At 37.5% G+C, this 69,319-nt stretch overlaps 1 protein-coding gene across 2 annotated transcripts; it reads right to left on the bottom strand.

The window, feature by feature from the left end:
- Positions 1–29,388: 29,388 nt before the first annotated feature.
- On the bottom strand, positions 29,389–63,706 carry rragd (ras-related GTP binding D). 2 transcript variants are annotated; one of them, XR_007423995.1, is made up of 8 exons: positions 63,350–63,706; positions 57,075–57,370; positions 55,395–55,594; positions 53,462–53,576; positions 45,900–46,042; positions 41,101–41,249; positions 30,344–32,325; positions 29,389–30,313 (listed from the first exon to the last, which is right to left on the bottom strand). XR_007423995.1 is itself a non-coding variant. In XM_022673289.2 (7 exons), the coding sequence occupies exons 1-7, from the start codon at positions 63,474–63,476 to the stop codon at positions 32,174–32,176; spliced, it is 1,182 nt and encodes a 393-aa protein (XP_022529010.1). In that variant the 5' UTR covers positions 63,477–63,706; the 3' UTR covers positions 29,389–32,173. The 2 variants fall into 2 exon arrangements, 1 of the variants encoding a protein (XP_022529010.1); XM_022673289.2 differs by having other exon boundaries at positions 29,389–32,325.
- Between the last annotated feature and the right edge of the window lie 5,613 nt (positions 63,707–69,319).

Here is a 69,319-nt window from a genome sequence, read left to right as displayed (position 1 = left end):
ACCAAATCAATCTCAACCCAAATCTATCCAAACTAAACTAAATGTATCCAAACTGATCCAAACTGAGGTAAATCTATTCAAACTAAACCAAAACAAATCAATCCCAATCTAAATCTATCCAAACTAAACCAAATCTACGCAAACTGATCCAAACTAAACTAAACCAATCCAAACTAAACCAAAACTATGCCAACTAAACCAAACCAAATCAACCCCAGCCCAAATCTATACAAACTAAACCAAATCTACCCAAACTAAACCAAATCTATCCAAACTAAACCAAACCAAATCAATCCCAGCCCAAATCTACCCAAACTAACCCAAATCTATCCAAACTAAACCAAACCAAATCAATCCCAGCCCAAATCTACCCAAACTAAACCAAATATATCCAAAACTAAACCAAACCAAATCAATCCCAGCCCAAATCTACCCAAACTAAACCAAATCTATCCAAACTAAAGCAAATCTACCCAAACTAAACTAAATCTACCCAAACTAAACCAAACCTTTCCAAACTAAACTAAATCTATCCAAACTAAACCAAACCAAATCCCAGCCCAAATCTTTCCAAACTAAACCAAATCTATCCAAACTAAACCAATTCAAATCAATCCCAAGCCAAGTCTATTCAAACTAAACCAAATATATCCAAACTAAACCAATTCAAATCAATCCCAAGCCAAGTCTATTCAAACTAAACCAAGTCTACCCAAACTAAACCAAATCTACCCAAACTAAACCAAATCTACCCAAACTAAACCAAATCTATCCAAACTAAACCAAACCAAATCAATCCCAGCCCAAATATACCCAAACTAAACTAAATCTATCCAAACTAAACCAAACCAAATCAATCCCAGCCCAAATCTTTCCAAACTAATCCAAGTCTATCCAAACTAAACCAATTCAAATCAATCCCAAGCCAAGTCTATTCAAACTAAACCAAATGTATCCAAATTGATCCAAATCTATCCAAATTAAACTAAATCTATCTAAACTTATCCAAACTAAACCAAATGTATCCAACCTGATCCAAACTAAACTAAACCTAAACATATCAAACCTAAACCAAACCAAACAAAACCTTTTCAAACTAAACTAAAATAAGTGACAGCGAATGAACTTAGTCTATACTAAATCCGTTGAGATCCTCATTAAGTGATCTGGACGAGCCCACGCTCCACTCATGTGGTCCCGATATGAAAATGCTGGCTGTCTCTCTTAAAAGAAGTGGTTCTTCTGTGAAATCAGTCAGAGGATCCTTTGTAGCACCTTTATTTTTCCGAGTGTAGAGAAGAGGCTTGAACTGTAGAGATAAAAGCTGTGTTCTGGCTTTACTGTCAGGCAGGAGATGAGAACTGAGGGCTGTAGATGGTTATCAGTCTGGCTCTGTGCCGCCCTCAGGCCTCACATGAGGCTGAAGTTTTAACTACCTCTGGAGTGTGTTTTTTTTTTTTTTGGAGGAGGGTCTGGTCGAGGGGGCTCGCCTCGGGGTCTCGTTTGCTATTCCAGGCCCACTGCACCAGATGGTATGGCTTTTTTTTTCTTTGGCTTTTTTTTCACACGTCCTCCCTCCCACTCAGCCCCGGCTGCGGCTCTGCGGCAGCTGAAACTCAGCTTATCTGGGATTTCACAGCGATTCGCCACTGCCACGCCCAACCCCACATCCACCGCTACCGAGCTGGAGCATCGCCAGTGTCTCTAAAGGATCTGTTACGTAAAAGTTAGCTCTCAATATTAAAGGGATAAATCTGTCCCCTCGGTTTTGGACGCGGCGCCCGGATGAGGACGAGGCTTTTGTGGGGCAGCACGCACTGTTTACAAATTAAAACGCAGAAATTAAATTGCAAACATAAACACACACAGTGGGCTATCTGTGTGTTTATTTTTTTTTAAATTTAACTGATGTAGTGTAAGAGGCTTCGCTGACCCAAAGAGGCTTTTCCTATGCACTGTATCTACCTAATACTGCTGTGCACTGTGGCCTTCAAACCAGGCCATATGAGTTGAGGGGGCGGATGCTGAGTTAGCTCACCAGCTGAAAAAGTGAAGAGTATCATTAACAGTCCGGGTGAAGGTCTGCGCATCAGGACTTTCTAAGTACGACGTACCGAACCACAGCTGTTTCCTACACTTCAGAATGAATCAGAAATAATATAATCCTACCCACAACAAAACAAACCAGACCAAACTAACCCAAACCATCCTACACCATGCCATCCCATCCTACACTAAAACACAATAAACCATCTCACACCAAAACAAGCCAGACCAACCCAAACCACTCAGACCATGCCATCCTATCTTCCACTAAAACACAATAAACCTACCCACAGTTAATCAAACCAAACCTACCTACACCAAAACAAGACAAAGCACACCATACCATCATACACCACACCACAACAAACCCACCCAGACCAAAACAAACTATACCAACCCAAACCAAACATTCCCACACCATGCCATCCCATTCTACACCAAAACAAACTTACCCACACCTAAACAAACCAAACCTAACCATCTCACACCAAACCATCCTACACCACAACAAACCAAACCATCCCACACCACAAAAAAACAGACCAACCCAACCAATCTCAACTAAACCACCCCACACCATGCCATCCCATTCTACCACAAAACAAATCAAACCAACCCAAACCAAACCATCCCACACCATGCCATCCCATTCTACACCAAAACAAACTTACCCACACCTAAACAAACCAAACCTAACCATCTCACACCATACCATCCTACACCACAACAAACCAAACCAAACCAAACCAACCCAACCCAAACCATCCCAAACCACAACAAACCAGACCAACCCAAACCAAACCATCCCACACCATTCTATCCCATCATACATCACAACAAACCAGACCAACTCAACCCAAACCATCCCACACCACAAACAACCAAACAATACCAAACCAAACCATCCCACACCATTCCATCCCGTTCTATATCACAAAAAAACAAACAAAAACATGCCAAACCATTTCATACCATTCTACACCACAACTCACCTACCCTAAACCAAACTAAACCATCCCACACCAAGATTCAATATGCAACATTTTTACTGTCAAGTCACAGAGTACAGGTGTACATGTGAGTGAAAAACTTGTGTGCAGATTCCCACCAATGTGCAGAGAATAATATTTACAAGAAGAATAATAAAATAAAATATAATATAAAATAGACATACAGATAACTTTACAGTATAAACAATATACACAGTACACTCAATAAAAATAAACACAATAACTTACACTATAGACAAATATTGCAGTCATAGGTGATGATGCCAGTAACATTTAGTGCAAAAATAGTCACAAACAAACACAAAAATAAAGAAAAACTGCAAAAGTAAGTGGGAGCATTCACTGTATCTACCTAATACTGCACACTGTGGACTTCAAACTAGCCCATGTGATTTGGGGGGGGTGGATGCTGAGGTAGCTCACCGGCTCAAAAAGTGAAGAGTATCATTAACAGTCGGGATGAAGGTCTGCATATCAGGACTTTAGAAGTACAGCGTACAGAGTGGCAGCTGTTTCCTACACTTTATGAATGAGAATGAGGCTTTATTGGATTGAGAAAGTGTTTTAAAGTATGGAGTGCAGCTGACAAACTGTAAGAAAAGGAGTAGAACTTACTGATGAAGACTGCTGTCCCATGAATTTTGGCATGTCTCTGTGAATGCACAGGCGTGATTTGCTCCCCAGGCAGCAATGGAGGCTCTACAACAGGGGTGTCCAAACTTTTTTTGTTGGGGGCCAGAAGGAGAAATATATTTGAAGTCACGGGTCACAGACTCTGTAATAAAACAAATAATGAAATATACCACTTTAAATAATACATTTTCATGATTACTTTCATTTACACACCATTTTACTTGACTTACTATCTTTATCTTTGACAGTGTCGTGTAAACTAAGATTTTTCAAATTGATGTTTCATTTCATGATGTCTCTTAATATTAAACTTCTTAATTACGGCAACTTTTAGACTCTTTGGCCCGTTTTTCTGCACTAGAAATGTGCACTCTCTCCGCTTTTAGACTCTTTGGTCCGTTTTTCTGCACTAGAAATGTGCACTCTCTCCGCTTTTAGACTCTTTTGCCCGTTTTTCTGCACTAGAAATGCACACTCTCTCCACTTTTAGACTCTTTGGCCCGTTTTTCTGCACTAGAAATGTGCATTCTCCGCTTTTAGACTCTTTGGCCCGTTTTTCTGCGCTATAAATGCGCACTCTCTCCGCTTTTAGACTCTTTGGCCCGTTGTTCTGCGCTAGAAAAGCGCACCCTCTCCGCTTTTAGACTCTTTGGCCCATTTTTCTGCGCTAGAAATGCGCACTCTCTCCGCTTTTAGACTCTTTGGCACGTTTTTCTGCGCTAGAAATGTGCACTCTCTCTGCTTTTAGACTCTTTGGCACGTTTTTCTGCGCTAGAAATGTGCACTCTCTCCGCTTTTAGACTCTTTGGCACGTTTTTCTGCGCTAGAAATGTGCACTCTCTCCGCTTTTAGACTCTTTGGCACATTTTTCTGCGCTAGAAATGTGCATTCTCCGCTTTTAGACTCTTTGGCCCGTTTTTCTGCGCTAGAAATGCGCACTCTCTCAGCTTTTAGACTCTTTGGCCCGTTTCTGACACCTAGCGTTCAAACTTTGAATCTCACATTATAAAAACCTGCTTAACAGCGGGCCAACTTTCATTCTATTTCTAAAATACCTCACGGGCCGCTCCAAAAAAGGAAACGGGCCGTAGGTTCGACACCCCTGCTCTACAACAATAAACAGCAGGGCTCAAATCCACCACACGACTGAGGGACGATCACCACCGCCCCACATGTTCCTTCATGATTTATTTATTCACAGCAGATTTCTCATAAACTCTTCAGATGGGTCCAGAATCACGTGGCTGGATTTCACACTGTGTCCTATATGCTGTGATCACTGTCTGATGAGCGTGGACACAATTGTGTCTCAGTGAAAGCTGAATATTAAAGAAGCTTTAGTGATGAAGCGCTGACTGATATAACGGTACCATCCATTAATCTTCCTTTACTCTAAAAATAAAGGTGCTTTTAAAGGTTATTTGATTGATGCCACAGACGAGCCACTTTCTTCTCCATAAAAAAAAACAAAGAAACGTTTGGTGATAGACTTTTCTAAAACACTGTAAAAAAAAAACATTGACTGTCAATGGGGTAAGCAATTTTTTTCTAAGCAGGAAGTCTTAAAATAAAAATTTAAATAAAAAAAGTCTCTACTGAAATCAAGCAAAATCACTTTAAAATATTTTATATCTTAAATTTGGGCACAGTGGAAGATTATTATTCCCAAAATGAGCCAGCGTCCTCTTTTACACTGTTGTGTGTTGGGGAGGCAGCATCAGCAAGAGGGATGCTGGACGACTGGACAGGCTGGTGAGGAAAGCTGGTTCTGTGCTGGGATTAGAGCTGGAGTCCTTAACACCACTGGCAGAGAGGAGAGCCCTCAGTAAGCTGCTGAACATCATGGACAATGTTCACCACCCTCTGCACAGCACCATCACCAGGCAGAGGAGCTCATTCAGCGGCAGACTGCTGTCCCAGTCCTGCTCCACAGACAGACTCCGAAAGTCTTTTGTTCCTCAGGCCATAAGACTGTTCAACTCCTCTCAGCACAGCAAACTAAAGACTCTGTGAAACCTTTTCATTCCGGCCACTCTGGCCACACCATGGACACACCCCCAGCTATGGACACACTCTCAGACTTGCTGATGCCTAGAACACTTTTTATAGTTCTACCATATTTTGCACTAGTAGTTCATTCACTAGTTAATTCATCTACTGTTTACGTATCTTTTGCACTGTTTACGTATCTTTTGCACTGCTTAATTTAATTTAAATTATTATATAACTGTGTATTTGCACTTTCTGTATGGCTGACATCAGTTATCCTCACTTTATGCACATCAACTGGTGTTCACTGTCTATTGTGTTCAACTGCACTACCTCCATTCTCCATCTCCATTACACACACACACACGAAGACTGTACATTTACACTGTATATTCTATTTCTTATTTGATTGTATTTATATGTATCTTTATATTTTATATTTTATCTTTTTTAACTTTGTGTATTGTGTAACCTGCTGCTGGATGCCAAGAATTTCCCCCCGGGGATCAATAAAGTATCTATCTATCTATCTATCTATCTATAAAAATATCTTTAAACTTAAACAATGTTTACTAGTAAAACAAAAAAAATCTTATCAAAAGAGAAAAATTAAGATTCATTACCTTAAATGAGGCAAGGTTTTGTAAACAGTACAATTGTACAATTATATAGATAAAAAAAAATATATATATATAAAATAGATCCATTTATCAACAGTATCAATACTACTAACAGCATCTCAAAAATTATTATTATTATTATTAGTAATATTATTATTATTATTATTTGTTTGCAACAATTATATATACCAGCCCTGCTTGAAAATGTAGATATTTTACCAAGTTTATTTAGTAAATTCCAAATAAAATTTGGATAAACTGATTTTAGTATTTTTAGCAGTTGATGGCAAGCTGCATGACTGGGATTCGAACCAGCGATCTCCCGATCATAGTGGCAGCGCTTCAGACTGCTGGACCACTCTGCGCCTCAAATTTGTGTTAATTTTTAACTTGTTATTTTTTCTGTAATGAATTGAAATAGAAATTGGTGTGTTAATTTTACAGCCCTATGAATAATCAATTCTAATCAAACTTATTTAAACACAAAAGCAGCAAAAAAGAATTTCCTTTAAACACTGCCATCGTCCTGTTTCATTCAGCTACAAACACAATCATCTCCACCCATCTCATCTCAATTTATTTCAAAATGATTGAGGTTTAATGACACGACCTGATCCATAACTCTATTATTATAGAGGTCTGAGGAGAGATACTCCACTCGCTCCTGCAGAGAAACGTTATATAGCTTTCTCCATCACAGCAACTCTATTATGAAGTAATTAGGTCTGAGTCCAGAGCCCCTCGTCTCCTTTCAGCTCAAACAGAGAGGATGTAAAATAGCGCATTATGTAAGATATGTAAATGACCAGGTTAAAAACGACTTCAGAACAAAGAGAAACGTAGGCCATTGTTCATAAGACGTAAAAAATTACAGCATTTAAAATAGAAATATTAATGTTAAGACGTTAATGTTCTTATTATTAGCAGTAGTAGACTGAAAACAAGTGGGTTTGGCACTAGAAGATGAATATCATTTCACTCTAATACTCTACTGTATATAATAATACTGTACTATATAATAATAATTGGAGTAATACATGGATGGATGGATGGATGGATGGATAGATATATGAATAGACAGATGATGGAATACATGACTAGATTAATGAATAGATAGATAGATAGATAGATAGATAGATAGATAGATAGATAGATAGATAGATAGATAGATAGATAGATAGATAGATAGATAGATAGATAGATAGATAATGGTTAGCTGGGTGGATTGACAAATAGCTAGGTAAAAAGAATGGAAGGAGGGTGGAGAGGTGGATGGATGGATGGATGGATGGATAGATAGATAGATGAATAGATTAATTAATATATATATATATATATATATATATATATATATATATATAAATAAATATATTAATACATCAATATATAGATGAAAAGATAGATAGATAGATAGATAGATAGATAGATAGATAGATAGATAGATAGATAGATAGATAGATAATGGTAAGCTGGGTGGATTGACAAATAGCTAAGTAAACAGAATGAAAGGAGGGTGGATGGATGGACAGTTCTGGTGGAAACAGGAGAGTTGAGGTGCACATTGAATTCTGTCGTGATTTTATCAGCCGTGGTTTTATGTTTTTTGGATACAATCCGGGTTAGCACCCGAACATCCCTTTCAGACAGCTTCCTCTTACAGCGTCCACAGTTAATCCTGTTGGATGTGGTTGGTCCTTCTTGGTGGTATGCTGACATTACCCTGGATACCGTGGCTCTTGATGCATCACAAAGACTTGCTGTCTTGGTCACAGATGCTCCAGCAAGACGTGCACCAACAATTAGTCCTCTTTTGAACTCTGGTGTGTCTCCCATAATGTTGTGTGTATTGTAATATTTATAGCAGAACTGTGCTCTTACCCTGCTAATTGAACCTTCACACTCTGCTCTTACTGGTGCAATGTGCAATTAATGAAGATTGAACACCAGGCTGCTCCAATTTAGCCATGAAACCTCCCACACTAAAATTACTTTTTAGTTTTTCACTTCTTTATTTCATGCCATTCAAAGCTAGTAGCAATGAAAAATACTACTAATACAAAATATATAATATTATTTTTGTGAATCAGTGTAAAAATGTTTGCCTCTTTTACATTTAAATTCTTGCAAAATGCTGTTTTCAGATCTTTAGAGCTTTACTTTTATTTATTTTTTTATTTATAACACTTTCAGCAGTGTTTCAACATAAACACCCTCTACAACGCTTCACAAATATTACTATTTGAGGCGTTTGGATGTTATGATTACAGCGATGATTCATTACTAATTCATAAGCATTCGCAATGTGAATAAAGAAGCACAAGAGTCTGTTTAAGTCTGAAAAACAGCGTTCATTACATTCATGCAGAGAATTTCAGAAATGGTTTATTAATTCATAACTAAATCCCCAGGAGCTAATTGGGAATTCAGCGAGAGCCTAACACTTCATAAATGATATAATCTGTGTGTTATTGTTTCATAAAGGCATACAGTGCACTTAGCCTGGTACAAACCCTCACCCACCCCCGTTACCTAATGTACAGATGAGTCTTATGAACAGTGCACAAGCCTTTCTGTTCTTCAGCTTATCTGATTTATGTAAAAATGTTACATCAGAATATTCAAGTGACATACAGGACAGATCAGGACAGTGTACATGAAAACCACTGTAAATATGGGTGTCCTGTAACTGTGGACGTATTTAATGTCAATTAATATTGACAATTTATTAAATAATAATTTGTAAGATAATGTAAGATAATTATGAACTGTATTTTTTAAAATTCTGTTAATTCTGTATATATTGTTGCTGTCCAATAAAAAACGAGTATCTTCAAAACAACAACTTTACAGGAAAGAAAAAAAACCTTGTAAACTTTCAATGGAAGTCAATGTAAAAATATTTAATTTCAGGTCATTTTGAAGAGTTTCTATTGGTCCGTTCATCAATAAATTTTGGCACAGTGTAAGGGACAGTTTGTGTGTTCAAATTATGTAGTAAACTAAAAATCGACAAAAACGGAGATAAGTGGCTTCGTAGAACACGACGCTTCTTTGAGCTTTTTAAAAATCGATTAAATAGAATCATCTATAAAGGACTTTCTACCAATGCAAAAAAAACCACTTCCAAACAAAGTGATTTGTTTCTAATTTTAAGACAATAAATCTTTTTTTTTCTTCTCTGATACGACTTTTTGTCTTACTGGGCATTTTGTAGGTGTTAAAACTATTTAGCTTATTTAGGAATAATTATTTTAATCACTCTTACTTACAATCTTCACTTTATTTTAAGTCATTTGAACTTAAAATAAGCACAAGAAGTTTTCAAGTTTCAAGATTTGCTTGATTTAAGTCTTACTTCATTCATTTTGAGACACTGCGATTGCTTACTAAGAAAATAGTAAAACATCTTTTTTTCTTAAAATAAGCATATACAGTGCCTTGCAGAAGTAAAATTGATGGTAAGATGGATGGAGCCAAATACAGGATTTTGTTGGAGTCTACAAAAGACCTGAGACCGGGACAGAGATTTATCTTCCAACAAGACAATGATCCAAAACATAAAGAAAAAAAATCGACAATGGAACGATTCACAAATAAACGTATCCAGGTGTTAAAATGGCCAAGTCAAAGTCCAGACCTAAATCTAGAGACCTGCAGCTGTAATCACAGCAAAAGGTGGAGCTACAAAGTATTAACGCAAGGGGGGCTAATAATATTGCACGCCCCACTTTTCAGTTTTTGTATATCCAATCAATTTTGTTCAAATTCATGATTGTGTCACACTTGTTGGTGATTCTACACAAAAAATTACAATTTAATATCTTTATGTTAAAAGCCTGAAATGTGGCAAGAGGTTAAAAAAAGTTTGAGGGGACTGAATACTTTTGCAAGGCAGTGTATGTGCTAATTTACAAAAATTTTGTCTATTTTTTGCCAATTGATTTTTTTTGCAGTGAGGGTAACAGTACTTGTCTCACTGAATTGTGAATTGTGCCAAGTGTAAAGTTTGGTAGAGGGGGGATTATGTGCGTGGTTGTTTTTCAGCAGTTGGGATCATCCACTTAGTTCCAGTGGAAGGAACTCTTAATGCTTCAGTATTTCAGGAGAAAACATATTCTTTTTTGTATTTGTATTTGTGTTTGTGTTTGCTAAAAAATTCCATATGTTTTTCTTTATAGTTTGGATGACTTTAGTATTAATCTACAATGTAGAACAGGGGTGTCCAACCTACGGCCCGCGGGCCATTTGCGACCCGTTTCCTTTTTTGGAGCGGCCCGCGAGGCATTTTAAAAATAGAATGAAAGTTGGCCCGCTGTTAAGCAGGTTTTTATAATGTGAGATTCAAAGTTTGAACGCTAGGTGTCAGAAACGGGCCAAAGAGTCTAAAAGCGGCGAGAGTGAAGTTTTAGCACAGAAAAACAGGCCAAAGAGTCTAAAAGCAGAGAGAGTGCGCGTTTCTAGCACAGAAAAACGGCCAAAGAGTCTAAAAGTGGAGAGAGTGCGCGTTTCTAGCACAAAAAAAATGGCCAAAGAGTCTAAAAGCGGAGAGGGTGCTCAGTTATAGCGCAGAAAAACGGGCCAAAGAGTCTAAAATCAGAGAGAGTGTGTGTTTCTAGCGCAGAAAAACGGCCAAAGAGTCTAAAAGCGGAGAGAGTGCGCGTTTCTAGCACAAAAAAAACAGCCAAAGAGTCTAAAAGCGGAGAGAGTGCTCAGTTGTAGCGCAGAAAAACGGCAAATGAGTCTAAAAGTTGCCGTAATGAAGGAGTTTAATATTAAGAGACATCATGAAATGAAACATCAATTTGAAAAATCTTAGTTTACACAACACTGTCAAAGATAAAGACAGTAAGTTAAGTAAAATTGTGTGTAAATGAAATAATCAGGATAAATGTATTATTTAAAGTGGTATATTTCATTATTTGTTTTATTACAGAGTCTGTGGCCCGTGACTTCAAATATATTTCTCCTTCTGGCCCCCAACAAAAAAAGTTTGGACACCCCTGATGTAGAACATTGAAGAATAATGAAAAACCACTGAATTTAAGGCATGCCCATACTTTTGACTGTTCCTGTACAAAAATAAAACCTGTAACCATCTTATTCCAGACAGGTGACCGTAACCGCTGTGCTCAGAGCTGAAAAAGGTCAGGTGACCCAAAGGTGAGCTGAGTTTTAAAGAAGTGAGGACAGGTTAATGTAGATCACAGGTCTGAGAACTGCACTGATGAGCTTCTCCTGATGAATAATTCATGAGAGCTTCAGAGCTTCTGTCTCAAAAGACAAAGAATGAGGATGTCTGAGGAGTAAAACTACTTCACTGAAGTTAATATTTTTACATTTTCACACAATAATCTTAAATTTCTACTCCTTACATTTTAAAAACAGCCTCGTTACTCATATTTCATTTCAGCTGTTTTTTTTTATTCCGGCTTCTCATCGTTCAATAAAACCCCTATCCAGATAAATCTCTCCTCCATCCAGATAGAGTGAATCTGATTGTGATTGGACGTAGAGAAGTATAATCATATACCATTCCGACTCCCTATTGGTTTATAGAGAGAGAGAACTCCAGACAAACTCCAGTCCAACTAAGCTTCTTTAATATATTTATATTCTACTAAAATACATTCATTTACAATCAGCATATATGCAGCTTAAACACTAAAGAACAGCCTAGAGCACATGTGTCAAACACAAGGCCCGCGGGCCAAATGTGGCCCGCCACGTCCTTTTATGTGGCCCGCGAGAGCTTGTAAGATCTTAGTGTCTATAATAAATAGGTCAGAAGCGTGCTTTGACCAAAAACTACATTTCCCACAATGCTTGTCGATTATATTACCCACGAAGTTACGGCTTACTGCCACTACACGGCAGTGTAGTCATTGATGTGGAAACCGGAGGGAAGGCGTAACTTCGCGGGTGGAATTGAGACATACAAATGTTTATCCCATAATGTCCGTTTAATGACGTTAATAAACATCACTGTGACAGCGCTAGTCGCAGTTTCACCGCAGCAAAGGACGAGGACGTGAATCACTTATCTAACCAGCCTTTACTGATTTCTGCCCCCAATAACCCTTTCAATAACCTTTCAGTAGCCTTCAACAGTCTAACCTTGCTGCTGTGGTGTGTCCACTAAACTCCGTAGTTATTAACATCCTGAGGTTAGCAGTGCGCTAACTGACCTGTTTATAATGTAATCCCAGCAGTGACTCCGTGAAGGCTGCTCTAAACTGCTGCTGTTAGCTGCTTGGGCTGAAAGATGAACTGTAGAGAGCTGTATTATCCGGTTAGTGGGGTTAAAACCTTTTTATTTTCTACACAGAAGAACTTAAAAAACTGTAAAAACGCTCCAGACTGGCTCAGCTGAGCCCTGTAGCCTGGCTGGGCTGTAGCTCTGACTCAGTAAAGACTGCGGGCTTGTGCTGCTGCAGCTCCCACTAGTGGTTGGATGAGGAACTGCTAAATCTGAGGAAATGCTAAATCTGTCACATGTTCTTAACAGCTCACAATTTTTAATTTTATATTTATTAAGCCTTATTTCAGTATCAAACGTTTTGATCAAAGTTAATATGACTTGTATTTTATGTCATTTCTATTCACTTGAATATTTTGGTTCTTGATTGATGGAGTTTTTGGATTTCATAAAGTGACAAATTAAAAGGATTTATGTTAATAGAGCAACAAGCAAACATTTTTTCCATGCAACTGTAATATTTGATTGAATAAATAATATATTGAGAGTTATTTAACATTAAGGAGTAATTACATTCATTTTATATTACATTTGGTTACATTTTATTACATTTATAAGTTACATCTGGCCCTCAGAGGACAGCCAATATGCCAATGTGGCCCTCGGCCAAAATGAGTTTGACACCCCTGGCCTAGAGCATCCCAAATTATATTATCAATATTAACATTTTAATATTAAAACATTATATTCATTACAGCTTATAGAAAAATGTGTTTTGGGGAGGGAGGGGGATGGGCTCCTTGCACTCACGGCTCTGACGCATTTCCGTTTTCAAATAATACGGCTCGGACGTTTCCGGTTGTATTGTTTACATTCGCCTGTATAGGCAAAACGTACATTTTTTACTAGCGAGAGGTCAAAATGAGTATCCAGCGTGAAGTTTTCAAGCCGTTTTAAGCACTGCTGTGTTCCTTTTTGCACGGCGTCGACTAAGTTTTATGGAAGCTTTAGGCTTTCATAGCTTCCCTGCTCAGAGTGATTTAATAAACAGCGGCTAATGAACATCAGTCGGCACCACTTTACCATTTCGCTGTATGAAAGGTCTGTAGCAAACATTTAATACCAGACTACCTGGTTAAACCAAAAACGTCAGAAGCTTGGAGACGACTGGCAAAGCATGCAGTGCCACTGCTTGGAATAATTGGAATATGGAATAATTAACGTGACAGCACCCAGGCTCCACGTGTTTGGGATAGGAGATCAGCTAAAGGTACTTGCCTGAATGATCCACCACCTAGCATTTTTATTATAGTTAGATATTATTATTATTATTATTATTATTATTATTATTATTATTATTATTATAGCTGGCATTTTTATTATTATTATAGCTAGATACTATTATCATTATTATTATTATAGCTAGCATTATTATTATTATTATTATTATTATTATAGCTAGCATTTGTATTCTTATTTTTTACTATTATTATAGCTAGCATTATTATTATTATTATAGCTAGATATTATTTTTACTATTATTATTATTGCTAGATATTATTATTTTTACTATTATTATTATTATTATTATTATTATTATAGCTAGATATTATTTTTACTATTATTATTATTGCTAGATATTATTATTTTTACTATTATTATTATTATTATAGCTAGATATTATTTTCATTATTATTATTATTATTATTATTATTATTATAGCTAGCATTTGTATAATTATTTTTATAATGATCATTATAGTTAGAATTATTATTATTACTAGCATTTTATTAGACTTCCATTTGATAACAGAAGAAACTAACAACTATCAGTAATGCACCTAGCAAGCTAGTTAGCTATACTAGCTAATGCTGAGCTGTGTGGGCTAACGTAAAATATAAGAAAAAAATCTTCGTAGTGTGTAGGTATGAAGATGCATATAGTTTAAAGCCTTTCTCTAGCTTTCTAGTGGTAGGCTTTACTGATCTCCTCAATGTTGAGGTTCATTTTTAGAAGCTCTTGTAAACACCAGCTGAAAATACTGCCATAGCGAGTGTATTAGAAAATCCAAACAGGAAACGCTCGAGCAGCACTGATGAGAATGCGGAAGTAGTTGTGCAAAGAGCGCATTAGTGCACTATAGGACTCTGTGGGCGTGGCCTAAGCTTTTGTCCTTAATGGCTTTATTTTTTCACCCTTAACATTACTTTTACTTTGATACTTTAAGTAGTTTTGAAACCAGTACTTTTACACTTTAATTAATGTGAGCGGGGAGAGAACTATCATTCTCAACAAGCTAGCTAACCTTAGCTACAAGCTAGCTAACGTTAGCGACAAGCTAGCTAACATACTAATGTTACCGGGGAGAGAAAGAACATTAGCGATGAGCTAGCTAACATACTAATGTTAACAGGGAGAGAACTAACATTAGCGATGAGCTAGCTAACCTTAGCGATGAGCTAGCTAACATACTAATGTTAACAGGGAGAGAACTAACATTTGCAATAAGCTAGCTAACCTTAGCGACGAGCTAGCTAACATACTAATGTTACCAGGGAGAGAACTAACCTTAGCGATGAGCTAGCAAAAATACTAATGTTACCGGGGAGAGAACTAAAATTAGCGATGAGCTAGCTAACACACTAATGTTACCGGGGAGAGAACTAACATTAGCGATGAGCTAGCTAACACACTAATGTTACCGGGGAGAGAACTAACATTAGCGATGAGCTAGCTAACACACTAATGTTACCGGGGAGAGAACTAACATTAGCGATGAGCTAGCTAACACACTAATGTTACCGGGGAGAGAACTAACATTAGCGATGAGCTAGCTAACACACTAATGTTACCGGGGAGAGGACTAACATTAGCGATGAGCTAGCTAACACACTAATGTTACCGGGGAGAGGACTAACATTAGCAATGAGCTAGAAACCTTAGCAACAAGCTAGCTAACTTTAGCGACAAGCTAGCTAACATACTAATATTACCGGAGAGAGAACTAGCATTGGCGATGAGCTAGCTAACCTTAGCGAGAAGCTCAGAAGTTTGTTTGCTGCTGGTTGTGAATAAAAATGTTCCGTTCCATAATTATTTTTTTTATAGTTTTTTGTTTCAGAGCAAATTGTGATTGCTTTTACATTTTATGATAAAAATGAATGGAATTTGATTCAGTTGACTTTAATGTGACTTTAATGTATTTCAGAACCCCCCAGTTTTTACTTAAATCTTTAAATCTTAATCTGGTCTCGGTTTGGGTCTTGACTCAGACTCGACTACTAAAAAGTCTTGGTCTTGACTACAACACTAGTTGATGCTTTAACTTGTACAGAAGTATTTTAAACCCTAGTATCACCAATATACTTCTACCTACAGAGTAATGAATAGAGATACTTTTCACACCTTTGATGAAAAGTGCAATATAAATAAAATTACAGTACTAACCTTTAAGGCTTCAGGATTTCTCTGAATGTCTGAATGGGGAGTTAGATGAGCCCTGATCTATAGCGCCACCTCCACAACACCTTCACATCACCACCCATCTCACTCTTGTTTACTCTTTTCACTATTTCTTAAGCATGAAAGCAGCTAAAGCTTTTATTCACACTTTCATACCTATTCAATCCACACGATATATACGTATGTCTAGACGGCGTCTTTGTTGACGGTGTTCTTCAGCCGAGCCACCAAGGTCCTGCACTCAGATACCACTACACACATCTTCTATTGTCTAATAAGAAAAAAAAAGTCTATGTTTGATCTATAATGAATCAGACGGGAACCTTTTTTTTGAAGTGGAGTTAGATAGAGCAATTAGCCCCTGGGACAACAAGCCAATTCTGAAACCGGCAGCTTTGATTAAAGCCGTGTTCACCGGGGATTATGATGATGATGACCCTCACTTTATATCTCTCATGCTGAGAAGAGAAGAAAAGTGTTCTGGACCACACAGGGCTGAAATGTTAAATCTGAGCATTGCTCCTCTTTTAAAAAGCATAAAACTGTGTAACGAGATGTGTGTGTTCCTGCAGAACATTACTTATATTGCTAGTTGGGAACAGGCCATCAGGTCATACGTTGGGCTGGAGTTCAGGCAAATTCTGCTTGTAGTAGGAAGTGGAGTCTGAAAGGATAGAGTTTATATCCATTTAATAATACAATTAAGGTAATTGATTGAGACCTGAGCAGTTTACTAAATGAGAATAATAATAAAAAGTGTTTCTGAAACAGCTACAAGCTCACCCTCTAATAAACAAATATATTCCTATACATATAACTGGATATGCTTTTCCATATATTAGTTTTAACACACAGAATAAGTATCAAACTTCAACTAACCCACAGGACATCAAGCCAATTCCATGAACCATACAGTGTCCTGGACCAACGGTCAACCACTGGTAATTAACCTGCACATGGCCCCTAATTTATAAAGCATTAAACAATAAACTGTTATGACAATTTTTTGAATGTTATACATCATAATAAATCATTCCACTCAGCAGTTTTTTTTCACTACAGACTACATAGACTACATAGACAGACTACAGAGTTTAAAGTTTAGTTCTTAGCCTGATGATTAGGAATTAAGCTGATTGAGTTCAATTCAATAGTACTGCTTTCTAATATGGACATACCTCCTTTGGAAATGCATCTTTATATAGGAATACTTCCTAATATGGGCATACTTTCTTTGTAAATGCTTCCTAATATGGGCATACTTCCTTTGGAAATGCATCCTTATATAGGAATACTTCCTAATATGGGCATACTTTCTTTGGAAATGCATCTTTATATAGGAATACTTCCTAATATGGGCATACTTTCTTTGTGAATGCTTCCTAATATGGGCATACTTCCTACAGTATTGCTTCCTAATATGGGCATACTTCCTGCGGCAATGCATCCTTATATGGGAATGATTCCTAATATGGGCATATTTCCTATGGGGAATGCATCCTAATATGGGAATGATTCTTTATATGGGCATACTTTCTTTGTGAATGGTTCCTAATATGGGCATACTTCCTATGGTATTGCTTCCTAAAATGGGTATAAATCCTACCAGAATGGTGCCTAATATGGGCATACTTCCTTGCGGAATTCATCCTTATATGGGAAAGGTTCCTAATATGGGCATACTTCCTATAGAACTACTTCATAATATATGCATCCTATGGGAATGTTTTCTAATGTGGGAATATTACCCAATATGGACACACTTTCTAATATGGAAATGCTTATGGGGATGCTTCCTAATATGGGAATGCTTTTTAATATGACCATACTTCCTTTGGGAATGCTTTCTAATATGGGCATATTTCATATGGTATTGCTTCCTCAAATGGACATACTTCCTTTGGGAATGCTTCCTAATATGGGCATATTTTCTATAGTATTGCTTCCTAGGACATACTTCCTTTGGTAATGCATCCTAATATGGGAATGGTTCCTAAAATGAGCATGCTTTCTTTGGGAATGCTTCCTAATATGGGCACACTTCCTTTGGGAATGCTTTCTAATATGGGCATATTTCATATGGTATTGCTTCCTAATGTGAACATACTTCCTTTAGGAATGCATCCCAATATGGCATTAGTCCCTAATATGGACCTACTTTCTTTGGGAATGCTTCCTTATATGGGCATACTTCCTATGGTATTGCTTCCTACTATGGGCATACTTCTTTTTGGAATGCATTCTAATATGGAAATGCTTCCTAATATGGGCATACTTCCTTTGGGAATGGTTCCTAATATGGGCATACTTCCTATGGCACTGCTTCCTAATATGGACACACTTCATTTGAAAATGCATCCTAAAATAGGATTGCTATCTAATATGGTCATACTTCCTTTGGGAATGTTTCCTAATATGGACATACTTACTTTGGTATTGCTTCCTAATATGGGCATTGTTTCTATGGGAATGCAAAATGATGCAGAAGTTCTATATCAACCTACACCACATATAAAATGAATTGTACAGTAAAAAAGCAATTATCCAGATTTCAGATGTAGGCTATGTAGATGTGGAAGAGACCTAATACCCAGTGATTGATAAAGCACTTAGCTACATGCGATGTGTTTTAATGCATGTACGCTATGCTAACCGTTCAGGCCCTGTAATCTCAGGCCCTAATGCACTCAGCCTGACACTTAAAAACATCTGCTGATTTTAACCTTTAGCCATAAGGCATGATCTCCTCTAATCCACACTGCAGTGAAACAGAGCATCTCCCTCAGCTGCTGAAGGCTGAAGGCACATCATCGAATTCTGATTTAGTTCTGAATGTGGTAAAAACGCTTCATTAAAACGGCAGTTAGCATCATTAATGACGTCTTTAATAGGCAGAAAAGCACAGTTTTGGGATGGTTTTGCTAACAGCTAACAACCATGCTAATTGCTGATGGTGATTCTAATAACGGAATAGCGATGCTGGGATGGTAAGGTAGCAATGACACAGATGCTAATGGAGCAGCAGCAATGCTATGGCAGTGCTAACAAAGTGGTAGTGATGCTAACAGTGATGCTAATGTTGCAGTAGCTATGCTGTCTTAACACAATGGCTGATATGCTAACAGTATGGTAGTGTTGCTAACAGTGATGCTAACAGTGCGGTAGCTATACTGGGATAAGCCAGAGGCCAGTGTGCTCACAATATAGTAGTTGTTCTAACATTGATGCTATTTGTGTGGTAGCTATACTGGGTTAAGTCAATAGCTGGTGTGCTTACAATAGGTAGTGGTGCTAACAGTGATGCTAACTGTGCGGTAGCTATACTGGGTTAAGCCAATGGCTTGTGTGCTAACAATTGGTAGCAGTGCTAACAGTGATGCTAAAGGTGTTGTAGTTATCATGGTGAGGCTGATGCACGTTGTGCTAACAATACAGTAGCGGCCCTAACAATGATTCTAATGGCACAGTAGCTATACTGGGTTAGGCCAATGGCCAGTGTGCTAACAATATGGTAGCGGTGCTGACAGTGATGCTAACGGTGCGGTATTTATGTTGTTACAGATGATGAGTATGCCAAAAATGTATATCAGAAATTGAAATTTAGACTCTATATTGACATATTTTATCTACTAATGTGATTATATGTAAACATTATTCATGGCCATTCCTAGAAACTAGCGAGCAATTTTGTTTATTTATCTGTTAAAATTCTGTAAAATACACTAAATATAACGCTAGATACCTGTGGTAAAAGTAACTGAACTCGTCTTGCACTCATTCGTGTAGATTCAGTGTCCTCAACCTGGCAACCCAAGTGAGCTTCTCCTCTGCTTTGAAATTGGACAGCTGGAGATCATTCTTTATGGAGCAATTTTAAATGTTAATTCAATGATGACGTTTCCACCTAATACTGAAGCTCAGTGGAAAAATGTCCATCAGTAAATCAATAAATTAGTAAACAGTTTGATCTAAAAGCAGAACGTGTCTATTGCAGATAGGGTCAGGCTTTCAATTTGTACACTATTCCGTAATGCGACAGATTAAATAGTTAATATAAATGATATTCAGGCTGCATATTCATTTCTCAGCAGGAAGCAAATTTGTGTGTCGGATTTGCTGTTTATTCCCCCAAAATCTTCCCTCTTCTTCAAAACAGAAGTGAGGTCAAAGACATGCCGACTTCCTGCTGAGCGACCCTCCCTGGACCCTGCAGTACAGCTCCTCCTCACTCCTCTCACAACAACAGAAACACAAAAACACCACCAAATTCATATAAACGCATTTCTATAACCAAATTCATATAACCAAATTCATATAACCGCATTCATATAACCACATTCCTATAACCACATTCCTATAACCGCATTCATATAACCACATTCATATAACCATATTCATGTAACCGCATTCATATAACCGCATTCATATAACCGCATTCCTATAACCACATTCCTATAACCGCATTCATATAACCACATTCATATAACCACATTCATGTAACCACATTCCTATAACCACATTCCTATAACCGCATTCATATAACCACATTCATATAACCATATTCATGTAACCGCATTCATATAACCGCATTCATATAACCATATTCATATAACCATATTCATACAACCGCATTCATACAACCGCAATCATATAACCGCATTCATACAACCGCATTCATACAACCGCATTTATACAACCGCAATCATATAACCGCATTCATACAACCGCATTTATACAACCGCAATCATATAACCGCATTCATACAACCTCATTCATACAACCTCATTCATACAACCACATTCATATAACCACATTCATATAACCACATTCCTATAACCATATTCATACAACCATATTCATATATCTACAATCATAAAACCACAATCATATAACCACATTCATATAACCATATTCATATAACCGCATTCATATAACCATATTCATATAACCATATTCATATAAACACATTCATATAACCGCATTCATATAAACACATTAATATAACCGCATTCATATAACCATATTCATATAACCGCATTCATATAACCACATTCATATAACCACATTCATATAACCATATTCATATAACCACATTAATATAACCGCAGTCATATAACTGCATTCATACAACCAAATGTATATAAGTCAGTGTTCAGTGAGAGTGTCTACCTATAACATTAGAATACTAAACCCAAATGAACATAAATAAAGTCAATGATATATGAGGGTGTCTACTTGTAATTAAATCTATATAACATTAAAATACTAAACCCAAACAAACATATATAAAATCAGTGATCAGTCATAGTGTCTATCTGTAATTAAATCTATATAACATTAGAATACTAAACCCAAATGAACATAAAGTCTCTCTATACTCTATATAATATTAGAACAAACCATAGTAAAGCACACAATTATATTTTTTCTGCTTATTTGACTTTTTATATTTTATTGTCATATAACTATATAGTTTATAAACAGCTCTGGAAAAAAATAAAGAGAGCACTTCAGTTTCTGAATCAGTTTCTCTGATTTTGCTATTTATAGGTTTATGTTTGAGTAAAATGAACATTGTTGTTTTATTCTATAAACTACAGACAGCATTTCTCCCAAATTCCACATAAAAATATTGTCATTTAGAGCATTTATTTGCAGAAAATGTGAAGAAATGGCTTACATTTCAGACCTCAAATAATGCAAAAAAAAAAGAAAACGTTCATATTCATAAAGTTTTAAGAGTTCAGAAATCAATATTTGGTGGAATAATCCTGGTTTTTAATCACAGTTTTTTTCATGCATCTTGGCATCATGTTCTCCTCCACCAGTCTTACACACTGCTTTTGGATAACTTTATGCTGCTTTACTCCTGGTGCAAAAATTCAAGCAGTTCAGTTTGGTTTGATGGCTTGTGATCATCCATATTTCTGTTGATTATATTCCAGAGGTTTGGATCATATTGTATTTGTCAGTCTTTCATTAAAGTTATTATTGATTTTACTCTGGTCTATAGAGTTTATACTGTATTTGAATGTAAATTGTATTAAAGTGAGCTGCAGTTCTGCTGTAATTCCTCAGACTGCAGCACAGACAGGAAGACTCTTCCTTTTCTCTGAGCGCTGGATCAGAGTGAATAGATGGTTAATGTGAGGAGAGAGAGTACGTTCTGAGCAGTGTGTGTTTAATGCAGTGTGACGGTCTTCATCACACTCAGCCGGGCCTGTATTCACCCCGTAACTCACTGTATAACACCACTGCATATCCAAAAAAAAAGCCAGACTTTCAGAGTCAACACAGTGACGCCAGCACTCTGCAAAATTATGCAACACTGAGAAATGCTCATACGTGTGCTTTACAGACAGTTCAGCAGCATCAGGGTTTAGAAAAGTTTAAACGGAGATAAGAGGACTGGTGCTGACAGAGTTTATGGGCTTTTACATTGCCCCTTATAGATTTATTTCATTTTTGCTTTTAAAAAAAAATCATACTTCCATTTTTCTGATCATCAAACAAACTTTAACTTAAATATAAAAAATGATAACTGGTGATCTGTGGAGGAATTTTGTTCCACTCTTCTTTACAGAATTGTTTTAATTCAGATTGGCACATTAGATGATTTCCGAAGTTGAACGACAGAAGTTTGGGGATTTAGGGCCCTCTCTGGTGAGAATGGGTAATTGCACCGAGCATGCAGAAGAATCATTTTAAACTGGGCGGGTGTGATGCGGTCTCCTTTCTGAGCGTATGAATCCGAATCCAGGTTATGTTCAGTCCACACTGGAACCATTAAACACAATATTTTATCCACATTCTTCTCCACTCAGAAATGCTTTTGCTTTCAGTTTAGAAACAAAATAATACGGACTGCCACTTTAAACAGTAATTTAATTTATTAAGGGAAGAAATCTGACCCAGTGTGAAGAAGTAATAACTAGGGCCATCAACATTAAAGCATTAACCCACGCAATTAATTAATTAACTCAAATTCAGAAATTCTCACAAGCAAGCTGAGATTTTTACAATAAAGTAATATACAATTTATCATGCATTTGTCAGGTTGGAGCACTAAGAGAAAGTGGAGAGTGTACGCAATTGCAAGTAATGAACATATTTAATTAAACATACTTAATTCACATCTCTGTGGAGGAATTTTGCTCCACTCTTCTTTACAGAATTGTTTTAATTCAGACACATTAGAGGATTTTCCAGCATAAAAGTCCTGTTTAAGATCATCCACAGCATCTCAATCATCACTAGACTTTGACTAGGCCTCTCCAAATTCTTCATTTATTTATTTATTTATTTATTTTTTTTTAATTCATTCAGAGGTGGACTTGTTTTGTGTGCTTTGGGTCATTGTCCTGCTGCAGAACCTAAGTACGCCAGAAACTTGAAACAGAAATAAACCAAAGAGATAAAGACAAAAACAGGATGAATAAGCAAACAGGACTAACTAACAAAAACAAGAAATAAACTGAGACAAAGAACAGCAACTTTACTGACGTGGAAACATACAAAACCAGACAACCTAACACTGAAAACAAAGGGCCTTTAATACACATGGAGGGAACAGGAAAGAGGAAACACTCAGGGTCAGGTAATGAGGGGGCGGGGCTACATATGAACACAGAAATTTGAAATGTTGTCTTTATCTCATTTTAAACATACAAATATGTACTAGTATTTTAAATAACACAACTAATGACAAAAACTGCATTTTAGCTACATTTCTTACATTTATTCTTTTACTTACATTTAATATACACTGTAAAAAGTGAAGCATGGAGCTGTTCATTCAAGCTAATAAATATGATTGAACACATAGTACAATTATTGACTTTATTGTGAAACTCAACCTTTTTGAATTTTGATGTGTCAATTTTGATTCAGACTAAATTAATTACAATTCTGAAGGAAATAAACCAAATGTTTTGGTTCCACTGAAATCATACTCGAAGAAAAGAGATAAGGATGTAATATTTTTAATTTGAATCAAACATGAATTGCGCATGCGCACTGTGGAGCACGGGAGAAGTTGTAGAGAAGTGCTTCAGAGCACTGAGGGAGAGAGGGAGAAAGTGCCTGAACGCGCTCGCGAGATAGCAACGCATGCTTATGGTATTGTGGCGTCGGGACTGGAGGGGGGGCGCAAGGAATTATGGGAGCTCACCCTGTTGGGGGAAGTGGGTGTTTTTCTGCGTGTTTATGTTACTGTTTATCCCAGAGTTTCATGTCATGTTTTATTATCACTGTTCTAGTATTATTCATGTAGTTATCAGTTATGTGGTTGTTTTGTGCCTCACCCTTTGTGTGTTTTCTGTGTGTGGGAGTGGGGTTAGCTGCGTTGGAGCTGTAGTTAGTTTCACTTTCAAAAGTGGAATCCCATGTAAATCCAGCTCTTAGTGTCCTCCTCAGAGCAAAATAAAAAGAGTAAGAGAGCACTGAAACGAATCTCGCTGGTAATCCGTCCTCTTCCACGCCACAGTAACTTCTGGAACTTCTGAATATGCTGCCATGCTTTTTTTTAAAGTTCGGTTCAATTTAAATGTATTAGTTTGGTTCCGAAACTGAAATGTAAAGAATTTAACTTGGATCAAGGTGAATAATTAATATTGGGTCGAGTGAAGTAATATGGTTTATGTCAAAATAAAATAATCAGGTTGTAACAATTGACTTTATTTAGATTGAGTGAAGTCAAATAGTTTAGATGCAACAAATGGACATCAATTTTTTTAATTTGAGCAGGGCTACACTTTTTACAGTGTATATGTAAGTATACAGAATAATATAGTGTGCCTTCAAGTATACTTTTAAAAATATATACTTAATACAATTTTCTTTTACAAATGTAGGACTCCGGAATCCAGAGGACAACAGTGAGAGCTATTATTCACTAATAGAGAAAATATGGAGCACTGGTGAACTCTCTGAAATCACTCCAAAAGGGAACAGCATCTCCAGATCCAGCAGAGCCCAGCACAGGACGTTCTTCTTCAGGTAGCTGAATAAATTACATTAAACCTGCTGCTGGTGCTCCATCCAACTCCAGCACATAATCAGCACAGCACAGAGAACCATCACTCGTACCCTGCCAACACTCCAGGACTCACATTACTGCGGGTCAGATAAAATAGCTGGACATCACCTCACCGTCTCGTCCAGAAGATTCAGGACCATCAGAGCCAGAACAACAGCAGCAGCTGTACCCGAGAGCTCTGGACCTACAGAACTACAGATCTCATCCAAATCCCAAACCCAAACCGCCTCACCATCACCCAGCACTGCATTCACACAGCATTCCTCCAGAAACACACTTTCATGACCTGGAAAATCACCAACCCGCTGGAATTAAACACACCACAACCTCTGAAGCTCCATCACCTTCATCAGCTTCATCAGTTTTATTAGTTTCATTGTTTTAAATGTTTAACTTTCTGATCGTTTGAGTGTAAAGATGCATTTTTACATTATTTCATGTTGTCTAAAGAAAAAATTGGGGTGCAATATGGTGCAAAAATCTGAAAATAATAAAATAAAGAAAAAAAATCTTTTTTCTTTCCCCTAAAACTCATATTATAACACAAAGAAAATAAAACCTCAAAGTTTGGAAAAACACAACTTTTTTTTTTTACTATACCAAATGAGAAAAAAATAAAAATTAGGCAAAATGTTTTAATTTCAAATTTAACACAAATATTAGTCATGTTATTTTAGTTAGTCACTTTTTTATTTACTGTACTCTACTTTTTTACTCTAATGTTTTTATATTGATTTAATTGTAGCTTTGCCTGTGATCTGCAAGCCTCCGAACTACATCCTGAGCACATGACACTTCCAGGAAGTAGATCACCTGAGCACTAGCCACATGGTTTAGCCCCATAAATGAGGCTAATTTGCTCTCTGTCTGTGCTGAGTATTGACTGTTTATCCTCGTACAGAGTTTTATTTTCCTTCTATTGCCTGTGTTTCTCTCTCATTTTTGACCTTGAATTTGCCTTGCTAAGTTTTGAGGTCCGGGCTGTTTATCAATCCTGGTAGGTTATCTCCTTGTTGCTGCTGTTTACCGGTATTGACCTTGCTTTGTCTGATCATCCCTATGTCTTATACTTTACATCTAGACTGCAATTGAAAAAACAGGAGGACCAGTGAGTTGTTTTTTTTTTTAGCCTTTCTCGGTTACATGACATTGCGGTGTTCAGTAGCTCCTCCATTTCCACTCGCTGTTGTGTTTTTTTACGTGGATCTCCGTGGATATGCGCACCCAGTGAGTGTAATTACGGTGCGCAGCAGTGAAAAAATAGCTATTTTATTAAACGCTAGGAGACGAAACTCAGAGATGTGAGTCCGGAAGGGACTAAAATTACAGGAGGACCACGAAGTTCAGAGAAAAACAGTAGATAATTCAGTCTGTAATTTTCTCAGTGGACGTCTGAGAAAAACACGTACATGGTAGTTCCGGACGGGAATAAAATCACAGAGGATAAAAACCCCCATAAAAGAGAAAAGACAGATTTTTTAAGGTTCTCATACTGCCAATCCAAATATGCACATACAGTAAAAAATAAACACTCAGCAGCACAGATATCACAATCACAGTGTAAATGATGGATTTACCCCCCCCCCCCCCCCCTTTTAAAAACACATAGGAGGTTTAGTGGTGGAGATACAGTGCAGGAGAGCGAGTGGAGCGAGGAAAAGCCCTGGCTCACAGATGGGCCCCGCTGCCACTGAGTAAATGGAGTTTGGCCCTCTGCTCAGGATTATAAATCTAAACATGAAATTGTCTTACGTAACACATTGTAGTTTCACCACAGACAATTTCACATCCGTCCAGAGAGGAGCAGCTGTTACATCAGCGGCTCTGCCCTCATCACAAGTAAACGCACCCTCTGGAGGGATTACCCTGACGGCCCCTCCCCCCCACCCACAGCGACACACTTACTGCCCCACACACACACACAGAGAAACAGAGATCACACACACAGTCCAGTGAAACCTGTTGGCCGACATGGCGGTTTGGAGCACAGCCATATCTGCATGTATTCTCAGGGTAAAGACATCCAGCAGATGTTGTTGCAGCTAAAGGTTACAGCTGATCCTCTGTCAGGTCCCAGCAGGGACAGCAGGGGTGTGAAGAGGAGAGAGAGTGTGTGTGTGTGTGTGTGTAGATTTAGAAAGCACACCATCACAGCCTGTTCCTAATGTAATGGCCAGAGAACCTAAGATACACAAGTTAAATATTCTAAAACAGGGGTGTCCAAACTTTAATAATAAATTACTACAATTTTTAGATTCAAAATCTGAAAAATATACAGAAGAATTAGAATTTTTGTGAACTCTGAATGAAACTTTTTGACAGCCAATCAATCAAAGTGTAACTAAAGGATTGGACAGCCAACCAGTGTATGAATAAAGAACTTTGAGCCAATCAGAGTCTAATTAAGGTACTGCGTGCCAATCATAGTGTAACTAAAGCATGGATAGCCAATCAAAGAGCAGCTAAAGTATGGCTAGCCAATCAGAGAGCAGCTGAAGTATGGCTAGCCAATCAGAATATGACTAAAAAAAGGATAGGCAGACGGAATATAACTGAAGAGTAGACCGCCAATCAGAGTATAACTGAGGTACTGACAGCCAATCAGAGTGTAACTGAGGTACTGATAGCCAGTGTGTGTAACTAAAAAACATGGCTAGCCAATCAGGGTGTAACTAAAGAACGGATAGCCAATCAGAGTGTAAATAAAGAATGGATAGCTAATCAGAGTGTAACTAAAGTACGGATAGCTTATCAGAGCGTAACTAAATAATGAATAGCCAATCAGAGTGTAACTAAAGAACGGATAGCCAATCAGAGTGTATATAAAGAATGGATAGCCAATCAGAGTGTAACTAAAGAATGGATAGCCAATCAGAGTGTATCTAAAGAATGGATAGCCAATCAGAGTGTATATAAAGAATGGATAGCCAATCAGAGTGTAACTAAAGAATGGATAGCCAATCAGAGTGTATCTAAAGAATGGATAGCCAATCAAGTGTGTAACTAAACCATGGCTAGCCAATCAGAGTGTAACTAAAGAATGGATAGCCAATTAGAGGGTAACTAAGAATGGATAGCCAATCAGAATGTAACTAAAGAACGGATAGCCAATCAGAATGTAACTAAAGAACAAATAGCCAATCCGAGTGCAACTGAATATGGCTAGGCAATCAGAGCGTAACTGAAGAACCTGGAGCCAATCAGAGTCTAACTGAGGTACTGAGTGCCGATCGTAGTGTAAATGAAGTATGGCTAGCCAATCAAAGAGCAGCTGAAGTATGGCTAGCCAATCAGAATATGACTAAAAAACAGATAGGCAAAGAAAATATTACTGAAGAGTAGACTGCCAATCAAAGTGTAACTATAGAAAAGATATCCAATCAGAGTCTAACTAAAACATGGTTAGCCAATCAGTGTGTCTAAAGAACGAATAGCCATTTGGAGTGTAAGTAAAACATGGCTAGCCAATCAGAGTGTAACTAAAACATTGACAGCCAATCAGAGTGTAACTAAAGAATGGATAGCCAATCAGAATGTATCTAAAGAACGGCTAACCAATCAGAGTGTATCTAAATAACGAATAGCCAATCGGAGAGCAGCTGAAGAATGAATAGCCAATCAGAGTGTAACTAAAGAATGAATAGCCAATCAGAGTGTAACTAAAGAATGAATAGCCAATCAGAGTGTAACTAAAGAATGAATAGCCAATCAGAGTGTAACTAAAGAATGAATAGCCAATCAGATTGCAAGAACATCCGCGGAGTGTGTTTATTACAGGAATTCATTAGGAACCTCTACAACTCTCTACATGCTGAGATGTGTGGAATATTTCAGTGTTAAAATGCTTCTGTATGTGTAGATTTATATAAAATAAGATCAGAGTGTATTTCTGTTCATATTTCATGACTTTTTTTCTTAATTAGTGTTAATTAGTGACAGACAGGGGCTATTTGATATGAATGCAATTTTATTAACAATATAAATAAATAAATATTCAGCAAATTAGCAGCCTAACAAACAGCAAGTATAAACGTCTGGACTCTAATGCAGAAAGACTTTAGACTTTAAATCCGGCGTTTACAGCTGAGAGCAAATTACAAAAGTTAAACAAAATTTAGCATTACTTTTTTTTTTTTTACATCTGCAAGCGTGATTTACTTCATTACAAAACGAGTGTAATTAACTAAATAAGCTAATCAAATCTTGCTCAGGTAAGGTAATTAACAGTTAGTGAAAAAGGGTCACGCTTTGAAAATTAAATGGTCTGTTCTCTTAAGTATAAAAATGTAGATTTATGTAAATGCACAAAAAAGCACAAAAAGTTTTAAAAATTCTTCATGTAACTTCTTTTTCAGTGAATCTCACAAACTCCTTCATTATAAGAGACAAAGTGAATGAAAACAAAACGTGACAAATTTAATTGACCTCAATGTTACATTTTTTTAAAAAAGCACAGAAAATGAAACTCTAAAAACATTCAATTTCCAAAAAACGACTTTTCTGAGGCAGTAAATTACAAGCTATAAACGGTCTGTGCCCTCCTGTGCTCTTACAAACCATCAGAACCTGTACAGAGACAGACTCCTCCTCCATCACTCCTCATTTACATTCAGTTTCTCTCACAGAATCATGGAGAATAATGGAAATAGTGGATTGTTTAGAGCAGTAAGCAGCCTGGTGTGTGCTCATATCATCTCGGTCCTGATTGATGATGATGATGATGATGAGGATGATGATTGTGTTGATGTTGATGATGATTAGGGGTGTAATGTTACAGGGAGCTCATGATTCAGTTTTCTCAAATATATAAAATACAGACATACGTTTTAAAAATCTGTTGTTCAATTACTTATAAACGGGACTGTCTGTCTGTCTAATTATGTCTGTCTGTCTGTAGCTTCTCATTCTGAGTGTAACTGGAGTGTGGCTAGCCAATCAGAAAGCAATTGAACAACTGAGAGCCAATCAGAGTGAATCAGAGGTACAAAGAACTAAAGAACTAATCGGAGTGTGCGAATTGGTGTATGGCTAGCCTATAATAATGTAATTGAAGAACTTGCGGCCAATCAGAGTGTAAGTATGGCTAGCAAATCAGAGTGTAAGTGAAGTACTGATAGCCAATCAGAGTGTAGCTGAAGAGTAGTAAGCCAATCAGAGTGTGACTGAAGTACTGACAGCCAATAAGCCAATCAGAGGGTAAGTTAAGTGCTTATAGCCAATAAGAGTGTAGGTTAAGTATGTGTAGCCAATCAGAGTGTATCTGAAATATGGCTAGCAAATCAAAGTGTGACTAAAGTACTGGTAGCTAATCAGAGTGTAACTAAGTACTGATAGCCAATCAGATTGTGACTGAAGTACTGGTAGCCAATCAGAGTGTAACTGAAGTATGGACAGCCAATCAGAGTATAATTGAAATGCAGCTAGCCAGTCAGAGTGTAACTGAAGTACTGATAGCCAATCAGAATGCAAGAGAAGTATGGATAGCCAATTAGAGTAAAACTGAATTACTGATAGCCAATCAGTGTGTAGCTAAAGTACCGATAGCCAATCAGAGTATAATTGAAGTGCGGCTAGCCAATCAAGCTGTAACTGAACGACTGATAGCCAATCAGAGCCAGTCAGAGTGTAACTGAAGTACTGATAGCCAATAAGAGTGTAATTAAAATACTGATAGCCAATCAAAGTGTACCAGAAGTATGGATTGCCAACCAGGGTGGAACTGAAGTGCAGATAGCCAATCAGAGTGTAGCTGAAGTATGGGCACCCAATTAGAGTATAACTGAATTACTGATACCCAATCAGTGTGTAGCTAAAGTACTGATAGCCAATCAGAGTATAATTGAAGTGTGGCTAGCCAATCAGAGTGTAACAGAAGTATGGATAGCCAATCAGGGTGCAACTGAAGTGCAGATAGCCAATCAGAGTGTAGCTGAAGAGTAGTAAGCCAATTTAGCTGAAGTAATAGTGAAATGCAGCTAGCCAATCAGACTGTAAATAAATTACTGATAGCCAATTAGAGTAAAACTGAATTACTGATAGCCAATCAGTGTGTAGCAAAAGTACTGATAGTCAATCAGAGTATAATTGAAGTGCGGCTAGCCAATCAGGGTGGAACTGAAGTGCAGATAGCCAATCAGAGTGTAGCTGAAGAGTAGTAAGCCAATATAGCTGAAGTACTGATAACCAATCAGAGTGTAGCTGAAATGCAGCTAGCCAATCAGACTGTAAATAAATTACTGATAGCCAATTAGAGTGTAACTGAAGTACTGATAGCTAATCAAAGTATAATTGAAGTGCGGCTAGCCAATCAGGGTGTAACTGAAGTGCGGCTAGCCAATCAGAGTATAACTAAAGTAGGGATAGCCAATCAGAATGTAACTGAATTAAGAATAGCCAATTAGACTATAACTAGAGTATAACAAACAGAGTATTGGCTAGCTAGCCAATCAGGCTAATATGGCTAGCCAATCAATATATAATTAAAGTATGAATAGCCAATCAGATTACAAAAAAAACTGTAGTTAGCCAATCAGGCTAATATGGCTTGCCAATCAGAGTGTAACTAAAGTACTTGTAGCAAATCACAATGTACCTGAAATACAGATAACCAATCACAGTATAACTGAAGCATGGACAACCAAAAAGAGTGTACAATTAACCAATCAGTGTTTAACTGAAGTGTGGCTAACCAATCAGAATGTAATTAAAGAATACCAAATTAGGGTATAGCTAAAGAACCTACAGCCAATCAGAATGTAATATGGATAGCCAATCAATATCACCCATCCATCTGATTCAATTGGTCAAATAGTTTTTGCTGCGTTATGCATTAACAATTAATTATATTATATTATTAAACATGCCAAAAGTCATGGGACAAAGTTACATAAATTGATCACGAAGGGTTACCCCAGGGGACGGCTTGGGAACACTTGTATAAGTTACGAGGTGTTATCTGGTGAGTATGGCTGAACATTTCTCAATCCATACAGTCAGAGAAGGCTAATATTACCACCCACAGTGGACAGTGCAGTGGACAGTGCAGTGCAGTGCAGTGCAGTGGGTGGTAATGATGGTGGCCGGTGGTGTCGGTGATTTGTGCTATATTGTATTGTTACACCCCTACACTTAAGAGAAGGAGGAGGATGATAATGGTGATAATGGTGATAGTGATGGTGCTTCAGTGGTGTTGTGGGTGTGTCCCGTTTGGCACAGCCTGTTTGCTCCACCTCCTCTGGCTCAGAAGCTTCCGGCTTTTCTGCACCTTCAACCGAACATCAAACACCTCCTCGATGGCCTTCTTGAAACAGTGGAAGTTGTAGTCAATCAGTCCTGAAGATTCAGAGAGAAAAGTAGGGTCAGATTTACAACTTAATATATTACATAAACTCATATTTTAACACATTTACAACATATAAATACCAGGACTGTCAAGGTTAAGGTGTAAAAGCTATATGTTTCATCTCAAATTAATCAAGCCACCAAGTTTACAGAGCCTGGTGACACATTTAAGATTTTATTTAGTAATATAATACAGTCTCTGCTGAGAAGCGTCTGATACGTCCAGGTAGCTGCGCCATTAAAATAGCAATCCGCCGAAGTCAAAGCTCACCTGGCTCTTAAAGAAAATGATGAGCAAGAGACAATCTGATTGATTTATTTCACGTAACATCCAACCACGATAAATTAAGAGAAGTAGTACATGCCTTTTGCACGTTTCGATCTGCGCAAGGTGTACTTTTCCTGTTGTTATGATAGCAAAGACACACTGGAACGCCCTAAATCAAACTGCACAATGAATCATTAACGACTTGCCTATAAATTGGTAAAATAGGGCCCAATGTCTCACCAGGCTGCTCACAATTAATGAATTACAGCAGGACATTGAGGACAAAAACAGAGGAAAATAAATAATGCATTAAAAAAATTTAAGTTTCCAGATTAATCATATGCATTAACATACCACAAACTAATTACAGCGTCATCATGGGCACAGCTTATTAATTATAGATATATGATATTTTAACCCAGACATACAAACATTCAGCTCTGGTAAAAATTAAGAAACCACTTCAGTTTCTGAATCAGTTTCTCTGATTTTGCTATTTATAGGTTTATGTTTGAGTAAAATGAACATTATTGTTTTATTCTATAAACTACAGACAACATTTCTCCCGAATTCCAAATAAAAATATTGTCATTTAGAGCATTTATTTACAGAAAATGAGAAATGGATGAAATAAAAATAATGCAAAGAAAACAAGTTCATATTCATAAAGAGTTCAGAAATCAATATTTGGTGGAATAACCCTGGTGGTTTTTAATCACAGTTTTTTTAAATACATCTTGGCATCATGTTCTCCTCCACCAGTCTTACACACTGCTTTTGGATAACTTTATGCTGCTTTAATCCTGGTGCAAAAAATCAAGCAGTTCAGTTTGGTGGTTTGATGGCTTGTGATCATCCATCTTCCTCTTAATTATATTCCAGAGGTTTTCAATGAGGTAAACTCAAAGAAACTCATCTTATTTTTTTTATTTTTTTTTTTCAGAGCTGTAAAACCACAACTTATGATGCATTAGGATCACAATTCATAAAGCATACTTAATGTGGCTTTGAGGTGTAACAAATTGCATTTTGTTTATATTTATAGTCATGTTTATAATTATATAAGAATACATTATTATGTGTTACTGATCTGTTTAGACAGACTTATGGGTAAAACCTTCTATGAATGTTGTGTCTATATCACACAGCCCTATACATCATCATCATCATCATCATCATCATCATCATCATCACATTCCTGTGGGAAAACTAAAAAGAAGGCCAGACAGTTTTTTTTTTTTTTTAACGTAGATTTAGGGAAACGCGTCTGAAGTCCTGGAATGATGAATAATTTGAGATGATGATGATGTTAGAAGCTTTGAACATCAAACACGTCTGGTAGAAAACTTGCCTCCAGTGCCCTTGAGGACGATTTCTCAGGACAAACACAACTGATGCAACCAGTTAACTCGTATTGAGTTGTATGCAAAGATTCAGGCCTTTCTGTATAAAGTACGCACATCATAAGGACAAAAGTAATGGCATTTAAAATTATGTATACGCCTTTAACTTATTTTAGTATTTTTACTTGGATTTAATGGAACAGACCAACACAAAGTAGTAAGTACTTGTGAACAGAAAAGGAAAATGTTCTGCATTATAGAATAACACTAAATAGTCTAGATCAGGGGTGTCCAAACTTTTTTTGTTGGGGGCCAGAAGGAGAAATATATTTGAAGTCACGGGCCACAGACTCTGTAATAAAACAAATAATGAAATATACCACTTTAAATAATACATTTTTCCTGATTATTTCATTTACACACCATTTTACTTGACTTACTATCTTTATCTTTGACAGTGTTGTGTAAACTAAGATTTTTCAAATTGATGTTTCATTTCATGATGTCTCTTAATATTAAACTCCTTAATTACGGCAACTTTTAGACTCTTTGGCCGTTTTTCTGCGCTAGAAATGCGCACTCTCTCCGCTTTTAGACTCTTTGGCCCGTTTTTCTGCGCTAGAAATGCGCACTCTCTCCGCTTTTAGACTCTTTGGCCGTTTTTCTGCGCTAGAAATGCGCACTCTCTCCGCTTTTAGACTCTTTGGCCCGTTTTTCTGCGCTAGAAATGCGCACTCTCTCCGCTTTTAGACTCTTTGGCCCGTTTTTCTGCGCTAGAAATGCGCACTCTCTCCGCTTTTAGACTCTTTTACCCCGTTTTTCTGAGCTAGAAATGCGCACTCTCTCCGCTTTTAGACTCTTTGGGGCGTTTCTGACACCTAGCGTTCAAACTTTGAATCTCACATTATAAAAACCTGCTTAACAGCGGGCCAACTTTCATTCTATTTCTAAAATACCTCGCCGCTCCAAAAAAAGAAACGGGTCGCAAAGACTTAAAAATAACTATTCCGTTAAATTCCTTGGCCCAGAATTGTATGGAAAAGTGTGCTCATTTGTCTGTATGGGTTGTTAACTCAAGGAGCTATGCCATTTTCTTCATAATTTTTTTCCGGTGCGGAATTAGCATAAATGCATTAAAGGGTTAAAAATAAATGTTATGAGACATTATTTCATCCTGTTACCTGTCAGAATCTTAAAATAGACACTTTTAAGATTATGAAAAAACAGGTGGGGAAAACAATCCACTACGTGCTCGTGGACCCCTGTTTCCATCTAGACTAAAATTATTTAATAAAAAAAGTGTTAAACAAATCAGAATATCTTTTATATTTTAGGTGTCAAGCATTCTATATTTGAGGTAGAACCATTATTTGAATTTCTTGTCTCTTAATAAAGTGTTTGAGAGCATCAGTTAAAGTAAAGTAGTGAAGAGGTAGAGTTACAGGTATACAGTGAATAGTGAATATTTGAGTAATGTTCTAATCCAGATTATGAGAAGCAACAACTACTCAACTAAATAAATAAAAAAAAATAACTTTAAAAAGAAATTAAAGTAAAGTAAAGAATTTCAAGAACTTTAAAATTATCCTCAAGAGCAGTTGCACCACAAAGACCATCAAAAACTATTGGAAATTGAAAAATGATGAAACTGGCACTAATAAGGACTGCACCAGGAAAGAAAGAGCAGGAGTTTCCTCTGTTGTACAGGATAAATTCAAGTTACCAGCCTTAGAAACCACAAGTTAACAGCTCCCCAGATAAGATTATCTAAATACTAAAATGTTTAAATACCAGCTGAATTAAAAAAAAGTCACATCAAAATATGAAAAATTAAATAAGGAGTGAATTAAACAAGCAATGTGTGTGTGTGAGTGTGTGTAATACTTAATCTATATTTCCAATATAAATTAAAATAAATCTACCATATGAACGTCTGATCTGCGTCGTATTTACATTTCTAAATAAAACCACTAAATAAATGCTAATGAGTCACCAGACTCTTTAAACAGAAAAAGGGGGAAAATTATTAATGCATTAATAATGCATAAAAAAATGTTTCAAAGTTTTTTCGTTTTTCTAAAACATAAAACAGTTTTAGTCACATTTTAGCAGTGTTGGGAGTAACGGCGTTAAAACTAACGGCGTTACTAACGCCGTTACTTTTTTCAGTAACGAGTAATCTAACTAATTACTATGACTGTAACTATAACGCCGTTACCATTTCCGACACCCCGTTACTGCACGTTACTTTAGCCGCTCTATGAACTTTTTTTTTTTTTTTTAACTTCGCTTTGCCCTCGTTAACCCCTCCTTTGGTGAACTTGAGCTTCTGGCCGCTGTGCCTGTTGTTTGGCGTGGTGAAGTGAGGCACAATTGTGACGATTTGCATGCTCTAATTAATTCAGTGATTGCCCTGGACAGCCCAAGTTCCGATTAAAAGGACGTTAAACTCTTTTTAGCAGCTCCGGTTTTTGTGGTGCTGCTGCTTTCTCTTTTAGAGCTTAGATTCTCTGCCAGAACCCGACCTGACCCGAGGACCGACCCGAAATCGGGCTCCTATTTTTATTTTATATAAAGCTCTGGTGTGATAATCACAATGTTGCTAAGTAACCAATTATTGTTCACTAAAGCGAACGAAATAGGGAAAACTGAAAGTGAAAAAACATTTGTGTTAACTGAATCTAATAAAAACGGAAATTAAAAGGAAAAACCATAACTATCTCGAACTGTATTTTGTGTTTATAAAACTAACTAAAATGAACTGAAATTACTGATAGAATATCCTCATTTTCGTGTTTAATTTATTTATAAGCGCTGTTGTACAGCGGGCGGTGTTGTGCCGACCGCGCGGCACCTCTTGGTCCTTTAGTTCTTGTGTAAAGCGCTCGCGCTAGCCGCAAAATACGACAGAAAACACTGAGAAACTGCAGAATTATGTATGGGATTACAATATGAGCGCCAGGCAGATGAAAGAGAAACAGGAGATACAGTATGTGAGAACATTTACCTGTGAGTAGCCCATACCAAAACACGCAAATCTCTTTCTTTCTCTTTTTCTCTCTCTCTCTCTCACGTTTATTAGATTGATCTCTCTGATGAGATGTGTAAAAACTAATAGAAACTAGCAAGCCCACTCTAAAAACAAATTAAAACTTACTGAACAGAAAAAATTAAAACAAAATAAAATTAAACTATAATAAAAATGAAAAAAGTTATAATCACGTAGCTCTGGGCGCACGTGAAACGCCTCCGCATTTGACTTGCAGCATTGTGTGTAGCTGTTCTTAAAAATCATTTTAATTAAATAATAGTTCTGTGCTTTTATGTTAGTGTTAATGAACATAATTCTGATTATATTTCGCTTGGCTTGGTTTGTTTAATTTCATCCCCAGACACGTTTTTCCGTTTTTTCCGTTTGTTTTCAGTATTACAAGTTTTAGTAATTTTCTTTGGTTGTGTGGAAAATTTCGTTTTTATTTTTTTTAATTCGTTAGATTATATTTTTGTCAACATTTTGGGTTTATTTTCGTTTGTTATTTTTCTAATAATAATAGTAAATACATAATTGATTTTTTTTTTCGATGGGCGAATAATAAAAAAGTAACGCGATAGTTACTTTTGCTGGTAACGAGTTACTTTTATAGTGGAGTAACTCCGTTAGTAACTCAGTTACTTTTTTTGAGAAGTAATGAGTAACTATAACTAATTACTTTTTCAAAGTAACGTGCCCAACACTGCATTTTAGTCACTATTGTTACATTGTTATTAGGTTTAGTACATTTTTACATTAATTAATACATAAAACTAGTCTTAAATTTAAAGTTTAGTTAAATTAAATGTGTGTATTATGCATTTTTATGCCTTAGGTTTTTTTTTTTTAACTATTTTAGATTTGTGTTGAGATTATTTTGATATTATTTAATGCTTATGCTTATTAAAGCCAATAGCCTTGCATTTAAATTACATTAAAATGCTTCAAAGCAATTTACCTATAAAGGCAGTGAGTGAGACAAAAAAAGTAATTATACTCTTCTAGGAATTAAATTTTTTTAGATTTCATCTTGTTTTTATCATGAAAAATTAGTCGTCAACAGATATGCCATTATAGTTTTTTTCATTACCAAACTAACACCGCCTAGCACAGATAAAATTCATTAAATATCTTTACTGATTATTTAGTTATTTAGTTTATTTAGTGTAAACACTGAGGTAAAGAGAGTATAAGAGAGTATTTTCTTGTGTTAAAGCTCCACACACTGCACGTATTGCATCATCCTCAAACTCTGAAACTACAGCACCATTTTTTCTCTTTAACTCAAAGAACTTATACATTCCTATTTTCTGCAAAAACCCTGTGCTCCGCTTCCCACCTGGTCTAGCACAGCGGGGGTCCTGGATCTCAGCATGAATATTTCAGGAGCTGCTCGAGTTCTTAGGCGTTCTAATACTTTATTCTCCAGCGTCGGTGATGTCAGGAGCCCCAGCTCATTCGCACGGGGCCAGTTTCATTACAGCTGAAAGAGTTTAAGGTACAGGACACTGGATCCGTCCGCTGTTATCCTCAGAACAGCTGTTACTGATCCAGGATCAGCAGCAATGTGCCGTTTAACGCTGACCTTACTTTAGTACACTAAAGTCACGCCCTTAACCACTGTACACTATGGCCCCACGGGACTGCAGTCTGACACCACTGTTACAGAGCCGGCTCTGAAGTCTAGAGATGTTAATATCACTTTACTGTATTATTATAAAGTTATCACATAATTAGAGAGTCTGCTACATAATAAATTACATTTATATTCAGTATTGGCAGCCTTGAGTCTACTGTACATCTCTATTGTTTGGTGTTGTGCCAGGTTCACACTACACCATTTTAGCCCAAAACTCAGCTTGGACGCAAATCGCAGACGCCTGGAAAAATATTTGGCATGCTAGAGATCTGATCCAGTCGGCGACTGGGAGTCTGGAGCAGCGGCTACATACTGCCAATGGAATTACGAAGAAAGATAGAACCACAGGTCCGAAATATAAATTATATAAAGTCTGATCACTTTCTGCTCCCGTGTTATATCAGTAAATGACTGTTAAACTCTAGAGGGAGCCCGCGGTATGGATATGGGTATGTCTTGTATTTTTCCTTTCTTTGTTATTTCTTTCCTGCTTTTCAGTCTGTTTTGTTTTTTTGCCATGTTTTTCTTATAACATGGCTCTGTCTTGTTTCTGTCTTGTCTCCTGCCTTGTCTCCACCCTAGCCCCACCCAGTCATTAGTGTTCTCACCTGTGCTGTTTGTTACCCCGCCCCCTTGTTTCCTTTCCCAGCTGTTCCCAGTTTCCCAGTTTGTATATATATATATATATATATATATATATATATATATACCCCATGTGTTCCTTTGGGTTTGTTTCCTTCCCCGTTGTTTGTTCATGCAAGTTTCTGGTTAGTTCTCTTTTGTTTGTTTGTTTGTTTCTTTGTTTATTTAACTTATTGTTTGTTAGACATTGTTAACCCCCTTGTTGTTTGTTATATAGTCACTGTGTTTCATAATAAATCCAGAATATTTAAGTTAAAATACACATTAATACACATATTAGTTACTGTAACACATTACCCTGAACATCTGAAACATCTGGAACATTCTACAGCAGGAAGTCACATCTACAACAGGAAGTGACATCAGCTGGTTCTTCTGAAGGTCATGGGAAGACCGGAATTAAGTTTTTCTGTATATTTGATCTTATTTTAATTCTGAATTAGGAGCTCAATCTCAACACACTCAGTCCTGTTACCTAAATTAAATAAAATAAAATAAAAAATTTTAAATACACATTTTGGGGAAAATCACTAGAATGCGCTCAGTGTCCTCATGCTATTAGCATAGCCGGCATTTAGCTATTTTTTAATGTTTTTGCTAATTCCACGCTAAAAACTAATTCCTGTTACTTTCAGTTCTGTTACTAAAAACATACTGTAAATAATAACAGGAATAAGTTCCAGTAAAAGGAATGAGTGCCAGTAACAGGAGTGAGTGAGTTCCAGTAACAGGAGTGAGTGAGTTCCAGTAACAGGAGTGAGTGAGTTCCAGTAACAGGAGTGAGTGAGTTCCAGTAACAGGAGTGAGTGAGTTCCAGTAACAGGAGTGAGTGAGTGCCAGTAACAGGAGTGAGTGAGTTCCAGTAACAGGAGTGAGTGAGTTCCAGTAACAGGAGTGAGTGAGTTCCAGTAACCGGAGTGAGTGAGTTCCAGTAACCGGAGTGAGTGAGTGCCAGTAACAGGAGTGAGTGAGTTCCAGTAACAGGAGTGAGTGAGTTCCAGTAACAGGAGTGAGTGAGTTCCAGTAACAGGAGTGAGTGAGTGCCAGTAACAGGAGTGAGTGAGTGCCAGTAACAGGAGTGAGTGAGTGCCAGTAACAGGAGTGAGTGCCAGTAACAGGAGTGAGTGAGTTCCAGTAACAGGAGTGAGTGAGTGCCAGTAACAGGAGTGAGTGAGTGCCAGTAACAGGAGTGAGTGAGTTCCAGTAACAGGAGTGAGTGAGTTCCAGTAACAGGAGTGAGTGAGTTCCAGTAACAGGAGTGAGTGAGTTCCAGTAACCGGAGTGAGTGAGTGCCAGTAACAGGAGTGAGTTTTTTGTCAGAAATATCAATTATTTGAACATGCAGTCAACCATTTCTTTTAAACACGCTTTTTAAATGTCACGAGTTTTGTAACCATCTTCAGATTGGAAACCTTGTAAAAAATGAAGTAAAGCTGCTTGAGTTTGACCAGTACATGTTTTGAATAGTTAAATATATGAGTTATTAGATTCAGAGTTGAAAAAAAATAAGTTTGTAAGAGTTACTACAAGCAAATGGCACGCATTTGGTGGAATGGCCCAAATATAATAAAACTGTCATGTAATTGCTTCCTGCCTCTGGAGTGTTACACATACATAAACCATATACACAAACCATATAATAAAACACAGTACATTTAATATTATTAGTATTTGTGGACACTCCTTCTATATGGGTGAAATATACAGAATCTGGATCTCCCTGCACTTCTACCTCAATCTCTATGAGTCAGAATTCTTAAACTGATAAAAATCATAGCCCCAGACCGTGATACAGTATTAATAATCATACAGTACATTATTAATCAGTGTAATAAACACTCACCTTTCCTCTCAAAACTCTCCTCCCTGAGGAAACACACCAGGGCCAGGAATTTGGTGACCTCTTTCAGGTACATCACCGTGGTGTTGTTCAGGTGGATGATGGCCATGGACTCTTTATCATACGGAGAACCGGCATCATCCCCACTTAACCTGATCATCAAAAATATAAAAATATATATATAAACATATCAGTTAATACTAGAACTGTGTTACTGAAAGTACTGAAATAGAGTAAATAGAATTTATATACTCGACTCTGGCCACTTTATTGGAAACACCTACTGTCTTGTACTGGCCACTTTATTGAAAACACCTTTTATCTTAAATATTTACTCACTGGCCAGTTTATTGGAAACACTTACTATCTTGTACAGGCCACTTTATTAGAAACACCTACTATCTTATACTGGCCACTTTATTAGAAACAACTACTATCTTGTACTAGCCGCTTTATCAGGAACACCTGCTATCTAATGCTTCCATTCACTGGCCACTTTATTAGAAACACCTACTATCTTATACTGGCCACTTTATTAGAAACACCTACTATCTTGTACTGGCCACTTTATTAGGAACGCCTGCTATCTAATGCTTCCATTTACTGGCCACTTTATTGGAAACACCTACTATCTTGTACATTCACTCACGTGCCACTTTATTGAAAACCCATAATATCCTGTACTGGCCACTTTATTGGAAACACCTACTATCTTGTGCTTCCACTCACTGGCCACTTTATTAGAAACACCTACTATCTATTGATTCCACTCACTGGCCACTTTATTAGAAACACATACTATTAGAAACACCCATATTATTCATTCAGCCACTTTATTGGAAACACCTACTATCCTGTTTTGGCCACTGTATTGGAAACACCTAATATATTATGCTGGACACTTTATCAGAAACACCAACTATCTATTGATTCCACTCACTGGCCACTTTATTGGAACTACCTACTATCATACATTTATTTACTGGCCACTTTATTGGAAATACCTACTATGTATTTCTTTCACTTACTGGCCACTTTTTTAGAAACACCAATTATATTAAATGAATTAAAAAATAACATGAACACGGCTATAGAGGAACAGATGCTGGATCAAATCATGGTTATCTAAACCAGGAGAAACCCCTAACTTAATCACCAGGATTCACAACAGCCAAACTCACCACAAACAAACAAACAGCTGAGGGCAAAGCCTGCACCCCCCCTCAACCCAGATAAAAATGAATAATTCATCATCAGACGCTGCACAGCAAACTCTGCATATGCAGGTAGCTCATTAGCTAAATGAGTGAAAATGAGGAAGATGCTGAATTAAACACGCAGCCGGCTGTCAATAAGACGGAGCTTTATTCTGCTGAAGACTGAAAACCTCACAGCCGTTCGATTATAAAACATTTTATTAAAGGCAGCAGCAGTTTGATACGCCTGCCAACAAGTGCAGGAGAAGACTCGCGTCCAAACGCAGTAAACTGTACGTGACTTCTCTTCTGCTGGAATCCTCCGCAGCGCTGAGGGTCTGACTGAAGATACAGTTGGCAGAGTTAAACGCTCTGCCTGGTGGTGCTCATTAGGGGTGCGTGATATAATAATATCATACTCCCATGAAAAGTTATATAACAGTACATTACGTTTTCATGTGCTAATTTGGGGCACTAATTGCATGATTTATTAAAAGTTAGGTTCTGCCTGGAAAGCATTCTCTTTGCACATGCCTTTCTGGACAAGCTGAGAGATTAAGCTCTAGAAGCATGTGGACTGAGGCGGTAAAGTAATACTTAAGGATGCACAATAATATCTAAATTATATCAACATCTACCGATAATCTGACACATTTACTGCTAATAAAACAGGCTGACTCTGACTGCGCTACTTTAAAATTTATGACACACCTTCACATTCAATATTTTTTTATTCCAAGCTCTTTTGACATTCATAAGTGAGTATTATCAGCCTGTAGCCTTCGGATACCGCGACTAGCGCTGCTGGAGCAGCATTAGCATTAGTAGCTAACCGCGCTAAGCGCTAACTCCTTTACCGTTCAGAGGTGAGTGTATTGGAGAGGTGTGTATTCCTCAGTGTAGCGCTGTTGGGCGGCATTGGCCGCTAACTGCAGCTAGCTTTAGAGGAAATCTGTGAATTTAAGCTTATTGTAAATAAATTGAAAGTGCTTTTCTCACCCAAATAAACAGTTTTCAGGAGAGAAATCTGTGTAGATTAACAATTCAAGTAATTAACTCTTGATGAGTTCAGCACAGCTGTTAACTGAAAGCCTGAATTCCTGGTGACTCTACCTCATAAAACTGACTGAGAAAATCCAGCAGAGTTGTGTAAAACACAGTTGTGTTTCTATCTAAGCAAGAGGAGCTACTTTGAATAAACTAAAATATAAAACATATTCTGGTTTATTTAACACTTTTTCTTGTTTACTATATAATCCCATATGTTTTTCCTCATAGTTTGTATGATTTTTTATTATTATTAATTAATAGTGCATAAAGTTTGCTATGTAATTTATGATGCAATATTTCATCCATATCGCCCACCCCCAGCACTGAGACTCATCTGTTCTGCAGGCCAGTGTGGGCGGACAGCTGCCTCGCCCCGGGTCCAGCCAGCATGCCTGCACCTACACACACTCTGCCCTCAGTGCCCTCGGTGCCCGCTCTGCCTGGTGCAGTCTGGGTCAGTGGAGCTGGAGGAGCCTCCCTCTGCTCAGCCCTGGGGAACACACTGCTAATCCCTGTCAGATTAAACCCCGAGCACGGAGGACCTCGCTCTGTTCCCAACATCCCATTCACACTCATTACTACACCTATTATTCTACACAGCCTGCTGCTTTATCACCATCAACCAGAACTTTATGACCCTTATCCAAATCATGATCAATGCTCATTGCTATCTTACACCCCGCCAACTAGGGGTGTCACAATTTCGATATTTCATCGAAACTGATCGAAATTATGTCATGGTCTCGAGCATCAAAGTCAAAAAGAGGATCGACGATCCCTCCCGCAAACGGCGCAGCACACTGCAGCTCAAAGAGCATCTCTTTCTCCAGAGCATGTGGACATTCTCATCTTCTTAAAGAAAAACTCTAAAATATAAAAATCATTTTGTCTAGCCTCAAGTATGTTAATAGTTTTGGTACCTTAAGGAGCATCTTTCTCTCAGATAAAGTTAATAATATATCTTTATTAAAGAAAAAAACTTCTCATTCTCAGGGACCGAGTCTTATTTTTCATGTTTAACTGTTATAGTAGGATAGAGTTCAGTTAACACCTTAACAGCTCTAACTGTTCTATTATTTTTTACATGACTGTTCCAGTATTTTTTTTTATTATTTATTTATATTGTTATGTGCACACTGCTGCTACCAAAAAAACTACTAGATGGCATTACAAATATATATTAATTAAATTATTTAGATTTGACCATTAATGTCTAATGTGGTGTATTACAGATCACTTGTATCACTTTGCATCACTTATATCAAGCCCACCTTTTGAAATAAGATATTGTAAATTTGATGAATCAAACCAATAAATGACCATAGACTAAACTAAAACTGGCATAGGGCTCTCTGCTGTAGAAAAAAAAGAAAAAAGAAAATTGAGAATCGGATCGAATCGTGATCCTAAAATCGGTAATAAAATTGAGGATTTAGAGAATCGTGACACCCCTACCTCCAACAGTCTATTTTCACGCCCTGTGTCGTTAAAATACTGTCTGAGTTTAGAAATAAATCAGCACTGATACACTGATATTGCCATCCTGACAGCAGAAAACACAGGTGCGCCACTGACTGATTAAAACCCTGACAATAGTTAACAGTCAGTCACTAGTCAATCCTATTTTAGCCATTACAGGAGAACTTTTAACTCAACAATAAACAGAATAAAGAAAAAAAATAACTACTGTTCTCTTAAATGAGCTGCTGGTGTATCTTCACAGTGTGAACACGCAGGTCAGTATCCTCTGCTGAGACGCGTAAAAAAAGAGCCGTGCTGTTAAGCAGAGTGTGATAGCTGAGCCTAATGTCGGGCCGCTTTTATTCTGTGAACGTTAAAATAAAGATAAGTCTTATCAGTAAACAAGTCCTTAGATTTTAAAACTCTCATTATATTTAAATAAATTTAATATTTGGGTGTAAGTAAGTAAAAGAGATCTCAAATTTTGTTGTCTTCCATTTTTACATAATTTTAATCTGGCAGTTGTTCTTAAATTGTGTCAAACTGTCATGACGAATGGACCAAAAAGAACATGAGAAAACTTGATAGTTAGAACAAACTGTTAATAGTAATAGTACCCACTGTTACTTAGATCTTAATTATTATTATACCTTATAATTATTATTCTTATTCTTATTATTATTTACTTAATCTATCTATCGTTCTAACTACTGGTCTCTATCTGCATCTCTATTGCTCTATAAATCTGTTTCCAAGATATTTCTATTTCAACTTTAATGTTGCATTATTATATCAGTAATATAAAATATCAATAATATTGTCTATTGTGAAAATATGTTGTCCAAACAAAAATAGTGATAACGCAGGCCTATATAAATGTTATTTCCCAGGCAGTTCATAATATAATCTATAAAACAGTCTATACACACACTGAATGAGTGTATCTCACACACAACAGCTCATGTTCTGTTTTTGTTGTTTTGTTTCGGAGGCCTTTGTTCAATACAGCTCCAAAAAAGCTGAGCCTGCAGCCGCGCTGGCTGCTGATTGGTGCTTTAGCAGGTCAGTGGAGTTTCCACAGTGAAGGCCACTCACCCGTAGATACAGGAGATGTCAATGACCACATCAATCATGTCGCAGCACAGCTCGTACGTCTGCATGTCTACAGGACTGCTGTCTGTGGCGATGTAGATCTTGCTGACCACGTCGAACAGGAACGCCTTCTCGATCCCGGAGTTCTGCAGGAACAGCAGGAGCAGTCAGAGGTTAAACACAGCCCTTATTATCACACACACACACACACACTGTGGATCAACAATATATCAAATTACTGTCAGAAATAAAAACGTGTTATGTAATGCAGGAGGTGCGTATAATAATACTGAGGGGTTTAATGCGGTTTCTCATTAGTAAATGCACCGTCGATGAAGCCGTCGCTCTCGAGCCAAGGATTTATTTAAACTGCAGTACTGAACGCACAGAGCCTGACATCCACTTTATATACTCTCACCTTCTAAAAAACCCATCTATCTATGTGTAAATCTATCGGCCTATCAGCTAATCAATCAATCAATCAATCTATCTATCTTTCTATCTATCGGCCTATCTATCGGCCTATCTATCGGCCTATCTATCGGCCTATCTATTTATCAGACTACCTATCCTTCAGTCTATCTATCTGTCTATCAATTTATTGGCCTATCTATCTATTGGCCAATAGATGGACCAATAGATAGATAGATGGACCAATAGATAGATAGACAGAGTGATAGATAGACAGGCCAATAGATAGACAGGCCGATAGACAGACAGACAGATAGACCGATAGATAGATAGAAAGACGGACCAATAGATAGATAGACAGACCGATAGATAGACAAGCCGACAGACAGGCTAACTGGTAGATAGATATGCCGATAGATAAGCTATCTATCGGCCTATCTATCTATTAGTCTATATATTGGCTTATCTATCTATCAGCATATCTGTCTATAAGCCCATCTATTGGTCTATCTATCTGTCTGTTGGTCCGTCTATCTGTCTGTCTATTGGTCCGTCTATCTGTCTGTCTATTGGTCCGTCTATTGGTCCGTCTATCTGTCTGTCTATATCTGTCTGTCTATTGGTACGTCTATCTGTCTGTCTATTGGCCCATCTATCTGTTAGTCTATATATCGGCTTATCTGTCTATCAGCCTATCTATTGGTCTGTCTATCTATTGGCCTATCTATCTATTAGTCTATATATTGGCTTATCTATCTATCAGCATATCTGTCTATAAGCCCATCTGTTGGTCCGTCTATCTGTCTGTCTATTGGTCCGTCTATCTGTCTGTCTGTTGGTCCGTCTATCTGTCTGTCTGTTGGTCCGTCTATCTGTCTGTCTATCCGTCTGTCTATTGGTCCGTCTATCACTCTGTCTATTGGTCCATCTATCTGTCTGTCTTTTTATCGGCTTATCTGTCTATCAGCCTATCTATTGGTCTGTCTATCTATCTATTGGTCTATCTATCTATTGGTCCTTCTATCTGTCTGTCTATTGGTCCATCTATCTGTTAGTCTATATATCGGCTTATCTGTCTATCAGCCTATCTATTGGTATATCTATCTATTGGTTTATCTATTGGTCCATCTATCAATCTACCTGGATAATATGATGTAATCAGATGAGACCAAATTTAAATTTGAGCATCAATTTGACTGGTCGTGTTTAAAGGCAGAAAATTTATGCATTTGACCCAAAGGACCTTTTGTAAAAAGCCAAAACTGCAGCCAACACTCAATTATCTGTGCAAATACAACACAAAAGGAACACCCCACAGGGAAGCAAAAGGGAAAAAAAAGCATTTTGAAAGTTATTATTCATATTATTCATTTTGTGATGAATGGATTAACCATGTTGAATAAATAGTTTTGTACTGAATTAGCAAAAAAAAAAGCAGGACCTAAGTGTTCCCTATGTGTTTGACCAATCAGCTACACAGCTGTTTTGTCCAAATCTGATAGTGAATTAACCAATCAAAATGCTCCAAAATGCTCTATTGACTATCACTGAAAGTTATCATTTTTTTCCTCTCCTGTAAAGTTGCTGTATTGGAGATAAGAGGATTTTGCATGTTCGTGACAATAAACATTTGCCTCATGTTCTTCTTTTCCCCAGAGTTTTAAAGGTTTTCTCAGTATTTAGTAAAGCAGAGTTTATTCCCTGTGATTTCATTACTGACTCACTGCTGCCATCAACTGGCCAATAGAAATAAGTGATTCATAGATACCTTATTTACATACTGTTCACTTTAAATAATTTCATGTAATTATTTCAGTAACTGTTCACAATAAGGGTGCATTAATCAACAGTATTTACGACAAAACGCATTAAAATCTAATCATTATTGACACTATTTAAGATATTATTAATCAGTACACACTTTTTAACTGTGTCTCAATTCATTATTTACAACTTTCTTAAGCATCAAAATTTAGCAATGACTAAACTAGTGTCAATTCAATGTTTATTACTGTTATATGAGCATTTAGGTGGTTTTATCTGGGGAGCTGTTTGTTAACTTGCGGTTTCTAAGGCTGGTAACTCTGATGAACTTATCCTGTACAACAGAGGAAACTCTTGCTCCTCCTTTCCTGGAGTGGTCCTGATGAACGCCAGTTCCATCAGATAGTCTTTTTTTATTTATTTAGTTGAGTAGTTGTTGCTTCTCATAATCTGGATTAGAACATTACTCAAATATTCTCTATTCACTGTATACCTGTAACTCTACCTCTTCACTACTTTACTTTAACTGATGCTCTCAAACACTTTATTAAGAGACAAGAAATTCAAGTAATTAACTCTTGATGAGTTCAGCACAGCTGTTAACTGAAAGCCTGAATTACAGGTGACTCTACCTCATAAAACTGACTGAAAAAATCCAGCAGAGATGTGCAAAACTGTCCTCCCATGCAAGAATGTAAAAATAAAACATATTCTGATTTGCTTAATACTTTTTAGTTTATTAAATAATTCCACATGTCTTCATAGTTTTATTGAGTTTAGTATAAATCTGTAATGCAGAACATTTTAAAATAATGAAAAACACTGAATTTAAGGTGTGTCTAAACTGGTACTGCATATATAAGCTTAGGTGCTTAATGCCTTTGAGCAGTAGTGTATACTGGTAACAATGAGAAGATGTTGATGGATAAACAGTATCAAGTAATGATCTATTTATAGGAACCAGGATCCAGACTGTAATGCTATTCAGACAAAATATAAAGGTTACTAGAAACAATAAAAATCATAATTAAACATTTAGACCCCAGACTCCATGTGTGGGGGCATGAAGATCAACAGATCGTTTTTATTCATTAAAATCCAGACACTATAAAGCACTATAACAGCCCAGAGGTCCAACAAAGCCGTTTAAGGGCTCCGTCACTTTTATGCAAATAAAAAGATGGTTCTGTAAATATTGCACGCAATACATCACTCATTAGCGTTAGCTTGTGCTAAACAGCAAAACACAAACAAGCCAGCGTTTCTTCAACTGATCTAGTGGGTGGGGCTCTGGTTGGGTTTGACAGATGAGGGGTGGAGCCAGAATAAGGGGTGTTTATAGTGTTTATAGGGGCAGTCGAGACCTGAGTTTCTCTGTTTTTGATATTTATAGGTTTATGTTTGAGTAAAATTAACCATGTTGTTTTATTCTATAAACTACAGACAACATTTCTCCCAAATTCCAAATAAAAATATTGTCATTTAGAGCATTTATTTGCAGAAAATGAGAAATGGCTGAAATAACAAAAAAGATGCAGAGCTTTCAGACCTCAAATAATGCAAAGAAAACAAGTTCATATTCATAAAGTTTTAAGAGATCCTGGTTTTTAATCACCTTTTTTATGCATCTTGGCATCATGTTCTCCTCCTCCACCAGTCTTACACACTGCTTTTGGATAACTTTATGCTGCTTTACTCCTGGTGCAGAAATTCAAGCAGTTCAGTTTGGTGGTTTGATGGCTTGTGATCATCCATCTTCATCTTGATTATATTCCAGAGCTTTTCAATTTTGTAAAATAAAAAAACTCATCAATTAATAATACACATTATTACCATAAGAATAAATTGCAGCATCTATAGCTGAGAGGCAGCAGAGCTCAGAGCATCACTGCAGACACAGAGATGAGCAGCGAGGACACGGCACTGTCCACCTGACCTTACAGGTCAACGACCAGGAGAGATTAGAGCAGGTCATTTTCCTCATCACCCGCTGCTAATACTCTCACTCCACACCAGGGGTCAGCGCTCTCATCAGCGGAGGGTCAGTCCGGCCGCAGGTTTCATTACAGCAGCTCTGACCAGAACACCCGGCCCCATGTTTAACAGCTGCTCTCAGGTGCTGCTGCTGCTTTTATTAGAAAGCTGAGAAAACTGAGTTTCCCAACAGCAAGGAGCATAAACTCTTCTCACATTGAAAGGATGAAGTGAGAGCAGAACAGCATGATTATTATTTTTTTATCACTAACACTATGAACTGAATATAAAGGAAACTGTCAACGTAAATATTTAATATTTTTCATGTGCCATGTGTTCATAACCAAAATTACTCCAAGAACGCAGCGATTACTCATCCAAAAGGTCATGAAAACCCCCTAAACAACATCCAAAGAACTCTACAGAGCTGAGCCATCATTACTCTGGTGTGTTAGCTTGTTATGCTAACTGGCTAGCGTTAGCTAGTGAGCTGTGCCAGTGGGCTTCTTTGGCGGTGCTCGACAGCGCCTCTAGAGTTATGGCGTGTATGTTAGGGATATGTTAAACACGGGGCCGGGTGTTCTGGTGTTCTGGTGACCCCTGGTGTGGAGTAAGGGTATTAGCAGCAGTTGCTGGGAAAAAATGGCCTGCTCTAATCTCTCCTTTACCGGTTCATCCATTATACCTGAGGGGATATTAAAACCAGTATGTATTTTTTTTTTTTTTACATACCGCCATACCACTAGAGGCACTGCAGAGCACTATTTAAAACAGCAGCACCAAAGAAGCATACTGGCACAGCTTATTAGCTAACTGCTAGCCAGTTAGCATAAGCTAATTCTGTGGACTTCTCTAGAGTTCTTTGTAAGCTGTTGTGGGGTCCTTTCATGACCTCTTGGATGAGTCATCACTGCGCTCCTAGGGTAATTTTGGTTGGCCAGGCACTCCTGGGAAGTTTCACCACTTTAGAACTTTAGAAATGGATTAATAACCTTTTCCAGACTGATAGATCTTAGTTACCTGAATTTCTTTGGATATTGGTATGATGTCTTTTGGTCAACTTTTTTTTTTTTATCAGGTAGGTTCTATTTAAGTGATTTCTTGATTGAGAACGGGTGTGGTTGGAAAAATGTAACTCAGGTAGGATAAACCACAGTTAAATTATTTTGTAACTGAGCGGCAAATACTTTTCCATTACTTAATAATAAAAAACCTTAATTTAAAAACTGTATTTTGTGTTTACTTGTGTCGTTTTTTTTTTATTTGTTTGATGATCCGAAACATGTAAGATTGACAAACATGCAAAAAAATACCGTATCTCTGAGGGAACTGCACTCTAGTATTTACTAGTTAATCTCTGGTATGTGAAACCTTCTGAGGAGAACCTGAATACCTGAATTCAGCCCCTGAATGCAGCTTTATATGAGGGGAGCTCCTGCCCCGCCTGCAGAGTAAACACCCACAGCTGTACTGATCCTAAACTTATTACATCCAGATGGGTATATATATATATATACCCCTCTGGGGCAAAAAAGTAAATATAGTAAGAAAATTCTGTATATATATATATATATATATACAGTGAGTCCAAGAAGTATTTGATCCCTTGTTGATTTTCTTCGTTGGCCCACTAATAAAGACATGATCATTCTATACTTTTAATGGTAGATGTATTCTTACATGGAGAGACAGAATATTAAAAAGAAAATCCAGAAAATAAATCTAAGGAATATATATTAATTGATTTGTATTTCATGGAGTGAAATAAGTATTTGATCCCTTAGTATTCATTAGCAGTTCTGGCTTTTACAGACCAGTTAGACACTCCCAATCAACTTGTTACCTGACCTGAAGCCACCTGTTCTCACTAATCACTTGTGTGAAAAACACCTGTCCACAGAATCAGACAGATCACACAGATTTCAAGTCTCCAACATGGGTAAAACCAAAGAGCTGTCACAGGACCTCAGAGTCAGAATTGTTGACCTTCACAAAGCTGGAAGGTGTTGGATGTGAAAGTAACAACTATTGGTGCAATTATCAGAAAGTTTAAAGAGTATAACATGACAATCAACAGACCTCGGCCCGGTGCTCCAAAGAAGATTTCGCCTCGTGGGGTGGCAATGATGCTGAGAACGGTCAGAAATCGTCCTGCAACCACTCGGCAGGAGTTACCAAATGACCTGAAGGCAGCTGGGACCACAGTTTGCAAGGAAACAATTGGCAACACTTTGCGCAACAATGGATTCACATCCTGCAGTGCCCGAAAGGTACCCCTGCTGAAGAGAGCACATGTGGAGGCGCGCCTCAAGTATGCCAATGATCATTTGAAAGATGAACCAAGTTATTGGGAGAAGGTTTTGTGGTCAGACGAGACCAAAATTGAACTTTTTGGCCTCAACTCCACCCGCCATGTGTGGAGGAAGAAAAATGCTGCCTATGACCCCAAGAACACTGTGCCCACTGTCAAGCATGGAGGTGGAAGCATAATGTTTTGGGGGTGTTTCTCTGCCAAGGGTACAGGGCTACTTCACCGCATCACTGGGAAGATGGATGGAGCCGCACAATGTACCGCACAATCCTGAGGGACAACCTCCTCCCCTCTGCCAGGGATCTGAAAATGGGCCGTGGTTGGGTCTTCCAACATGATAACGACCCTAAACATACAGCAAAGGCAACAAAGGATTGGCTCAAGAAAAATCACATTAAGGTCATGGAGTGGCCCAGCCAGTCACCAGACCTCAATCCGATCGAAAATCTATGGAGGGAGCTGAAGGTCAGAGTTGCCAAGCGACAGCCCACCAACCTTCATGATTTAGAGAGGATCTGCAAAGAAGAGTGGGCCAAAATTCCCCCTGGTGTGTGTGCTAAACTTGTGGTTAACTACAATGAATATACTAGTATTTTAATTAACACCACTAATATAAATAAAAATAATTGAATATAATTTACATTACTTACATTCATTCTTTAAAACTTGAGTCTTAAGAAGAACAAGTGCGACTAATCGCAATTAATCACAGAATATTGTTGTGATTAATCTGATTACATTTTTGTATTAATTGACACGCCTAATTTAAATAAAACTGTCTTAAAATGACCATAATATATTTAAAGCCAATTATTTCTGGGAGAGTTTTTCACACTAAAATAATCGGTTACCATGACAGGTCTTTTTGTTTGAGTGTACAGAAAACACATACTGTATTTCACATGTATGACATGTTTAGTTCCTTAGCGAGTCAAAACTATCAGAAAAGAGATGATCTAAACCTGCCGATACAGAAAGCCAATCAAATTACAATATTTCATTAAAAAACTATTTCTCTAGACTTCTAAGCAGCACAGAATCAGGGCTAGAATGATGTGGTGTAATTCCAGCTCTACAGTGTAGAAATACAGCATGCTGCACTCACAGATATAAAAATGTTGAGCAGGTTCTCCAGGGTGGGCAGCTGTGGAATGAGCTTCTGCACCACTTTACTGAAAGCCTCGAAGATGGAGTGATCGTAGATACTCGTCAGGTAGAAGCTGAGAGGAAAGATCATATAGTTTTCAGTTAAAACGTAGTATAGTATTATATAGTATATAGCAGGGGTGCACAACTTATTTTAACCAAAGGCCAATTTCACATTAACACCTAGACCAGAGGGCCACACATTTTTACAGGTGTCTCCACACAAATTTGGAATACATTGTTTTACTATGCTACTATTGCATAATATCAATTGAGAGCTGTGCTGTGTCGGTGTCGTCTGTGCTCTCGTCCAAAGCAGCAGAAAAATATGTGACGTCGTTTATCCTGCTTTGTAACTGGCAGTATGAATTATTGGATCAACAATTGGAAATCAACAATTCGTCGCTGAATGGTTGTTCTCGAAAGACTAATGTTTTTAAATGCATCTTTGGCCTCTGGGAAAAATTCATCACAAGCCTTCACCATACAGTCTTTAACAAATTCTCCATCAATAAACGGGCGAGCAGATTTTGCTACGAGGTTAGCAATCCTGTAGCTAGCAATGGTACAGGCTTCGGACTCCTTTCGTCTCTTTTCAAACACGCCTTGTTGACTCACCAGTTGCTTTTTTAGTGCTTCAATCTTTTGCTTTCTGTCCTCACCTTGGAGATCGGCGAGTTTTGGGTGTTGTGTTTCGTAATGCCTGCGTAAATTATATTCCTTTGCCACTGCCACGCATTCCAAGCACACCAGACACGAGAAAACACCACTGCTTGTTTCATAAAAAAAAGTACTTTCCTAAATTTCCTATGTTCGAGATCCACTTTTCTTTTTTTACTCGTACTTGGTTTGGACAAAATCATGATACTGCTCAAGTAAGTCGTATTTTCCTATTTTAGTCACCTTTTGTTTATGTAGTCCCTGTTTTTGCTGCCGGAAAAACAGGTGATGGCTACGGGCGGGAGACTGAGTTAAGTTTCGGAAAGTAAACTTACTTTAGCGGGCCGTATGTTGTGCACCCCTGGCATATAGTATTACAATAGTATAAAAATTTTAATTATGTGAATAATAAGCTTTCTGAGCTACACTATACTTAAACAAATAAATAAAGGCACTGAAAAGAACTATTTTCATATACTTTCATAAAATGTGGTTCTTTTAATACATACAGAACTACCTGTAGAGCCGTTATTATATATATATATATCAGAGCAAATGTGCACAAACTTAGAATGCATTTCGCATCAAGAACAAATACAACAAATTATAATTCATATATTTATTCAGGTTTTTCATTATAATAATAATTATAATAATTTAGGCTTTCAGTTAACAGCTGTGCTGAACTCGTCAAGAGTTATTTACTTGAATTTCTTGTCTCTTAATAAAGTGTTTGAGAGCATCAGTTAAAGTAAAGTAGTGAAGAGGTAGAGTTACAGGTATACAGTGAATAGGGAATATTTGAGTAATGTTCTAATCCAGATTATGAGAAGCAGGAACTACTCAGCTAAATAAAGAAAAAATGGAGGTCAGTCAATCAGAAAAAAGAATTTCAAGTCAGTGCAAAAAACATCAAAAACATTATAGTGATGAAACTGGCACTCATCAGGACCGCCACAGGAAAGGATAGAAGAGCAAGAGTTTCCTCTGTTGTACAGGATAACTTCATCAGAGTTACCAGCCTCAGAAACCATTTTTTTGGTTTGCTTAACACTTTTTAAAGTTACAAGTTACTACATGATTCATTATGTGTTCCTTCATAGTCTGGATCACTTCACTATTCATTTACTATGAAGGAAAAACTTAACATTTATGATCGTTGTATGTATTTTGTCATACAATAAAAAAACTGTGTAATTCAGAAGTGAATTCTATAATTTTAAGTAACAAACCTTAAATGTATCCTCTCTAATCCAGCGTCTGCCAGGTCGTCGTTGGCTCGTTTGTGGATGTCTCTCTGTTTCTCGATCTTGTGGTCGTCAGAAAGTCCGTCCACTTTGTGAATGAACACCTCGAAGTTAATGTCCGGGTTCACTTTATACGCTCGAGTCACGGTGAGATGCAGTCTGCTCAGAGCTTCCACATAATCATCCTGAACAAACGACACGCAGAACATACAGATATACAATATAGATTACATATTAATGCATTATCTGGATCATAGACTGTGTATAGCTGGACAGAACATCGTCTCTCAAAAGTGAAGCCACCACAGGTCGGGCGCCCCCTGCTGTTCGGCTGCAGAAAGCTGTGTAACTCCACCCATCCCCATAGGTTTCAATGGCAAAACAGAACAACTTTCAATCAAATTTTTTCCAATATACTGTAATTCTACCTCCTTAATTTAAATGCAGCAGCTAGTGTAACCTCTGCTTATATTGTTAAATTTTTATATCCCCACAGAATTCTTTTCTTAAAACGTTATTCAGCTCTATTCAAAAAAGGTGTGGTTATTGTAAAGGGGCTGGTTATGGGCGGGACCAATAACAGACCGTGAGCTCCGCTCCGCCCCGCTCTGCAGCCTGTGACCTCGAGGCAGGCCTCAGGGGCGGGGTTATTTAAATGAGTAGGCTGCTCTCCACAGTCTTTCTCCCTCCTCTGGTCTCTACTGCGCAGAATCAGGTTTCAGAATCGCCAACATGGAGGAAGATTTTGGCTTCATTTTCATTGAATGAATGGGAACGGCGACACGGCGTCCATCTTTTTTTACAGTCTCTGATCTGGATGAACAGCAATTCAACAACTTAATTACAGTACCTTGATCTTGTCCTGTTATAGTGTGCATTATTAGGATTAGAGCTTAGATTCTCTTCCCGAACCCGACCTGACACCCGAGACCCAAGACCAGAGGCCTGACCCTACCACCACTTTCCTCAGTCAATAAATATTGTTCTTAAATAACAGGTCTATGCTTCTTCAGTGTTGCCATGTTAATTGACATCATTCTAAACAGATTTTGCTTATTCAAACCACTTAAAATGTTGTTAAAAAGCTCATTTTTAGCCATCTAATCGGTATCGGGGAGAACGTGCATGGGCTCGGATTATTTGGGCCTGATCTAAGCTCTAATTAAAATACACTGATTAAAAAAGGAAGCAGTGCAATAAGTGTAAGAGTCATATTATAAAAAATTAACCAATCATGCGACCCTACACGCAGCGCAGGGAGCAGATAGCTTCCACACCTGCAGCAGAATCGCACCATTCGAATCCATTTGAAGTGAACTGCAGACCACAGAAATCAGTAGAACCAGGATTAATACTATGGACTGATCGCCCCAGGCTCCAAAACAGCTTCACCAAATGTACCAGACCCACAGAGCAAGCACATCCGTGTCCGAAAAAAAAAAGCTACTGGTTCAACTCAAATTGTGTGGACAAACTGGAATTTCCATTCACTAAGGCTGTACTCACACTAGGCAATCCGTGCCGTTACCTGCCAACAGTGCGCAAGTAAGTAAGTGTAAGTGTGTAAGTGTGCATAGGCACGGATTGTTTAAACGCAGTGTGAGTGCAGGCCAGTGGGGGAGTGGGGAGGGGGCAGAGCCCAAACGTAAAGGACAAGACCCGTACCTGAGAGTCAATAACGAAGATGAGCGCTCCCGTCCCTCGGAATATCATCTCGTAGTCGAAGGTGGGGTCGAAGAAATCGATCTGTCCAGGAAAGTCCCAGATCTGGAAGCTGACGAAGGAGCTGTTGGACACGTCCTCCCTGCAGATCTTATTGGTGCTCTCCAGGAACAGGGTCTCGTTGGGGGACATCTTGTGGAACACCACCTTCTGTATGGAGGACTTCCCGCTGCGCCGTAAACCCATCAGCAGTATCCGCGGCTTCACCTCACCGCTGAATGGATCTCTGAATCCCAGAACTGCATAAAGACAATCAGAACAGAAAACAACCATTATTTTACATATTTAAACAGGAACTCCCTTTCATGTCCCCTCGTCCCTTTAGCGAGACTCGAGGCGCAGACTTTAAATCAAAGGACTTTATCTTAAACCCCGTCCTTTTACTTCTGTACCCAAACCTGCTGTACAGTAAACGCTCCTGTAATTTAAATTAAACAGAGCAGTGAATTATTAAAGCTTCTATTACAATACAGAGAATTAACAGCCTTTAATCTTCTGTGCCTGAAGCATAAGCTACTCTGTTTGTATTAAATAAGATCAGAAGAACAGTTCGTACAACAAGAAAGGAAACTTAAAGCAAGATTATGCAACAACACTGGTAGAGCCTAGGGCTGGCAATTAATCAAAAATTAATAAAAACTGACATTTAAACTTTTAACCAAATTAATCTCACTCATATCAGTTATATCTATTTTTTTATTCTGTTTTAATTCAGTTTACACATAAAAAAACTTTAGATTTTTATTAATTTAATTAAAAAAATCTTTTTATTCAGTTTTTATTCCGTTTCGATCTATTATTATTATTTTTTTTGCTTAGACAACGTTTTAACATAATCCAGCAGTTATTTTAACCATGTGGCCAGATTTCATGATGAATGGACCAATAGAAATGCTCCAGATTGTAGGGGGGGGGGGGCTATATGATTTGGGGTTGCTGCAGTTAGTCAGGTAAAGGTGCGGTCCAACCAAAGTCTTATACCTTTTTATTTGGCCAGGCAATATATATATATATATAGAAAAGTAACACTGCCCATCGCCCTGAACACACTGTCCCTACTGTGAAACATGGTGGTGGCATCATGCTGTGGGGATGCTTTTCTTCAGCAGGAACATGGTTAGGAAGCTGGTCAGGGTTGATAGGAAGATGGATGGAGCTAAATACAGGGCAATCCTGGAAAAAGAAAACCTGTTGTAGGCTGCAAAAGACTTAAGACCTTCCGGCAAGACGATGACCCTAAACATACAGCCAGAGCTACAGTAGAATTGTTTATATCAGAGAATATTCATGTGTTAGATGATCCAATAAAAGTACTAAAAATAGCTAAATAGCTCACATTGAGCTTCTGTTGAGACATGAAATTTCTGTCTGCTGTTCACAGACGCTCTCCATCCAACCTGGCTGAGCTTCAGCTGTTTTGTCTGTAGATGCTTCAAGGCGGTAGAGTCAAAACTGCAAAAGACCACACTAAACGCTAGCTCTTTTGCCGTTCAGAGGTGAATATCATCGTACTGTAGCCTGCTGCAAAACCCTGGCTAGTACTGCTGGAGCAGAATTAGCATTAGCCAGTAACCGTGCTAAGCGCTAGCTCTTTAGCTGTTCAGAGGTGAGTATATTAGACAGTAGCCTGCATGTTTGCCGCATTAAAACAAGCTACATGGGACGAACCACTAGCTAATATCAACCTGGCTTACCTGAACACTCAGGGTTCCTCAGTGTAGCGCTGTCAGGAGGCATTAGTCGCTAACCGCAGCTAGTTCTAGCAGTTAGCTGCTAATGCTAATGCGGCTGCAGATTTTTAGTGTAAATCTGGATATCTAATCTTACTGTAAATAAACAGAAGCTCTTTACTCACCCAAATAAACAGTGTTTAGGAGTAAAATCTGTGTAGATTAACATCCAGCGCTCATTTGACTTTAAAATAATTTATATATATATTTTTTTTAAGAAGTACAGTTTTGTTTACTTAATTTAACTCAGCATAGCTTTACAGGTCTCGGCACAAAGTGGCAAGATCTACTGAATTAGAAGGACAACATGGCGACACCCCCGACCCCTGTTCCTTACTAGTGTTGCATTTGAAAATAGACCGTAAAATAGACGTTTATAGATAGTGCGCCTTATAGTGCACAAAAATATGGCACATAATAATGTGTGTGTGTGTGTGTGTTAGTGTGTGTGTGTGTGTGTACACAGGGGTTGCAGCCAACACCCTGTCTGCACTCCTCCTGATCACATGCTCCTGATGAGAGCTCTGGAGCTCTGGACTGAGGATCGCCGGCTGCGTTTAGGGAAAGCGAGTTCCACTTCCAGTCCCAAAATACTACAGCTTCTTCAGCTTCTTCCTCCTGTGACGCTTCTGAGAAAAGGAGTGGGCATGTGATATAACGGCCCCACCCCCTAACAACACCTCACAGTAAACATCACTGGACTGATTCATATCTATCTATCTAGCAGGGCCTCAGACTGTAGGCTGGGTGCTGCTCAGAGGTCAAGGGGCAAGCAGAGTGGAAAACTGGGAGTAGGTTGTCCCTGAAAACACAGTTATTAGTCTTTGACCTGCTCAGAGGCCTGCAGATTGACTTTCATGCATATTTATTCAACAGCACACTCTATAGAAGGGGTATTTAATTAGAATTCAGTTCGGAGAAAATTTCTCAGACCAAGGTTCGGACCGTCGTCATTTTTAACTTAATGTGTAATAATTCAGTGAGATATCCTGTTTACTGAAGAAGCCTAGTAGTTCTATCAGTATTTTATGTCATCATCAACAACTGAAAGACAAATCAAATTACAAATACTATTCAGTATATTTCAACAATATTTATTGTTTCAAATGTTAAACTGAATTAAATTATTTATAAGGACCAAAAATAACATTTATGTTTTTTTTTCCCCTCACTACAAGTAAAAACAGAATGCTTTTGAAAAAAAGTGCATCATCATGTGCTTATTAACAGGAAAAAAATAAACAAAATGTTCAGTCTCCTTGTTAACTCGATTTAACAGTTTATTTCCCTCTTACATTATTCATTTCTTTTTTAGTAGTAATAACTTGTTTTGTCTCTATTCCTCTTTCTTTTAACATTTACCTTTTTACCATATACCTCTTACAACACCTAACAGGACATCCTGGGATATGATTTCTGTTTTTTTTGTGGTTGATGATGCTAGCATTAGGGCTGCACGATATTGGAAAAATTTTACATTGCAAATGTTCTTTTTTTTGACGATATATATCACGATATTAAACAACTCCGGGCCCATGACGTCACCAGCCCCGCCCCCATCCGTGCGCTAAGTCACCGCAGAGCTTAACTCAAAACCCGAGGAAACAGCAAAACAACAGTAATCAGTTCTTTAATCTGGCATTTAAATTGCCTTTTAAAAGGTAAATAATAGCATTTTTTTCTGGGATTAAAAGCGTGAATTCAGCTGTAACTGGAAATATCTGTGCTGTAAAACTGTGCTGAACTGAGGTGCCGTTTTAAGAATGAAATCCTAAGTAATCAGTAGTTTATCGGTTTGGGTTTGCATTGGAAACCTCTGGGTCCGGACTATTAGTGACCTCTGCTCTATAGAGTGATGAGCGTGACTTATATTTGGTGTTATAAATGTATAAATGGGGGCCTGTGCATCTCAGTATTTTATGGCCCTGTTCACACATGGCATTAACATGTGTTCCTTTCCTTGCACAGCCTGATGAGAGCCAGTTTCATCAATGTTTTTGATGGTCTTTGTGACTACACTTGACCTTCATTTCTTCTTAAAGTCATTTTTTTCTTTACTTAGTTGAGTAGTTCTTGTTTCTCATAATCTGGATTAGAACATTACTCAAATATTCACTATTCACTGTATACCTGTAACTCTACCTCTTCACTACTTTACAACTGATGCTATCAAACTTGAACATTAAGAAACCATGAAAAATGTCTTTATTACTGCAGTTCTTCACTTCTACACCTGTCAAACTAACTCTAATTCTAATTCTCTTCACTCCTGAAACTGAGACTCAGTGTTTAATCATGTTAATCTGAGCTAAAGGCTAAAGATGCTGTTTCCATGTGGATCAGCCAGACGTGACTCTTCCTGTAGCAGTTTTTTTCTCCAGTTTCCAAGAGTCTTTTGAAGGTGTAGGAAACAGCCCTCACTTTACTCACTTTACTTTAAATAGTTATAAAGTTCTGTCTTTTTTTAGTTATTATGATGACAACACTATATTTAACAGAATTTGTTTTAGCATTGCTTTACTACAAACAAAGGAAAATGGAAATTGAGGGGGAAAAAAACAAATTATCCATTACTAAAGCTCAGTTTATTTTTACTGCCACTTACCAGCTGTAAGCTGTTAGCCAATTAATTGACAAACAATACATGTTTAATCTCTTTTATACATATACTATATAATAATTATGTACACTTAATTTTGCACTATTTTTGATTATTGACCGAGGACCAAAGATCTAAAATTGCAAGAATAAAGGGAAAACGTTTGTCCATTACTATTGGCCCTTGATATTAAATTGTCCAGTATACATACTTCGCACACTATTATAATACCCTATGACCCCTTGACCCCCAAAGCCTCTTATGATGGTGTTCTTCAACCCTGGTTAATGTTTAGGTTATTTATTTATTTTTTGCACATTTTAGTGCTTTCCCTGCTTCAACACACCCACTTCCACTGGAGCAGTAATATAGTACAGGACAGTGGATCTCATGGATCAGGGCTGACGAAAAAGCCAAGTAATACAGGGTACAGAACTTCCAGGCAAGGGGAGCATAAAGGTTATTAAATGCATTTTTAAAACAGTAACTAAACCCCCTGATTTTAGCTGACTCCACCCTCAGCTCAAAGAAATTGGGAGGGGTAGTTTGGGTGGGGCACTGGGTGATGTATGGGTTTAGGGGCGGGTCAGAAGGAAGAACTGATTGGGCTGAGCAGTGTGCCTCTGATAGCGGCGAGACGCAGATGGTTCACGGCACACAGCATGATTATTAATTGATTGATTTGCATATTGTGATGATTTGTCCGCCTACCAAAGTACACAGTTCAGCCAATCAGCTCTCATTTCCGTTCCACCCCTAAACCCATACATCACCACATGCATTTTTCAAATTTGAGCCGAGGGTGGAATCAGCTCAAACCAGAGGGTTTAGTTACCCTTTAAAGGTTAGGAAATGTTTATAAAACCTTTAAGTAGGACTGGTATGTTTTATTACTTCAAAGGAACACTTTAAATTTCATCTATTAACTCTTTCAGACCCTGTGTCCATTGCAATGTACATTGTGTGTATTTCTCTGCACTTACCACATAATAGGATATAGGATCATTTATCCTCTAATCAAACTGCAGTTTAACCCCTCTATTTTTAACATCTGTTAGGAGCTTTTTTTTACAATTTATGAATGATTTGTGAAATTATATAAATATATATAAAAGTTATATGGAGTAAAAATAAGAATGTCTAACAAATTATTGCAATAGCAATGCAATGAACATAAAAACACATTATTTATTTATTTATTTATTTATTTATTTGCTGAATCTTGTTTTAGTGCATTGCAAACAGAAACTGTATTCTTATATTTTTAAAATAAAAAAAAACACTTTACCAAATTAAAAAACCTCTGGAATATAATCAAGAGGAAAGAAAATGGATGATCACAAGCCATAAAACCAAACTTAACTGTTTGCACCAGGAGTGGCATAAAGTTATCCAAAAGCAGTGTGTAAGACTGGTGGAGGAGAACATGATGCCAAGATGCATTAAAAAAACTGTGATTAAAAAACAGGGTTATTCCACCAAATATTGATTTCTAAACTTTTTTGAATATGAACTTGTTTTTTTGCATTATTTGAGGTCTGAAAGCTCTGCATCTTTTTTTGTTATTTCAGTCATTTCTCATGTTCTGTAAATAAATGCTCTAAATGAGAATATTTTTATTTGGAATTTGGGAGAAATGTTGTCTGTAGTTTATAGAATAAAACAACAATGTTCATTTTACTCAAACATAAACCTATAAATAGCAAAATCAGAGAAACTGATTCAGAAACTGAAGTGCTCTCTTTATTTTTTTTCCAGAGCTGTATTTTAGGTGTGTAAAGGTTGATAAATAAAGTAAGTTTTATGGATTAGTGAGAGTTTAATGGCAGTGGATGACCTTCCAGCTCTCAGAAACAGTAAAAGCAGAGAGAGAGAGAAGTGAGTCTGACCTCCCTGATCACAGTCTCCCTCCGCCTCCGGAAAAGCTTCAAAATCATCCTCGTCGTAGAAGCTGAACTCCAGCGCTTCGTCCTCTCCGTCCTCCCCGCCGCCGCGCTTCTCCCCCGGGCTGCTCATTCTCCGCGCGGCCGCTGCTGCAGCTCCGGATCCTCCGCACGGTCACCTGATCCGAGCGGGCCATGCTGAACTCTCCCCCCGCCCACCGCGCCCTCTCAGCGGCCTCGCCGCGCACCAGCCCGCCACACTGCGGCTATTCATGGAGAGAGAGGCTGTCATTCCTTTACACACACACACACACACACACACACACACACACACACACACACACACACACACACACACACACACACACTTCTCACAGTCAGCTGTTGCTCTTTGTTTATGATACGCCTCCTCCTCACCCTGGAATTATGGGAATTGTAGTTTTTGTAGTCTTTGATGTTAAAAGTTCTGATCAGTAAAACTGATCATACTGGATTTGAATTATGTTCCAAGGATGAATGGAAAATGATGTTTCTGAGTGTATAATTCACTCACAAACAAAAGTTTAGTAAATAAATTAATAAATAATTATGAATTAAATTAAGTTAAAAAATAATCATTTTTTAACATTGTTATTTTTATCTTATATAACTTCTGTTATTTCACAAATCATCTTTATGCAGTAAAATTTAATCAATACATGATAGGAGCAAAAAAAAAGAGAAACTGCTGAAATAACAAAAAAGATGCAGAGCTTTCAGACCTCAAATAATGCAAAGAAAACAAGTTCATATTCACAAAGTTTTAAAAGTTCAGAAATCAATATTTGGTGGAATAACCCTGGTTGGTTTTTAATCATAGTTTTCATGCATCTTGGCATCATGTTCTCCTCCACCAGTCTTACACACTGCTTTTGGATAACTTTATGCTGCTTTACTCCTGGTGCAAAAATTCAAGCAGTTCAGCTTGGTTTGTTGGCTTGTGTTCATCCCATTTTAGTACTTTAATAACTTGTTCTTTTTTTGGATGGTCTTTGTGGTGACTGCACTTAAGGATACTTTAAAACTTCTTTAAATGTTTCAGATTGACTGACCTTCATTTTTTCTTGAAGTCACTTATTTTCTTCACTTAGTTGAGTAGTTCTTGTTTCTTCATAGTTAAATCTACAATGCAGAACATTTATAATTACTGAAAAAACACTGAATTTAAGGTGTCCAAACTTTTGACTGAAAATTTGATTTGTTTTTAAACTTATAACAGCAATAATTCAGCAAAATCACAATTACAAATAATTTTATATATTATATTATATTATATTATCTATTTAGATTTTAGAGTTAAAACAGGAATAATATATGGTGTAACGCTAGATGGGGCCCTACACGCAGCGCTCTTTCTCCACCTGCTTTTTTTAAAGCTGTGTTTTCTTTCCTACCCGTTTTCCGGCACACCCTGCTTCCTGCGCTACGATTGGCTACTGATTCCAGCGTCCCGACCGGTGATTGGATAATACGTAGAGCATAATTAAAATAGTATATATATGTAGTAAATATGTAATTAGTTAAACAAACAAAAAAACGAACAATAAATAAATAAAAAATAATTATGGGATGTTTAACGTATTTTAGGTGTTTTAACTAAACCAAAACAGCCTATAACTGTTTTAGTTGAGTTTTTTCTTTTTACCATTTTGTTTATTTTATTTACTTTTTTATTTCATTTATTTCTTTTTTATATTTTTTTTACTTATTAATATTATTTTTTATATTTTATATTTTATTATTCTAATTATTTATCTCTTTGTTTTATTGCTTTACATTTTAGCCTGTCTACATATCCTTTTATTCTTAATGATTTCTTCTTAATTAAATCTTATATTGTCTGCTTGTTTTTATAATTTAAACTTATTTTTCAGTCCTTTAATTTTCCAAATGCTCTGCTGCATTGAAAATGACAGTTACCCTCAATGTATTATTATTAGGTTAATTGATTGATTGATAATTGTATTTACATATTTTATTTTAAGTAATTGTATATAATGATTACCTAGTAAAGATCAGCCAGTAAATTATTTGAAAATGTGTGTAAGATTAACATTCCCTATATACTATATAATATATACTAATCATTTCACACACACACACCAAGGTTTGGACATATCTCGTCTCATTCAGTGTGTTTTCTTTCTTTTTATGATGTTTTAGACAGATCTGCAGACTCTTGGTGAGATTTTAATCTCAGTGTCTTCATGAGGGAGAGTCACCTGGAATAGTTTTCTCAGCGTCTTGAAAGAAGGAGTTCCTGGAGGTGCTGAACAATAGTTGCTGCTGCTTTTCCTTCATGCTGTGAAGCTCCAGCTCATCCCAATTAAATCACCTTAAATCACCATCTCAGTACATCAGGTTTAGATCAGGGGATTAATGTGGAGGAATAACACTTTTTGACGTAATTCTATATGTGTCCCTTATTGGTTTTCATGTCTTTAATATTAATCTACAATGTAGAAAATATATTAAATAAAGAGACAAAGAAAAATCTGTATTATGGGTTTGAGATGATTTAACTTGCCAGGTCAGAGCTGAATCAGCTCCACTGCTCCACACTGTGATGCCAGAGCTGCTGCTGATTCCCTGTGCTCTGCTGTGCCAGAGGAGGCGGGGTGAGGATGATGATGGTGGTGATGGTGATGGTGGAGCACAGCTGTTTAATATGATGCTGTGCTGAACAGCATGGCTCACTGACCGGCTGAACTCTCACAGCATCTCCTTCTCCAGCTCTCCACACACTGTGAGTACAGAACCCAGATCTCTGATTATTATATCATATATGATTATTATAGAAATATTAATGTTTAATCTAGTCTATTGATGCCCTGTCTGTTTTAGAACAGCAGCAACTCATCTAATATACTAGTGCATCTCCAAACATTAGAATATCATTGAAAAGTTGCTATATTTCAGTATTTCAATTTAAAATGTGAAACTCATATATTATATAGATGTATTAAACACAGAGTGATCTATTTTAAGCCTTTATTTATTTTATTGTTGATGATTATGGCTTACAGCCAATGAAAACCCAAAAATCTTTCTTAGAAAATTAGAATATTATATAATTAAGACCAATTGGTACTTTTGGCAGTGTAGGTAGTGTGCCAAGTCCTGCTGGAAAATGAAATCCGCATCTCCATAAAAGTTGTCAGTAGCAGAGGGAAGCATGAAGTGCTGTAAGATTTTGTGGGAAAACAAAACTGCACTGACTTTAGACTTAATAATAAAACACAGTGGATCAACACCAGCAGATGACATGTCTCTCCAAACCATCACTGATTGGTGGAAACTTCACACTAGACCTCGAGCAGTTTGGACTGTGTGTCTCTCCACTCTTCCTCCAGACTCTGATCCCTTGATCTCCAAATGAAATGTAAAATTTACTGATGATCAGTGACGGTTTGGAGAGTCATGTTTTTTTTACTTAGTCTTTAGTTTCCACGTGTCTCATTTGTAACCCCGCCCCCTTGTTACCTCTCCCAGGTGTTTCCTGTTTCCCTGTGTATTTATAGCCCCATTGTTTGAGTATTGGGGTGTCTGTTCTTGTACGTTTTACACATCTATTTGGTTGCTCCTTTTATGTTTCTTGTCATAGTTTATTCCATGTTCTCCTAGTTAATATCTTGACTGTTTATTCATCCTTACCCATCCTGTCTCCTCGTCTCTTCTTAAAGCAACCATGAAACTGCCTTCGAAACCTGACCTGTTTCAGGGACCTTCATGCATTTTCAGCAAGACGATGCAAAACCGCATGCTGCTACATTGCTAAAAAAAATATTGTTTGACTCAACAAGCCATACTTTTAAAATCCAGTAGCTTCTACCTAAAACATTTGAGTTTTTCATCTTTACTTAATAGAAATGGGTACATGCAACTCATAAATGTTATTATTTTCTAAACTGAAAAAAAAATGATGTTTCAACTTCCAGGCAAATTTAGGTTCATCCAACTGAAAAAAATGAAGCCAACCTTTTGCTCTTATTAACAGATTGCCACCTTTCCAATTGGCTCCTGGCAACATTTTTATTTGTATTTACTGTATTTACTGACACTTCCCCCTTAGCCAACTTCTCTTTGGTATAACTGTATTACAATGCACACTGTTAAATGAAATCAGGTATTCTTAATATTAGTATTAAATTACATTCAGCACATTTTAATTTTAAATAGCTGTTATTTAGAATGTAATATTTAGAGATTGTAGCCCATGGGTAAACGACTAAGCATTGTTGGGAGGTGTGTTGGGCACGTTACTTTGAAAAAGTAATTAGTTACAGTTACTAGTTACTTCTCCAAAAAAGTAACTGAGTTACTAACTGAGTTACTCCACTATAAAAGTAACTAGTTACCAGTAAAAGTAACTATTGCATTACTTTTGTGTTACTCGCCCCCGTAACCCACACGGCCCCCATCTTCTCAGAGCGTGTTTCATAGGCCAGATGAATAGAGTGCACAACAGCAAAGACAAGTACCTGCATAGAGGTTTGTCCATGACTAATTTTTCGTTCGGGCACATAATGTGAACTTGACGTGCACATTTTAAACTTTGACCTCAGTGAGTTTGAAATAGTGTCGTATTTCCATCTGCAAAAGGCTTTTTTGCCACTGGAGTCCTCCACACTCGCAAACTTTCACTATTTTCTCTGATTGGCTGAAGACATAATCTTACTATACCTTAGCCAATCATTGCTTAGGTGGTTATCTCATCCTCCCCTTCCTTGTGACTCACACACACAACGCACACACAACACACACTTGTGCCTTTGTCTGTATGCACAAAGTTAAAAAAAAAAGGTCATTGAGCGGCTAAAGTAACGTGCAGTAACGGGGTGTAATGGGGAAATGGTAATGGCGTTATAGTTACAGCCAGAGTAATTAGTTAGATTACTCCTTACTGAAAAAAGTAACGGCGTTAGTAACCACGCCGTTTATTTCAATGCCGTTATTCCCATCACTGGTTATGAAGAAGAGGACATGCCCAGAATGCAGATGGTACCAGCAGCCATGTGTCATCTTTTAAGTAAATCCAACAAATAATGTTTTTCAGTGTATTTCAAATGTTTTAGTATAAAGAGTGGCTCTCTGTGTGAGATAACGTAAACTGAAGTTACTCATAAGAGCAGAGGGGGCTTACGTTAAGCACAGCCGGAAGCTCAACAAAGGGCTTAACATTGTTTGTGTTTCTTCAGTTTGATGAAAAGAGTAAAATCCCTGTGACAGTCTCTGTCCGATGTCTCGTGTGATGTGCGGATGCTGCTGTGGCTTTTCTGAACAATCCCATTTTATCCTCTGAGATGCTGCTTTTAAACGTCACGCTCTGAATCTGTTCTTTAAGCTTCTTTAGCTTCGCTTTTATTTTATTTATTCAGTTCTGATTTTCTGTTTAACTCCAACCTGAACATGAAGCTCACGTGCTTGAGTCAGAGATATTACTATATATTCATATATTCTTATTTAACTGGGTTTTTCACCACGTTGTTTGCATGCAAGGCTTAATAATCCGCCACTATCTGCACTATCTGACCTCTGGGTTGGTGGGTGTGTCTTGTTTTCTCTTAGTGTGGCAATAGCACTAATCCCTTAAGTCACTGTCACTGTGATGCCTCTGCCAGCTCGGACCGGAGCGACAGAAATCTTCCTATGATCCGATCGGACCAAGAGACGGGTCCGTCACGCTGGATCTCAGCACCTCGTACTGGAGATCAGCCCAGTGCACCAAGCAGGGTGCCGACAAATCCGTTAACAAGGTAAGAAACAAGAGAGTAGCATGATTTACAGCTTAGTTTCTGAATCAGTTTCTCTGATTTTGCTATTTATAGGTTTACATTTGAGTAAAATGAACATTGTTGTTTAATTCTATAAACTGCAGACAACATTTCTCCCAAATTCCAAATAAAAATATTTTATCTAGAACATTTATTTTTCAGA

The sequence above is a fragment of the Astyanax mexicanus genome, chromosome 14, assembly GCF_023375975.1.
Source record: "Astyanax mexicanus isolate ESR-SI-001 chromosome 14, AstMex3_surface, whole genome shotgun sequence".
Taxonomy (NCBI): Eukaryota; Metazoa; Chordata; class Actinopteri; order Characiformes; family Acestrorhamphidae; genus Astyanax; species Astyanax mexicanus.
This window is presented reverse-complemented; position numbering and strand designations above follow the sequence as displayed.

Excerpts from the sequence above, each read along its gene's own strand:
- rragd (XM_022673289.2), bottom strand. The coding sequence starts at position 63,476 with ATGAGCAGCCCGGGGGAGAAGCGCGGCGGCGGGGAGGACGGAGAGGAC. Across the intron at positions 41,250-45,899 it reads GACATCTCCTGTATCTACGG|GTTAAGTGGGGATGATGCCG; the intron begins GTGAGTGGCCTT and ends TTTGATGATCAG. Across the intron at positions 32,326-41,100 it reads GGAGAGTTTTGAGAGGAAAG|GACTGATTGACTACAACTTC; the intron begins GTGAGTGTTTAT and ends CTGAATCTTCAG.